Source organism: Pristiophorus japonicus, chromosome 6, assembly GCF_044704955.1.
Source record: "Pristiophorus japonicus isolate sPriJap1 chromosome 6, sPriJap1.hap1, whole genome shotgun sequence".
Lineage (NCBI taxonomy): Eukaryota > Metazoa > Chordata > Chondrichthyes > Pristiophoridae > Pristiophorus > Pristiophorus japonicus.
The window spans coordinates 176,711,022-176,783,110 of record NC_091982.1 but is presented as its reverse complement, the minus strand read 5'-3'; the positions used below and the strand labels follow the sequence as shown (position 1 = coordinate 176,783,110).

General features: G+C 39.6%; 1 protein-coding gene and 1 long non-coding RNA gene across 2 annotated transcripts; both read right to left on the bottom strand.

Annotated features, from left to right (window-relative positions):
* Positions 1-37,972: 37,972 nt before the first annotated feature.
* On the bottom strand, positions 37,973-54,780 carry LOC139265307 (uncharacterized). The gene is made up of 3 exons (XR_011593522.1): positions 54,762-54,780; positions 54,401-54,667; positions 37,973-38,283 (listed from the first exon to the last, which is right to left on the bottom strand). It is a non-coding gene; the product is annotated as an uncharacterized lncRNA (long non-coding RNA).
* sox2 (SRY-box transcription factor 2) lies at positions 44,895-45,940 on the bottom strand. Its single transcript, XM_070882275.1, has one exon. It carries the CDS (start codon positions 45,938-45,940, stop codon positions 45,008-45,010), a length of 933 nt encoding a protein of 310 aa, XP_070738376.1. The 3' UTR covers positions 44,895-45,007.
* Positions 54,781-72,089: the final 17,309 nt, after the last annotated feature.

Sequence of the window (72,089 nt, the reverse complement as noted above, 5' to 3'; positions counted from 1 at the left end):
ACAAAGTTCTGCCTGCAGGGCCTGCCGATGCCATCTCTAGCTGTGGTCTTTAGCCTTGTTAGGTACTGAAACAGGGATTGTTCCCTTGTTTGGGATTGCAGAAGTACTGGAATGAGGGAAGGGGTGGCAGTAGGGCAGAAGTCCAAGAAAGATTAAGACTTCCGTTTCAACCTCAGTATTCAGCTTGGCTAAAGTACAGGTTTAGTATCTGAATTAACAAAGACATCTGTGAGAATGTTTTTTAATTTTTTCACATTAACTATTGTGTTAGACACACAGATCAAGTTAGTTATTTTCTAATAAGTGCCGTTATATACCAAGCTGAAGATTCAACATAATCTTTCGCAAAATTCTGAATATATTCTAACTCAATATATTCACTTCTAGCTAGTGAATTAAGCAGCTTTCTCCTTCTTATGTGAAATGGGAATTCAGCATCAGATACAACCAGTTACATAACAGAGTATTTTACTTCAAAAATGATTATATATTTATAATGCACCAACTAATATATGACTGTGTATGCATCAACCCCCCATTTCTACTTAACTGTTTATATATGGTTGAGTTGAGAAGTGTTTTTTTTTAAGTCAGAGTTCAACAAGTCATGAGGTGCTGAAACATTCTTTATCGGTCTTCCTCCCAATAGCAATAGATACCATCTGAAGGATGGAGTGGGATACACGAACATCACCCCAAACGATATTTAACACATACAAAAGGTTGATGGGGAAATAATGAAACATGCTGATATCCTTTATTCTTGATAATATAAATGCTGAATGCTGACCCCACAAAAAATGTTTACTTATTTTATTCACTTAATTAAATAGGAATTCAAATTCAAAACTATTTTCTTTCCACAGCCATTACATTCACTCGTATTAGTTGAACAATTTTTAACAATTTACGCCCATTCAGAAAAACTGGTTACATCTTTTACTCTATTTACAGACTAAATTATACGTAGCCAATAGCTGCATGGTTTCTATGAACGTAAAGTATGGCACACTTTTCCCTCGAGTTATCTGCCACTATAACTGAAATATGCTTGAATCTACACAACAGAAAATGTTATTTATGGTGTGCCTTGATCTGTTGGAACAACAACACTCAGGGCTATGAATGGTGGGAAATGCCACAGATTTGATTTCAGAAACTGATAAGAAAATAAAATGTTTTAGAAATGTCTTTCACTGATATTAATTGAGTATAACTGCACTAAGAAGGCGAATGAGTATAGTCCATAAATCAAGCCTTGGCAAACCAGGGCAAAATGCATGCTTTTAAAACACAACCATGGCCTTCTTAAAGGAATCTTTTGATCTCTTCAGGTGCCTTTATCAAGAAAGCAGTCATAAAGCAACAACTGCTATGGGAATGGCAAGAATAGCTGTGGATATCTATGACAAGGAAGTTGAAGCCCTTCCAGTCAGGCATCATAATATACCTAGTGATAATAGGTGGCAACAATAATGATTGGAAAAGGTATAGGATTGTAAACAATCAGCTCAAGATAAATTATCTTCTGGATTCATGTCACTGACTGTAGTTCAGGTTAGAACAGATGCTTTGACATGCTGCACGATGGATCTAGTTTTACATACAGATGTAGTGGAGCCCTAATGAAAGGCTTAGTTTTGACATTTGGTCTGATATACTTGGGTCAGTTCATTCAGCCTTCGTGAATATATTCAGCAGACTTCGACAACCTATACAATTGAATATTATTGGATTAACCCTTTACATTCATTTCATGACACACAGACTAAAGCATAAAATACGAACTCATTTGAGGGAAACAGCACCAGACAACTGCAATGAAAAACAGAATATATTTCTGAAATCTATTTCTGCGATTCCACTGGAAGGGGTACTAAAAGGAACGTGTTTCCCCCTCTGTTTTTTGGCATGGATTATTCATCCCTCTCTTTGCTCCAAGTCCCAGAATTAGCTATGATGTCCCTTCCCCATAAACCCTTTGGCAACAAAATTTACTGGGCCGGGATTTCCAAGTTGAGGGGAGGAGTTCAGGTTGGGAAACCCACAAGTCCAAGCTTCCCTGAAAGGTGTGGAGTTATGCGTGTGTTTTTTTAACGATGTTCCCAAGATGAAGCCAGTTGATTGGGCGGGGAAGGCTCCAGAAGAGTGGGATGATCATGGGGGAGGGTCGGAGAAAGATTGGAGCGGGGTGGGGGGCGGGAGCGGAGTTGGGGAGTGTTGGTGATTGCAGGAGGATCAGTGATCGTGGGGGGTCCGATCATCCAGGGGAGCAATGATTGCAGGGGTGGGATCCGATCACGGCAAGGGCCGGTGATTGCAAGGGGGGGGGAGCTCCGATCATAGAGGCTCTGATCACGGTGGGGGTCCAATCACGGCAAGGAGGTCTGATCAAGGGTGGAGTCCAATCCTGAGCGTGGTTGTCCGACCTCGGGGACAGAAGCAGGTTATTTTGGAGGGATGGAAGGAAAGCACACCTGCTCTTGCTGGCCCACAAGCAGTGCTGGAAAAGCACATGGCACTGTTCCTGCAGTAGTCCTCGCCTCCCTTTAGCTGCCAGGTTTCCTGAGGTCTGGGAAACCTGGAGGCCAGCATTAAATCTGTAAGAGAGGTAGAATCTGAGGCGTGTAACCTCATTAATATATTTAAATGAGCAGCCTGCCTCCTGGGAGAGGGTTGTTTGCTAGCCTCCCCATCCCGTCTCCAGTTAAACCGGAAGTGATTAGGTTCGAGGCGGGTGGAGTTCAGATTTTGAGATTTAAAAACTTTTAACATCCCACCTGACCCAATTACACCCACTATTTGAGGTTAAAATTATCCCCTTTATATTTAGTTGTGTCTTTTTATGACACATCTTCAAACACATAACACAACAAATCACCTTCTCTATACCTGTGCAATGGAAAACAGCAACTTTTAAAAATCTTGCTATCTTTTGGAGCCAACTTGTTTTGAGGGAACATCTTAAATTGGAGTGCTTCATAAATGTTCTCTCTTACATTTTTAAAAATCTACAAAGAATTTGTGTTGTATCATAGTTTGAGAGGTACCAAAAAGCCATGTACTGTATCTCATAGCTCTAAGTTTAGAATTACACCTCAATTCCAACAAAGGCATTCACACAGAGTTATACCCTAACTTCTGCTGCCAGATGATTAAAGTATAAATAATTAAATTAATAAAAACACTGCAGAACTTTTTAGAGCTGTGTGCTTGGACAATGAGCACCGTAATCTGCAGTTCGAGTGGTTGTGTCCTGCTCACATAGAACAATATCACTGAAGTAGAGAACTTCTCAGGTCTTTCTAAAGGCAGATATTCAATGCACATTACCTTTTGGGGATTAATTTAAAGATTATTCTTGCCTTTGGAAAAAAAATTAAACCTTTAGAGCTAGAATTTCCCCAGCCTAACGCATGTTTTAACATGATTTATTCGTGTTAAAAGTGCTTTTTTTGTCCTTAAAATTCCCCAAACCTTAAGAATGGCATTTTGAAAATATCGACAAAAAGCGGATCGCCCTGGTGCAACGCGAAAAAAAAAATGCACCACCTAAGTTTGGCCATTCGGCGAAACCGTTTTGGGATGGAAAAAAAAACACGAGAAAAGCAGGGGTTGCAGCCTCAGAAATGTCGGTAAGTATGAAGACCTGCAATAAAGGTAAGGAAAGTTTTTATTTTTTAATTCTTTTGCAGTAATTACTTAGTTAAGGGTCTTGTAAATGTTTTGTGATTTTTGATTTTTTGTTTTTTGCAATTTTATTTTGTGTTTTCTCCCCTCCCGGCAGTCTTGTCTATTTTAAAACAGGTCAAGATGGAAGATTGGAGTAAAGTGCATTTTCAGGCCATTTAGATTCCAGCTCATTCAATAAGTGGCAATTATGATCCTTCCAGATCCAATTACACAGATTAACCAAACTTGTCTTGCCTATTGCGTGAAGATTTGTGACATTTTGATTTGAACCTAGAAAGTATTTTTTTTAAACTGAACATGTATTTACATGAGTGCAGAGGATCCCATGTTTAAACATGGTCCAAGCTTACATTACAGCCCTTTGTTCAGCTACATGCTGACATTATACACTGCTGATCTGATAAAATCCCCATTTTCCAACTACAGCAGTTTTGAAACAAAACTGCCACGAGACAGATGAGTAATAGCGATTTACCAGAATGCCCAGTACACAGTTTTAGAAACTAAATGCTGAGGTTGTGAGATAACATGGAATGACTGTTAAATTTAGGGTTAACAAGTGACACAGGGGATGTGCTGAGAACAGTAAACGTTTAGTGCAAGAGGAAAAATACATTATTCTTTTTATCCAATAGCACAACCAGAAACATTCCCTGGTTTTATAAACCATAAGATGCTATTTATGTTTTTATATTTCTCATATCTAAACTATTTAAGAACTTTTAACAATTCAGAACAGATTTTGTGAAGTTCTTTACAAGTTTAAAATTTATGACAAGTTTAGGAGTCTAAATCCTATTGGAACTTCAGGAGAGAAAATCAAACAATAACTTAAAACATTGCTAAAGTTGAAATGGTGGATTGCGGGTCACAGTCTACATCGAATTAAATATTGCATTTTATAGATTAAGTTTGCAATATGCCTGCCAATTAATTAAGCATTTAATGGCTCAGTGATTAAATCTAAGAGAGCCAGAGAGACCTGTATAGTCCAAATTTCAATTCCTGGCTAGTTGTTCCTGTTTCGGCTGGAAGTCTACCTGTGAACATGAAGGGAGGCTAGAACTGGCATTATAACGGAAGCACCCCACGACAGCCTACCAACACTCAAAGGGTCACAAATGAACAATGGCTGTATAATACCAGACGGCTGTTGATCATGAAGTTGTTTTCAAGGGAGAAAACTGTGGAAAAAAATACTGCTTTTGGTCCCAGCTGATTCTAATATACAAAGCAGCATTGCTGCTGATTAAGAATAAATGGGCTGGGTATATTTACATTATTGGAATAATTATGCAAATAATTATACATATTACATTTGCTTTCAGTTACATGAAATATATTTTTCAGGAACTTTTTCATATTTCTCGACAGAAACCATTATAATATTTTAGCTATAATATTCTACCAAGATATTTTATACTCATTCCAGTTAAAATCCGCTATTCAGCTGGAGAATTATATTTAATGACGAGTAGCTGACAAACAAATAGACTGAACTCTATCTTTTTGGGAGGTACTGTTGTTGGCACTGATAAACTCTATCTTGAATATTATTTTTCATGTTGTAATCGGGAGCACAAAGTATGGTTTGCATTGCTGAATTAACATTCATGAGCTAGTTAACACCCATTCCTGGTTTATGTCTTGGTGCACTGGAATTTCCAGAGACATCGGAGAGGAAATGTCCTTGTACAGCACAGTGCAAATGCTGAGGACATGTCCTCCGCACAATAAAAATGGATACAGAACAAAATACTTCACAAAATTAAATGTGGAAAGAGAAGCACAGGCAAGGTCATTTTATTTGCAGCCAAACACACCATCAGTGCATTTCTCCATCCTGCAAATGGAAGTAAGTAAAGATCTCTATTTTATACACGATTATGTCCTGTGTGGCTAACTGTGGTTTTTAATTCAACTTTTACATCAACAAGTGCCCATCCAGAATTAAGGTAACACTCCAGGAAAGTTAAAAAATATATATTTATTATAGCTTAAAGGACTAAATAAAATAATTTGTGACAAAACAATTATTGCAATAATTTGTGTCATTCTGAAAAAGCAATACTCTTGTTTATGCATGTAATTTTCTGACTAACCCATAACTGGACCAGATGGTTTTCTTTATGTCAGAGAGGCAGTTACATTTAAACTGACATAAGACAGATTTTAACCAGATCTGGCTATATGCATGCAGCAAGAGATATTTAAAAATGACAAGGATTAATGTGCAGCCTGTCCTAAGCTGTATGTCACAAGTAGACCAAGTTTGGTAATATACATTCAAGTTATCAGCATTTGGTATACCATATATTGGAAGGAAAACTTGAATATAAGATAACATTAGGAATTTAAAAAAAAAGATTTATTCTGAACATTTTTGTAATTCTATTTAATGATATTCAACATTTGAAATTCACATCAGAGAATTACATAGAATCTACATCACAGAAACAGGCCATTCAGCCCAACCAGTCTATGCCAGTGTTTATACTGCACATGAACCTTCTCCCACTTTAATTATTTTGTCAGACTCTTCCTTCATCTCCCTCTATTCCCTTCTTCCTCATGTATTAATCAAGCCTCCCCTTAAATGCAACAATGCTATCTGCTACATCCAATCCAAATGGAAGCAAGCTCCACATTATCACTACTCTCTATGTAAAGAAATTGCTCCTACATTCTTTATTTCATGTTAGTGGCTATTTTATATGTATCCCCCGTTGTTTTGGATTCACCAACAAGTGGAAACAGTTTCTCATATCCACTCTATCGAACTCCTTCATAATTATAAAGACCTCTATCAGGTCTCCTCTTAGCCTTTTCCTTTCTTTACTGATAGTTGCATCATCTCAATTCTGGTAACATCCTTGGAGATCTTTTCTGCACTTTCTCCACTGCTTCAATATCCTTTTTGTAGTGGTGACCAAAACTGCACACAATACTCCAAGTATGGTCTAACCAAGGTTCGATCTAAATTTAACATTACCTCCCTGCTTTTGTATTCTATTCCTCTAGAAATGAACTTCAGTACTTTGTTTGCATTCTTTACGGCCTTATCAACTTGTGTTACTACTTTGAGTGATTTATGTATTTGTACTGTCGGATCTCTTCGCTCCTCTGCCTCATTTAGCAAAGAGCGGACTGAAAACAGCTACTTGAGGGTAAATCAATGTCAGAGCAGTGAGAAGCATTCAAAAAGGAGATAGTAACGGTCCAGAGCAAATATGTTCCTGGGTGGGATTCCCAAATCTAGAGCCCCCTGGATGTCAAGGAGCATACAGGGTAGGATGAGGGAAAAAAAGGAAGCTTTTGTCATATACCAAGAACTCAATACTAAAGAAAGCCAAGAGGAGACCCTACCTCCTTCTGTGTCCGCCTCTGGAAAAGATTATCTACCAACTCTCTTACAACTGCACTTATCAACTCTCAACTGTCCAGCCTTTGGCCCTCCTTTCACCATGGCATTTCTGCAGCTACCGATCTGCCCAATCACATACCACCACCTTTGATGCCCTAGTCCCTGTTAAAACAATGACTCCCTCTCACCCTGGCCATTCCCCCTTGTACAGCCCTGATCTTTGCTCCCTTAAGTCCAAGGGTCACAGACTTGAATGGATATGGCAGACAACTGGTTTAGCATTTTACCGCCAGATCTGGCTGGACCACATAAAGCACTATCGGGTCCTACACTCATTTGCCAAATATTACTCATTATTCCAGAATGATTCTGGATTGTAAAAATTAACCTCAGCTTCTATTCTCTACTGCTAACCATCTTTTTAAATCCCTCTCCCCAATCTCCACCCTCATCTCCGACAATAAGTGTGAGGAGCTCATGGACTTCTTTGTCTCTAAGAGATTGAGACCATCCGTTCAGCCACCTCTACCTCTTCCCTTCCATCCCCTAGCCCACTGGGCCAAACTTCCTCTAAGGAAGCCCCCTGCCCTAGCCCTGACCTCACCTCACATCTTTCGCCAATTTCTCTTCGATCTCCCCTCATGACCTTTCTGAACTCATCCTGTCCATGAGACCCACTTCCTGCTCCCTTGACCATTTTCCCACCAAACCGCTGACCACCCAACTTCCTTTTCTGGCTCCCATATTAGCTGACATTGTTAACGGTTCTCTCTCTTCAGATACTGTTCCCCCACTCCCTCAAATCTTCCATCATTACCTCTCTCCTCAAAAAAACAATCCTCGACTCCTTCATCCTTGCAGACTACCGCCCCAACCTCTTTTTCTGCTCCAAAGTTCTTGCTCATGTTATCGCCTCCCAAATCCGTATCCATTTTTCCCACAATTCCATGTTTGAATCCCTCCAGTCCAATTTCTGCGCCTGCCATAGTATCGAAATGGCTCTCATCAAAGTCACAAATTACATCCTTTGTGACTGTGACAAAGGCAAACTATCCCTCTTCATCCTTCTTGACTTGCCTGTAGCCTTTGACATGGTTGAGCACTCTATCCTTCTCCAACGCCTCTCCACCATTGTCCAGCTGGGTGGGACCGTACTTGCCTGTTTACATCCTTATCTATCTAATCATAGCCAGAGAATCACCTGCAACGGCTTCTCTTCCCGCCCCCACATCGTTACCTCCGGTGTCCCCCAAGAATCCACCCTTGGCCCCCCTCCTATTTCTCATCCACATGTTGTCCCTTGGCGAAAACATTCGAAAACACAGCATCAGTTTCCATATATACGCTGATGACACTCGGCTCTACCTCATTATCACATTTCTCGACCTTTCCACGGTCTCTAAATTGTCAGACTGCTTGTCTGACATCCAGTTCTGGATGAGCAGAAGTTTTCTCCAATTGAATATTGGGAAGACCGAAGCCATTATTTTCGGTCCCCGTCACAAACTCCATTCCCTCGCCACTGACTCTCCCCAACTTCTGTCTGAAATGAGTTTTTGACCACATATCCACAGCATAACTGAGACCAACTATTTCCAACTCCATAACATTGCCCATCTCTGCCTTTGCCTCAGCTCATCCATGCCTTTGTTACCTCTAGACTTGACTATTCCATCATCATCATAGACAGTCCTTCAGAATCGAGGAAGACTTGCTTCCACTCTTAGAATGAGTCCTTAGGTAGCTGAACAGTCCAATACGAGAGCCACAGGCCCTGCCACAGGTGGGACAGACAGTCGCTGAGGGTAAGGGAGGGTGGGACAGGTTTGCTGCGTGTTCCTTCCGCTGCCTGCATTTGTTTTCTGCATGCACTCGGCGATGAGACTCGAGGCGCTCAGCGCCCGCCCGGATGTACTTCCTCCACTCAGGGCGGTCTTTGGCCAGGGACTCCCAAGTGTGGGTGGAGATGCCGCACTTTATCAGGGAGGCTTTGAGGGTGTTCTTGTAACGTTTCCTCTGTACACCCTTGGCTCGTTTGTCATGAAAGAGTTCTGAGTAGAGCTCTTGCTTTGGGAGTCTCGTGTCTGGCATGCGGACAATGTAGGATTTTGCGAAGGCATCATTGATGGGATTTCTCCAACAACTTGAGGTGTCTACTGTACATGGTCCATGTCTCTGAGTCATACAGGAGGGTGGGTATTATTACAGCTCTGTAGACCATGAGCTTGGTGGTAGATTTGAGAGCCTGGTCTTCGAACACTCTTTCCCTCAGGCGGCCGAAGGCTGCACTGGTGCACTGGAGGCGGTGTTGAATCTCCTCATCAATGTCTGCTTTTGTTGATAAGAGGCTCCCAAGGTATAAGAAGTGGTCCACGGTGTCTAGGGCTGCGCTGTGGATCTTGATGACTGGGGAGCAGTGCGGTGCGGCGAGGACAGGCTGGTGGAGGACCTTTGTCTTATGGATGTTTAGCGTAAAGCCCATGCTTTCGTATGCCTCAGTAAATACGTCGACTATATCCTGGAGTTTAGCCTCTGAATGTGCGCAGACGCAGGTGTCGTCCACCTACTGTAGCTCGATGACAGAGATTGGGGTGGTCTTGGACCTGGCCTGGAGGCGGCGAAGGTTAAACAACTTCCCACTGGTTCTGTAGTTTAGTTCCACTCCAGCAAGGAGCTTGTTGACTGTGAGATGGAGCATGGCGGTGAGGAAGATTGAGAAGAGGGTTGGAGTGATGACGCAGCCCTGTTTGACCCCAGTCCGGACGTGGATTGGGTCTGCAATGGATCTGTTGGTAAGGATCATGGCCTGCTGTCATCGTGGAGCAGGTGAAGGATGTTGACGAACTTTTGGGGACATCCGAAATGGAGACACTATCAAAGGTCAAAAAAAGTCATGTATAAGGGCTGGTGCTGCTCCCTGCATTTTTCCTGCAGCTGTCGCGCTGCAAAGATCATGTCCGTTGTGCCCCTTTTGGAACGAAATCCACACATCTCCCATTCCTACACTCACCTCACCCTTTTGAAACATAGAAAATAGGTGCAGGAGTAGGCCATTCGGCCCTTCAAGCCTGAACCACCATTCAATAAGATCATGGCTGATCATTCACCTCAGTACACCTTTCCTGCTTTCTCTCCATACCCCTTGATCCCTTTAGCCGTAAGGGCCATATCTAACTCCCTCTTGAATATATCCAATGAATTGGCATTAACAACTCTCTGCGGAAGGGAATTCCACAGGTTAGCAACTCTCTGAGTGAGATGTTTCTTCTCATCTCAGTCCTAAATGGCTTACCTCTTATCCTTAGACTATGTCCCCTGGTTCTAGACTTCCCCAACATCAGGAACATTCTTCCTGCATCTAACCTGTCCAGTCCCGTCAGAATTTTATATGTTTCTATGAGATCCCCTCTCATCCTTCTAAACTCCTGTGAATACAGGCCCAGTCGATCTAGTCTCTCCTCATATGTCAGTCCTGCCATCCCAGGAATCAGTCTGGTGAACCTTCGCTGCACTCCCTCAATAGCAAGAATGTCCTTCCTCAGATTAGGAGACCAAAACTGAACACAATATTCCAGGTGAGTCCTCACTAAGGCCCTGTACAACTGCAGTAAGACCTCCCTGCTCCTATACTCAAATCCCCTAGTTATGAAGGCCAACATCCATTTGCCTTCTGCACCGCCTGCTGTACCTGCATGCCAACTTTCAATGGCTGATGTACCATGATACCCAGGTCTCATTGCACCTCCCCTTTTCCTAATCTACCGCCATTCAGATAATATTCTGCCTTTGTGTTTTTGCCCCCAAAGTGGATAACCTCACATTTATCCACATTATACTGCATCAGCCATGCGTTTGCCCACTCACCTAACCTGTCCAAGTCACCCTGCAGTCTCTTAGCATCCTTCTCACAGATCACACCGCCACCCAGCTTAGTGTCATCTGCAAACTTGGAGATATTACAATCAATTCCTTCATCTAAATCATTAATGTATATTGTAAATAGCTGGGGTCCCAGCACTAAGCCCTCTGGCACCCCACTAGTTAGTGTCTGCCATTCTGAAAATGCAGGCTCTCTGCTTCCTGTCTGCCAACCAGTTCTCTATCCACGTCAGTACATTACCCCCAATACTATGTGCTTTAATTTTGCACACCAATTTTTTGAGTGGGACCTTGTCAAAAGCCTTTTGAAATTCCAAATACACCACATCCAGTGGTTCTCCCTTGTTCACTCTACTTGTTACATCCTCAAAAAATTCTAGAAGATTTGTCAAGCATGATTTCCCTTTCATAAATCCATGCTGACTTGGACCGATCCTGTCATTGCTTTCCAAATGCGCTCCTATTTCATCTTTAAGAATTGATTCCATCATTTTCCCCACGACTGATGTCAGGCTAACCAGTCTATAATTACACATTTTCTGTCTCCCTCCTTTCTTAAAAAAGGGTGTTACATTAGCTACCCTCCAGTCCATAGGAACTGATCCCGAGTTGATAGACTGTTGGAAAATGATCACCAATGCATCCACTATTTCTAGGGCTACTTCCTTAAGTACTCCGGGATGCAGACTATCAGGCCCCGAGGATTTATCGGCCTTCAATCCCATCAGTTTCCCGAACACAATTTCCCGCCTAATAAGGATTTCCTTCAGTTCCTCCTTCTCACTAGACCCTCGGTCCCCTAGTATTTCTGGAAGGTTATTTGTGTCTTCCTTCATGAAGACAGAACAAAAGTAGTTGTTTAACTGGTCCGCCATTTCTCTGTTCCCCACTATAAATTCACCTGAATCTGACTGCAAGGGACCTATGTTTGTCTTCACTAATCTTTTTCTCTTCACATATCTATCGAAGCTTTCGCAGTCAGTTTTTATGTTCCCAGCAAGCTTCCTCTCATATTCTATTTTCCCCCTCCTAATTAAATCCTTTGAAGGAGACAGTGCTGGCCATTCATGCAGGGGCATGGCTGATCCCTTGGCCAGTAGTGGGACTGAAAGGATACAAGATTCTGGTATCCTGATACGTTATGCTCTTTCTGGCACGTCATGCTTTCCCACCCTCCCGTCACCCTAATTCTACCCTTGTGCCTTCCTCATTTCACACACCCAAGAAATTCAGCCTGCCCAACCAATGGATGACGAAGAAAAGAGTAGAGTGAAGATCAAGAACAGAAGATTAATTTGACACTCCCAGCCACCAGCTCCTCAACTTCAACCAGTAAGGATATTTGCAGTGTCTCCTACTGAAAGTCAGCAGCCTTTCACCAGCCATGTTGCAGCCACTGGGGGTAGCACTGCGTCACGTCACTAGGACAGGCAAAGGCACACACAAGACAGTCACTAAGAGAATGCATATGGGTGATGGAGTTGATTTCTTGATGTCACATTGGATGGATAGACATATATACGTGGTTTGGAAAGTTTGCTTTATGGTGGCTTTTATTTCAGCATCATGGCCAAGAGGACATTGTGATGGTCAGTAACAGATGGAAGGTGAGGTGTGGGACTGATGTTGAAAGGGCAATTGGGGTTGTGGTCACTGGGACCGGAGGCAGATGATTCCGTCCTGATATCCCGGCCACAAAGGGGCTGCCTGGGATGAATTTGAAGATAGGAATTACAATTGCTGTTCTGTTGAATTTTTAGCTATGTATACCAGAGCCTCTGCTATCTCCTCCCTAGTTTCTTTGAGGACCTGCTGGTACAATCCATCTGGAACTGTAGTCTTGTCCTCACTAAGTTTGGCTAGTATCTCCTTTCTTCCTATCTTAACTGTTGAAATATCCCTTTGGCTTCATTCTCTGTTACCTTCCAGTGAAAACTGAGGAAAAGTACCTATTCAGTATCCCAGCCATTTCAGTATCACCTCGTGCGAGTTTATTTTGTTCATCCGTGTCGTTATCTGGGTTATTGTTTTAAATGAGAACTAGGAAATGTGCATTTTTGCATTTTGAAAGTTGAAAAGGACTTTTAGCAATCAAATAGTTAATTATTTTGCCACAATAAATTTGATTGGTTCAATAAAATATTATGCATACATGCACATACATATATCTAACTTAGTAAGCTTTTTACTTTATTTGAAAATGTATTAAATATTGAAAAGTTCTTACTGAAAACTAAAATGGACGCTTTTCACTTGTCATCTCTTTTATCATTTTTTTTCTAATCTCCAAGTTATTTGAACAAATCCCCAATAACATAGTCATTAGATGAAATGAGTGAAATAAGTCATTGGGAGAAATTTCTTAATGCGGAATTGGAACGCTTTACCACTGGAAATATTTGAGGCATGGCCATTAAATCCTTTAAGGGAAAAGTGGATAAACATTTGAAGTGCAGGAAAATATAGGACAGGATAGTGAGATTAGTTCTGGATTGCTCTGGTAAAAAGCACAATGGATTGAATAGACTTCTGTGATATGACATTCAATGGGGCCGATTTTAACTGCAGCCATCCAAGCAAATAGGGCAATATTGGTCTGCAAGATGCGTTGGATCACGTGCCCTGTTTATGGTTGGTGCTTTAGCCACTGCCATCTTGGTTGGAGTCTTTAAATGGACAGCCAGAGGCCACTTTTAATATACAAATCAGGACATACATAGAACTCAGATAGCAATTTTGAGGAACATGCAGCGTGCATGCTCTGCCAATTTGTAGGGCATTGAGCGATCTAACCAGTGGTCCTTAAAGGGTCCACTGGAGGCCGCTCAAATAATGGCCCAAAACCCTTTCCACCTTTTATTTTTGTGGGGCCTGGAGGAGCAGAACTACTCATCCTGGCCTCATAACTGTATTCCGATGTGGGCACCCCACCCACCCCAGCCCCCAGGATCAGACTGTTGGCTGGATCCTACATGGAGCTGGATGTTTATCCACTCTCCCCAACCAATGAACTGCATTCGAGCTTTGGTTTTATGTGCACAGGTCATCACAAGGATCTAATGCCTTATCTCACTCATTTCATCTAATGACTAAATTATTAGGGATTTGTTCAAATAACTTGGAGTTTAGAAAAAAAATGAGGACCTCAAAACGCTCGAGCCTCAGGGCACCTCCCGCTAACCACCCATTTTGGGCCAAATGTAAAATCAGCCCCTATGGTACTAAGTATATTGAATGGTTTTTTTGATCAATGTCCTCAACAACAATAATTTGCATTTGTATAGCACCTCTAATATAATTAAAAGTCCTAAAGTGCTTCGTTAGATCAATTGGTAGATGACTTAGAAGAACCTGTCCGAAATTACAATTGAAAACATAGGTTTGAAGGAGCTTTTAGAGGGAAGTAGCAAGGCAGAGGTTTAAGGCGGAAATTCAAGAGGGGAAGTACATAGATAGCAGAAAGCTCAGACACCAAGGGATGTTCAGGAGGCCAGAATCAGAGGACTGTACAACATGGGCTGGCCATAGGGATGCAGCAGAGCCACAACGGCATTTGTAAACAAGGACAAGGATTTTGAATTTGGTGCTTTGAAAGACAGGGAGCCAGTGGAAGTTAACAATGATGAGGATAATGAGGAAACACAACTTAGTGTGAAACAAGATGTTCACGGCAATTTGCAGTTTGTAGGGGAAAATGCAGGAAATTAGCAAGAAAGACTTTTGATAAACCAAGCCTTGAGGTAATGAAAGCATGGTTTCAGTGGCAGTGGAGGTGGGGTAGTACGAAGGTGGGCAATGTTGCAGATATGGAAGGATGCAATCTTAGTAATAGAGTTTGAAGCTCGTCTATAAGCCAAACATGGAGGTTGAACCAGATGGTGAACAACCAGAGTGAGCACCTGAGGAGGGATAAAGGGAGAGAAACAAGGATGTGAAGTTGTTGATGGGAGCCAAATGAAATTACTTTGGGTTTGATCAATATTTGACTGGAGAAAGTTATAATTCATCCACGACTTTATATCAGATAGGAAGTCTGACAGAACAAAGATAGCCATGGAATCGAGGGTGCTGGTGGAGAAGTAGAATAAGGTGTCAACACCAAAGATATCACAATTCACCCCATGTCTGCTGATAATAGCTCCAAGGAACGGTATGCAATAGAGGAAAAATAGGAAGCTTGGGGTATTCCAGTGGTGACTATGTGGGAATGGGAAGAGCAACCATTACTGGAGAAGTGCTAGCTGCATTCAGGAAAGAAGGAGTGAACTAGATGTAGGCGGTCTCCCAGAGGTGGGCCACAGAGGATAGTGGAGGAAGATAGGATGGTCAACTGTACTGCATGCCATGCAAAGGTTAAGGAGGGAAAACATACCATTGCTGCAGTCACACAGGACAGAAGAGATTATCGGAGATTTTCAAGTCCTGCATTGGTACTACGCCATGATTTTGTATATAATTTGGTCATGAAAAGGATGACCAATTTGAATGTAAACTTAGGTATTCATTTTGTACACTAAACCATCCAAGTTCCTAACTCATGCATTTGCCCAAGATTATCTTTTAAACTCAGACCCAGACCAATTTGAAGGCATGTGAAGTAAATGTTTATTATTTAATCTTACCTGTGGGATTATGATGATCACCACCCTGAGCCTGTCTTGAAGTTGACTTGCCCTTAATCACAATATTGTTTTTCCACTACCAGTGGGAGAAATTTCAAGTAAAGAGATGGGGACATTCTGCCTTGAAAAATAGCACAAAGTACTGGTATATACATATACTGGTGTTCATGCAGATATATTTGAATGTCTTTTTCCATCTTTACTTGAAACATCTACTGCTACAGATATTAGATACAGCATAAATAATAGGAGCAGTCACAGTAGGTAGATATATTTTTTTGTAGACTTACGAAATTGCCCCATATTAGAAGTGGTATTGTTTCACAAATCAGCAGGAAAATATATGTTGAATTTGTATGCAATGTTGAATGAACCCAGTCTGTTTTTCTAAATTAGGTAGCTGATACAGAAAACATGCATGTTTAAAAGAGAGCAGGCAGGGGAGCTGAAAAACAGAGAAAGAGCATAGACTGCTCAACAGTTTACTCCTACTAGTGTTGGACTGCCAGTGATTTTGACTAGTGTAGTCTTGCTACTATTGGCAAGGTGAAAACTAGGTTGTAGGATTTGAAGAAGGAATTTTGGGAGAGGTGAATATGGAGCCCCTATTTATAAAGCCCAGAATCCTTTGTGATTTTTTAAAACAGTCTTATCAACTTGCCCTGCAACCTTTAAAGATTTATGTATATAAACCCTCAGGTCTCTCTATTCCTGCACCCTTTAGTTTTTAATTGCCTCTCCTCATTCTTCCTTCATATATCTTAGTGCAGTCTGTATAAATTAACATTTGGAGAGGTGGTTTGCACACTCCTGATGACCAGGGAGAGGAAATTGTGTTCAAGTTATGTAAATGTTACATTACATCTCCAATTTCTAGTTTTAGTGGAATCTGTATTAAATTTCCATATTCCATTCAAAAAACTCATCCCTTAATATTCATGAAATTAAATAATGCTTAATGCTTTGATAATTAGTCTGGCTATATTGTGCATTCATGCTCTTCTATGGTGGAATTGGGGCACGAGCTGATTAAAGTTTAATGCTTTGATCAGTTGAAGTTGCCCTATTCCAGCAGCAGTACTCCTGATACCACTTGAAATGTAAAATATGTTTTCAGAATACAGATCACCCCTAGTTTACATCACTAGATTTTTATTAACAATCCTCTAATGCAAATTTATTGTGAAGTCATCTCGTGCCATTGAGTGGTAGCGGGAGGAGCACTAGGCTGCATTGAAAGTGTGTTTCATGGACAACGATCAGCATATCACCACTTTAAAACATGGGGAGAGAGAAAACCAATATGATAAATACTACAAGTCATTAAACATCAAAAATACAGGTCATATACTTTGGCAAGGTCTGTTACATTGGTAATTTTTTTTGGGGGGGGTGGTGGTTAGGGGTTCTTAAGCAACCCAACAGGTGTGTTATTTTTCAGTTAATTGTCAGCATGATTAGTAAAAGTATTTTATCCAAATAAAAGCCAATAGTAATAATAGAGTTCCATAAAAGTAACCAAAATGTCTTACAATCCAGAACAGATCGCGTGGCAATGACCAATATTAATACTGTATAAATACAAGGGATATTTAAACTGCCAAGATAATGGTGAGTTTAATGACGATCTCCATCATCAATGTGTAAATAGTTCAATAACTTGTGGCGAGGAAGATATACCCTTGCCACAAGTTGCTGGAAGATTTGCACCACTCCGCCATTAGCTTTGCACAAATAGTATCTTGCTCTTAGCCTCCTCATCATTTATAAGAATTTGCTGGATTTGCACATTAATTGCCAATTAAACTCACCACAGAAGTAATTAATAATGCAAGTACTTTTTAAACAACATGATCATTGTTAAGGACTGCCAATCAATCTTTCTGACCCAGAAAATGAGCAATTTAAACTGTGGAGTCTCAATCCCTCAGGCAGTAAATTGTTGTTGGTGATTAAAATTCTTATTTTCCTATCAATCTTTTTTTCTCTTTCTTAATGCAATCTTTCTTTCCATCTCTTTATTTCTCCTTCTGTATATGATTTGACTAATTCACCCAGTCTAATTCACCCTCCATCTCAAGTCATTCCTCTGTTTAGTTCTCAATCCTTAAATCTAATTGGTTAAGGAGATACTGTTGGTCCCGCCATTCACTAAGGTCCAAGATGCCCTGTTGCCCTCAACACCACGTTATCAGTTCACACTTCCAGCAAGTTAGGGCGCACAACAATTTTGAGCTGAAGTGTGCAGGAAAATGTCTAACTAATGGCGTATGCTGAGTTGCCCCGCTCCAGTCACATTTGGTATTTTATGCATTTTGTTAATGAAGGCTGAATTTTATTTGATGCCCTGCCTCAAACTTCTACGAATCACAGCTGCAAGTCACTTTCAATTCAACTTCAGTGTTCAACGGTGTTGTTTGTAGATTTAATATGGAAAACTTTTCCATAAGTATCCCAGAATGATCCTGTTCTTCTGGGAATAGAACAATTCCTCTCCACTCTGGAACAGTCAAAAACAAAACCAGAATGTAAAATGATAAGATTACTTGGACACCCTAATCCATTGGAAATATTGATCAATGAGATGTGTAGAGATACACAGAAGAAGCTACAACATTGAAATAGGCCATTCTATCTAACCAATCCGATACCAATTGAAATAATGACATTCTTTCCTATCCCTTTACCCTCCACGAAAAAAAACCTTCATCAGACAAGAGTCTGACAAAGGGTACACACTTGAAATGCAATAATCTGTCTTTACTCTTTATACATGGTGTGTATGTCCAGCAGTTTGTGTTTTTTTATTTCAGAATTCTGGCATTTGCTGTTTTCCTTTTTATTTCAAAGCAATATAAGCTAACTCTTTGTGCTGAGTGTATATGTTTAATGATTATTTTGTGCAAATGTAATCAAAATTAAATGACCTTGCAGGCAGCAGATATGTTTAGGATATGCATTTTTATTAGAGTAAGTCAAAGAAAGAAACAAACAAATAGAAGTGACGTAGATCCTGGTCTATCTGGGTACAGTGGAGTAATTCTTGGTTGGTTAGTCTTGTGCAATGTAGTAGTTACTGGCCTTTCAACTTTGTGTGGTGTGGTAGTTTCTAGATGATCAATCCATATGTTACTTTCTGACCAGTGAATCTGTCCACGGTTTAGTGGTTCCTTGTACATCAACCTGTGTGCAGCAGAGAACACTTTTATACTACCTGAACACTTTATACTATTGTATCTGCACATGCATGACAATTCCAAAATGAAATCAATGGCTTAAATGATGACCATTTGGCACTGATCTTAAAGCATCAAAATGACAATAAATCTCAGAACTTTCAAACAACCGTACATTTTTAAAAACAGCATTGTATGCATTATATACAAACAAAGTGGCAGATACTGGAGAAGGGAATAAAGGTTGTCACCTAATCTCAAGAGTTTATATATCACATTAAGTTTAGTGAAATATTACGGATGTGAAAATATCAGTTTTCACACCATATGCCTGTAGGCAAATGTCATAAGCAACAGTCAATAACTCAACTGGCTCAGCCTCAATAGAGTAAAGCTACAACTTTGCAGCAGATGCCAAAGTACTAAATAAAATGTAAAGAAAAATTATTTTGCCTTTTACAGTTAACATGCTGTAAATAGATAAAGAATACACAAGAGAATTCAGAACTCAAAATATATTCCATGAATTATTATGGTCTTCCTCACAGGTGGAATAAACTGTGCATTAAATTGTTTTCCTGCCATGCATTGTTTATTGAGCAGATATGGAGTTAATTTTGTTTAATAATCAAATACTTTGTTTGAATTATTTATTTGCAGTGTAGATATCTACCAATATAAAATGTGATTCAATACGATCATTATTTGATATAAGTGCCTCTCACCTATCACCAGAAGTATTCATGCTGTTGACAATTTTCTACCCTGCTTTCTGGAAGACATTGACTCTTTGCTGAAATACAATTTCACAGTCACCAGTCACCCACCAGTACCTCAGCCAATTGGCCATAATTCATTGCAAGCCTCTACAGTGAGCAATGGCAGGTTATTTAACTGCATGATGCATCACAGCCAAGCCCAATCCTGTCCTCAACTGATTTCAAAATACACACTCAGCATGTCACAGGATATCAATCAGCAGTGAGAAACTGGTCCATGTTTTCCCCTTCCTAACACAGAGATACTGAGGCTAATACCAATTATAGCACTCCTAACTCTACCCGAGCTGAGGTTAGCTGGTTCAATGAGGACCAGGGTTTAAACATTCCTGTCTCTATGCCTAAGCTATTCATTGGTAATTCTTAGAGCCATCAGTGGAGCTTACAATCTTTATATGAGATGGTTTCATACTGCTTGCCAGAAATTGGGTTGCAATCAAACTGGTGGTCTCAAACCAGTTACATTATAGTTTGTGCATCAGTATGTTGCGAAAACTACATTGCACCAATTCAGAAACTGCACTGTAACTGATCTATTAAGTTCATAACATCGAATACATCTCATTTGATGAGTAGATCATGAAGCTGGAATAAACATTTACCTCCACATTAAAGATAAAAATTAGAATAGACTGCTAAATTCCCATTCATGGACCATAACTCCCCTGAACAAATCAAATTCCAAGATTGGAGAAATAGTATGCTTGGTGTTACCAATCTGCAAAGTGGTAGCACTTGATGAGATTCAAGAACATTTCTTGGAAACATCTAAATTGCTGAATCATGCAGAAAAATGCAATACATTACATTTCATCTTTCAATATTATCTCTCAATATATTGTACACAATCAGCAGTAATGGTTATTTCATTTACTACACTGACTACCATACTGGCCTATAAATGTTAAGCATTTTCCAACCCCTCCATCTCAATTTTCTCCCATTCCCCCCTCTTCTCTTCTCGCGGGATTGACATGCATGGAGGTACAATTCTATGGGCATTAGCAGACCTCTGGTACCTCACCTAAAGGTAAATCTAAACAGTCAGTGTTGGCAGGCTATTCAAATGTTGGGACATCACAGACAAATCTGATCCGATCATCGTCCAGTGTGCACAAATGCACACTTTACAGCAGGATTCATTAGATACCAATAAGGAGAGGAAATCCTGGCTGATTTTACCCTTGGTAGCCAAGAGAGAGGCCAATTGTACCTGAAACCCCAGTTGAGATCACATAACTCATTACAGACTATGGATCAAAGCTGAAAGCTTATTGGTCTGTATGGTTCAATGCCAGGGTCAGGCAGTGCCGTTACCTACTCAGCCATGAAAAAATTAAAAAGCAGTTATTAGTGCATAAACAGGACGACATTTTATTTACAATGATGTTACTAAAGAGTAAAAGTTCCTGAATATAGCTAGAATCCGTTCAAATTATGCCATCATTTGTAATATGTTACTTTACATTAGATTTTACATAATTAATTTTCTGCATTAATATCTTTGTTAGGTCCCACTATTTAGAATAAACGTCAGGTTAAATACCGACAAGGATTTGGTTCTACTGATGAATAAACAATGTTCATATTTTGTAATACAGTCATTGTGCTACACAGCTACCTGTAAAATATATCAAATGGCATTACCCTTCCCTCTTGGTGTAGTTATTACTATCTATATTTGTGTTAATAATCATGTTTGGTAAAATTATCAGTGATGCACAAAACATTTGAGCTAAGAAAAGTGAAATTCAAAGTTTTACAGACATATTTTTTCAGTTACACTTTTACATTTGACAATGTAAAATTGCTCTTTAAGGACACTGTCTTCATGTAAAGTAAATGATAAACTTATCAATTATATTACACAATGGTGGCATAATATGATTTAGATCATCACACTGATACACAAATCGAAAAGGTTTATCAACCACTTTCTTCATGAAGACAGTGCTCTTTTAATCCTGCTTCATTTTATACTAGTGACAAAGCACTCAACTGCAATACTGGCCATCAGACAGGAACAGGTATTTTGGAGAGAAAAACACATAGATTGCAAACCCACTAAAACTCGCTTTACCATGAAGCAGAGAAAGTACTTTTTTCCTCCAAAATCAAAATGTCACTGGAAATAACTGGGACTCGACAGAGCTGCACCTTTCCCGAGATCACGTGAGCCCACCTTCCCCTTTCTCTCTTCCAAAGCTTCAAGGCTGCCCAAAACATTTAATGTAAATCTGTCTTGCCCAGCTAAATCCCCAGCTATGTTGGCTGCCATGCCTCTGCTAGACAGGGTCACCGGGTCAAAATCGATTTCACAGGCCACCTGGAGAGCCCAGGCCGTGAACTGACTCAGACAATTTTTGTCAGCGCTCTGGCGGCCTTACCTCCCAGGGCTCGGCCCGGCTCGGCCTGCCATTGCGACTCGTGGATATTAGGTGGCAGAGCTATCCGAGGAAGAGGCCAGAGTTGTTGACCCTGTTGCCTGACCCCTTCAAACTTCAGCACAATTTTTCTGGCAGTTACCGTGGCGACTGGGCACCCCAAGCTTATCCTAGTTACCACAAAAAAAACAGGAGAAAAGATTTTGTTTTTTGCAACCTGCCGTGTGGTAATGATTCTCAGCAGCAACGAGCACTTTCGACTGCTCTCCCCTCGCCAGCGTCACCCCCAGAACTCTCTCCAGCAACTGTTTTCTGGTGACTCCAGAAAAGTCCCCCCCTCCCCTTAAAAATGATTTAATGCATGCTCGATCTTTATTTTCACTTCTATTAATACACGCCACTGCGTAAAGCGACGACATCTCCTTTTAAAAGCTCCCTCTGTGCAGCCTGGCTGCTGCACCGTACAGCACCACTTCACACATCCCAAACACCTGTTTAGACATCCTTTAGAATGACATGAGACACAGCGTTGAGAGAAAAAGAAAGCTTGTGTGTGCAATGAGGCAAACAATCGCACTCTTGCATGCAAGAAGCATAATTAGCAGAGTTTTGAAGTAAATCAATTGTATTCGTAAAATAATTTATAAGCGGTGAACACATTTTATGCAATTTAAATATCAAGCGACTTTGTGTTACTTCTTAATCAGTTTGTTGTTGCATTAAGTGCAGCAAAGTATTTTAAATTGTCAAGTTCAAAGGTGGTTTGGGGCCATAATGGAGTCCTGCCACATTCCCTGGTGACCAAGATCTGAGACTGATGAGTTTTGCCTGCTGCCTCTGCAAGCTTTGCATTGAATGATGATGGATCGGGCAGTTAAGAAATGACTGCAGGCACCTGATGGTTATCTGTCCCTTCTGTAGACAATACAGTCCAATAGTGGAAATGAAACCGCACATCTTAACCGCTGCCAATGAACTGTCCATCAGACATTTCCGGGTTTCATGTTAGACTTCCTTCTTTCCATTGCTTTACCATTTGGCCTTCCCATCCTTTTCATTTTGTTTTTATTTGTTTCAAGTCCTCAAGATACTTTTCCATGTCCTGGTAATTTAACGAGACACATTTCAGACTATAAGTCAAATTATCTTGTCAATATGCAATTATATTTCACCAACCTTCTCCATTGTGGTTGGTCAATTCAGATAAATGCTAAGGTTGTATTTGTTATTCATGTGGTTCACCTTTCAATATAAAAATCGCTTGTATTCGAGGAGGACTTATGCCACGATTCCAAGTACGCACACATGTATAACCATTGGAACAACTGCATGTGAACTAAACCAGCGCAGGGTGAAGACCAGTGAATTCAAAGTTTAAATTAAAAGACGGAAATAAGTTCTGAAATGGAAATGGTTGGGAAGAGAAAATAGGGAAAGTAAAAGGAGCAGAGCAAATGTAAGCAGAGTTTTACAGGTAATAAGACTAGAAATACAAGGGTTATGCAAAGACTTATTGTATCGATCTGGACGAAGAGTGTGTAAAGTGGTATTTCTTGAACTGAGAACAGATTAATGGTGCCATATATTAATGCTTCTCGCTTTATGATGGCTACCACAATGGTCTGCTTCAGGATTTGGCCACTCGGAAGTAGGACACTGTATAATTAAGCCTTTGGCGCAAAACTACTCTGAAATACAAAGAGCTGAGCTAATCTAAAAGCTCAAGTGCCCGTAAGTAAAACTTCAGGAAAAGTTATTGAAAGTGACAAATGCACGGTGACAAATAATCAATATAAGGACATTTCAGTATCCTCTTTGTTTGCATGCATTACTGCCAAGTGATGGAACGACCTTTGAAAGATTATTAAAAGAACTATTTCAGAAAATTTCAACCAGAGCATTTTCTTAACAGAGTTCAAGTGGGGAAGAGTTCTGCGTTCAGCAGCGTTAGATGTGGAGCGTGGTTTAGAGAGGCAACTAGCTCATATATCTGTTAGACAAACCTGATACACAGTCACTCGACAAATTTGCTCGCTTCTAATCTCAAATTGTGTCTGAAAGGTGAAAGTGCGATATCTATAATTCTTCGCGTACAGCACCGTACATGACCCATACTGTCATATAATCGATGTGAGAGCCTCAGCTGTCACAGATCTTCAGCCCACATTTTCCTAAAATGATAACGTGACTTGTCATTTGGGGAAGTTTTGGATTCGCCATTTGGGATAATTTGGTGCGTGAACTTCAAACGACAGACAATGCGTATAAAATTGGCTGTATTTTCTAATAAAAATGTGCCTGGAGAAGTAGTGTTCTTGTCAGTTTAATTTGAAACGTGTTTTACATCCCTCACCTAAATGGGAAAAAATAGATACACACTAATTAACTTAAGGAACATATAAGGTAAACAAAGTTAACCACAGAGGTGCAGAATTTACACAAAGTTGTAACGCTTTAAATACACGGTAACGCGATCTTGTCTTTAAAGTGTTTTTGTAATTGTATATTATAAATAACAAATTCCAACTCAAATCGTTGCACTTGCTTAAAATATGGTATTCGTGATTTGGGGAATCTCTTGTTTTGATTAATAGGTGCTTTAACTCAATATCTACCCTTTATAAGTAACAATGGAACACTTGAGTAAAACATTGGGAATGGGATACTTTAAAGAATTCAAGTTTCTGTCTCCAGAAACTGAAATACACACTCCCAAACAGTTTACATACTCTACTAGCACACAATATGCCTTTTGTAATTCTATAAATAAGCAGGATTTAAACACGTTTAAAAATCAAACCTACACTTCGATCTACATTAACTTAGCTTTATCAGCAATTCTAACTGCTGTAACAGAGGGGAATTTGGTCAAAGATAACTAGAAAAACCTGGGGGATCCAGTGGCTCCGTTTTACCCGAGAAAACTGTAAGCAGAATATAGTTTGGGTCATCTTTGAAAGGTTAAATGTTAAGACGGAACTGACCAGAGACAATTCACTGTTATATCGAAAACGATTACCGTCTGCCGAATATTAAATGATACAATATTTATACATGACTTTTTTTAAGTGACATTTCCAGAAAAGTTGAGCATGAAGTTGATTCCTGGTAGTTTCTAATACTGGGGAAGGTTAAGAAAAAGACCGCCGACTTTGGGGAGTTCTCTGCAATTTATTTCTGGATCCTGACCGAATAATTAGAGCATGCTTAAAAAGCATGCTTTCTTTTCGTATGTTTTAATGAAATGGTAATGCGTGAATTTTAGTGCAGGGTACTGAAATCTCATCCACTGACTGGTCCCCATTAGTCAAAGAGCTGTCATTTCCAGCATAAGCACAATGACGAGCCCCACAGTGATAGCGCTCTGATCTCCATGATGGTTAAGATAACCACTTGATTAAAATGGCTCGGTTGTTCTGCCGTTACTTGATAAGCGTGTGAACCCGCGTTATTTATAATAATGTGCAATGCCTGAATCCCAGCGATTGCATACGCTTCTGCAGGGCGGTCTTCTTGCAACAGATTTCGGCCATCAACTCCCTGGTCCTGCTCAGAGAGGAGCACGAGCTTCAAGTTGTGCTGCAGCAACTGCCTGTAAAAGTTAGAGAAATTTGATGATGTTCCCCAGATCAATGGCCTTGCTCAACACTTGTGGTGTTAGTTAATTCAATTTGCTAGTGTGCAGGTGGGAGACGAATGGTAAACTGAGTACTGGCAAACTACACTTAAGACAATTATAAATATACAGTACTCTACCATTACACTTTTAACACAAACACCAGTCTGATTCGCCACGTATTCTGTGAACTGGAAAATAATCACTGCAGACCAATTATGCATTTCAACACAGAAGCAGAATCAGGCCAAATTATTTAACATGTACTAGTTTTTTTTCGTAAACAGTGTGCATTTCATTTAACCGACAACCCATATATTCCGTTTATTGACTGAAAATCTCCAACAGTTCTGCAGGAATCGGAATTGTTTTACTTAGACTTGAGGAATATAATGCATTCACACTATTGTTATATTATCTATAATGTGTTACCTGGGGAAAATCTTCTAGAACAGATTTGTGGGATATGCACCTAATTTCAGCTATTGGTCATTTCCAGAACACATGAAAGATTGATCTTTGATATTAAATAAAATGTGTCCAAATGTAAATCTAAAATGTATCCACCGGCCTTCGGGTGGCTTTCAAAACACATTGGTAGACAAACCTTTAAACTTAGCAAGAAATATGGAGAGGGCCAAGCATTTCCTATGTAATAATAATCAAATTCAAAACAGGTCATTGTTAATTGCATATAACACATTAGAATACTCCAGTTAAATTACAAGTCATTAATACAGCTACAGCTAGTTTTGTGTAATGCATAGGTTTATAATTGTGCATACTGTACTTTGATTGCAGAGTTACAAAGCAACCTCTGGGATAAATAGGAGATAAAGCCCCTCTGCATTCCGGTGCTGTCTGTGATAGAGGAGGCAGAAAGAGTACGATTCATCGCCTGTATAGGGACCACACCGAAGCATTAATCAGGTCGTGAAAAACTAAAGGGAACTATAGATTCGACATAATCGAGTTTCAACTTCTGGCAGTAGTTAATGAATAGGTGGACAGCTGGATAACAGAAATTACTGTTTAAATTAAGTCATGCGAATAATTGAGTAAATTTAACATTAAGATTCAAGCGATCGTGATTAATAAGAAATGGAATTACCGTCCTATATAAATTTGCGTGTGGATTTTACGGCAATCCAGATAATGATCAAAAAGCGATATTTATGTACGTTTAATTTTCATGTAATTAAAATGTTGTTTGGAATCTGACAGTGAGGTCTGCAGCAAATACAACAAGTGCAAAATTCCTTAACTATGCTGTAGTACAACGAGTTCACAGTTAATAAACTACTTTAATGGAAAGACAAGTAGTCCATGTAAAGCAGACTTAATTTGTTCTATTATTTCTCACAACACACCCCACGTGAAGTAATATTAGAGTTTGAAATACCTTACCCATAAAGGTCTGGCACGTTAAACAGGTGAAGCAATGTTTCGTGAAGTGTTTGTGAGTTTTCCTACTTAGTGTCTTTTTTAAAGTTAAGTTAATAATCTCAAGAAAATAGAGTTCTAACAAGTAGTTAACATCTGAATAACGTATTGATAAGTGCACATGTGTGCACGTGTATAAATTGTCTTCTGTTGCTAGCGAATTGTTGCCCACCGATTAGCCATCCCTAAATTGTATTCGGGAATCACTAAAGAAAAATCAGATTGTCGCCAGTTTTAACAACTGGTGCAATTTTTTTTCAATAACCAACTGTTGAATTCTTAAGGGAAATCACAGCTTGTCACACCAGATCCGTCCCCTTCATTGGCTGGTTACAACAGTGTTTAGAAATTACATCTTAATTTGAGGAAATATAATTTTTAATTTTGTGTGGCATTTGTGCAAATTTGAAACGCCGACGCAAAACCAGGAAAGATCGATCTTGTCTTTATAACTGTAGCAGATCAACAAGTGGGGACTGAAAAAGCAACATGAAATACCATCTGTTTCAAAGCTGATGAATATAGGATGCGACTGCCCTCTTACCCTATTAAGCTGCCAAGGATTTTTTTCTAACTTTAGCACAAAGAAAAGAACTATGCATTTTCTGTATGTACATCGTTTTATTTTCTTTCAAGGCTTTCTCTCGGCTACTGGGGGCTGTAAACAAGACCACGCGATCGGGGTTGAGTTTGACTCCGTTTTCCAATTCACTGAAGACTCAGGCTGTGCGCGGCGGATAAATAGAGCCATTGTGGGGCCCATACATAAACCATCTCAACTTTTGTCAAGCTTTTATGCGAAAAGCACACAAAACCTCAATCGCTTTTCAATGCAAAAGACACCAAATCTTTGAGATGACATTACTCGGAAACAGACGCAAAATGCGAATCTCCTACGACGTTTAGGTTCAGCAAGCGAGAGAACAGATTTCGGTCCACTTTTTTGTGAGGAGATGAAGGGTAAATAGTGACAAGCCTTTCCTTTGGGTGTATTCATTTGGGCTCTTGAATGATCACCCAGTCTGTCGCACTGCCTGTCTAATTTATGGCTAGTTCGCTAACGTTCCCGCTTCAAGTCATATTCAGAGAAGTGTGAGGGGCATTAATTTATGACCCGTTACGTTTCAAAAATAAAATAATGATTTAGTAATCAGAACCATCAACTTCTGAACTTTCTATGCCATTTTGTTTTGACGGAATGTACGGCTATGTAACGGTTAACGTGCAAGTGTCAGCGAAACGTTCAAATGTTTCCTTTGTTTTAAAAAGATAATTTGTAAAAACGCAATTCTTGACAAATGCAAGAGAGATTTACTTCTTTTTTGGAAAGTAGAACGAGGCAGATGGTAACGGCGTCATTAACAAGCAAACTTTGGATGTGCAAGTCAAGCCTGAAATTGGGAGGGATCTGGGGAACAATGGGGGCTGGTGTTGTAAAATCCCCTATTTCTATTCACCCAAGCTAATATAAAATTCTGTATGGTTGCTTGCCCAGTGCCATGATTGTTTTTTGAGTCTGGTTGTAACGGGGATAGGAGTGCTAGTTAGGATACTTTGTGGAGCAGTAGTTTTTAGGCACACGTTTTAAATGTAGCTGATTATATCAGACTATTGCTGCTTCTTTGGGTTGGATGTGCAGTCTTACAACAATCGTTATCTGTTCCTCAATTGCCGTGGTAATGCAAATATGAGCGAGTTGCAGCTCGCGGTGTCTGTTTCTCTGAAGACACATAAATAGAGAAGAACTTTAAAAAATCATAACTCAGATTTCCAAAAGCTTCCATTCTAACCTGGTTTAAATAAATCTAGAGAATATCGTGCCATGACAGTTATCTAATACTCCAATAATCTTTGCAACTATTCCAAAAAAATACATTTTAGCACCATAACTTATTTTAAACAGAGCAATAATTGCACTTTGTAAAATCTGAGCATATGATTTGTGACAGTTTGAAACTACAGTCCTTAGGTCAGCAAGAACGGCCACTACTAGCCCTTGGATCATTTCAGCTGCCCGCAATAAGGTCACGCGTGGAGTTACACACACTACCAGTATACGACTTGATTAAAGTTTACAACATCGATTTATTAAAACGGTTTAACGATTCATTGTCAAAATTCGGTTAGGATTTCTGAAATGGGCAACAGCAGTAACATCAACATGGTGTTGGCAGGTTAGCAAAGTGTTAAGGATGATACTACCTTTTATAAGCTTGTGAAGGGGCGAAGAACAGTTAGATTGAGCGAGGCGTGCGTTTATTTGTATAGTGTTTGTCCTGGTTTGTTATTACTATTCATTTTAAGTTGGTCCGTCAAGAAATTGCTGGTCGATTTGTAACTGGGGAAATGTGTAACAACAGCGTCTATTTGCGAACGAAATATGTAAACGTCACAATCATGCGTATTAATATGAGTAATGCTACACGGAAGAAACATATGCTTTATATCTGGCATAACAAATCTTTCAATATTTTAGTGACAGAACAGTTTTTTTTTAGAAATGCCATGGTTGATTGCACAAATAATAGATTAAATCGTACACCAAACAAAGGGTACAGGTATTGGTCTCATGTTTACTAAATGGTCAGCTCCGTGAAACCTGATCGCTAGTGAAAGCTGACATGCTCATGCACTCGCAGCGAAGGGTTGTCGTACCTTCAGCAGATCTTTAAAGCTGCAAAGGACGTGCCCTCGAGGCATTCGTCAAGAAAACACTAGTCTGGCATTTCGTCACAGGCAGTTTTATAGGATTTTAAAGGCCCCGATCAAACGGACTGAGAGTGATCGACATTAATGTCCGGATGGCAGAGTAGGAACGTCCATCTGCGGGGGATCCGCTATCTGCTCCGTTCACGTGGTGAATGGCTTTAAAGATATATAATTCCGATCAAGACAAACACTTAGCAGTGCACTTAAGACCACACTATTTGTGCCTGGGAGTTTCCTGCTTGCACTGGGAGCCAATGTCACATCCCCATTTCATTTGCTCCCGTCAACAAATCCGCCTTTTGCATTTGAATAAGAGCAACGCATAAGTTTTAGATTGGCATTTACTGAATATTATGGAATCGCAAATTTTGTTCTGATTTTAAAACAAACACATTTGGATGTTTGCTGAAAACAGTTTTGATTGAACAAAGTCGAGTTTCTTTGTGAACAGGTTTATAGTGCAGCTGATATTGGGGTTCCTCGACTTTACTGCCCAGGACTCGATGTGTGACCGTGAACCTCATCTTTCTGCTCCGGCCGTTTCCCCACTGAATAATAAACAGCTAACCCACTTTAAAGGATTGAACTGTTTTATTTTACGTGATCCAATTAAACGAATTATCTCAGTTCAGTCCTGATATACGGGTAACCAGTTTGCAAATAAACTGTATCACTAATGATTCATATGGGGTGGAAGTGAATGCTAATGGCACACTCAAATCTTAGGCTTGTACTCGCAATTGTTAGTATATATTACTAGAGATAGATGCGTGTCGGTGTAAACATGTTAAAATCATACCAGACATCCAGAATAAGACATTGCTGGGGTTTTATTTTGTTTTAAATGGGAATCTTTTACAATGGATTTAGAAGCTTATCAATTTGTGGGAAGTAACGATGAAATAAGTGTGCGGACTCGATGTATTTTTTTCCTGTTCACTTAAAGGCTGCCATCGCACCGGAAATCTGATTTCCCGCGCAGCAGCTCTGATACTTGGAAAAAAATGGGAAAATATCTGAGGCACCAGATACTCATTACTTATTCATACTATTCATAATTCATTATAATAAAACGTGGGTCTCAGAATTACATTTTAAGCTACAGGGCTGACATCCTTAGTCACGACCCCCCCCCCCCCCCCCCCCACCACACACACCCATCCTTTGCAGCCCCAGGCTCAAACGTAAACTATAAAATAGCCTGGAAAAGAGGGAATGTTCATCTCAGTGAATTCTCCAATAATCCAGGGCACGGTGCTGAGGTGGGGGAGTCACGTGTGCTAAACTCCTGTGTTTCACACCTAACTCCGTGGCATCCAAGTAGTGAATTTTCGATCCGATTTCGAACCTATGGTTTGGTATCAACGTGCATTGCGATAGGTATGTAAATTCTAGGAAATACCTTCGTAACTCTATCCAATATTTAACACTCTCAGGACTTTCGGATGTAGGGGCACTTCACCACATACACCCCAGACTCAGTACTGAAAATAAGCAAAAATAAAATAACAAAACTTAAGAAGCTGGAACTCTGAAAAAACAGAAAATGCTGGACTTTTAACGAAGGATTTAGAGCCGAAACGTTAACTGTTCTGTTCTCTCCACAGATGCTGCCTGACCTGCTGAGTGTTTCCAGTATTTTCTGTTTTTTGGTTTAGTATAGAAAATTCCCGTTCTTATTGTATGCATCTTGGTTATAAGCATCTCTCTGTCTCTCCCGATCTCTGGCGCCGAGCTTGATTCTTTGATTCGCTTACAGATTTACATAGCCTAAACATGCGCGCAATTCACATTCTCTGTCACACAAAAGTACTAAGGTTGGAGACTGAAAGGGGAAAGGATGAGAGAGAGGAGGGTGACGGAAAACAAAATACAGTATCAAAGGGTGCATGCCAGCACCACGGATCTACTGCAGGTGCCCAAAGAACAGTCCATTGCACAGTGCGCGCACACAGTGGCGTTCAGATTACTGTTACAGATGCCAGTTGGAGTTTCGAAGAGCTGCCAAGTCCAGATGGCCGTTGATTAGCACACTTGCGAATGAAACTTCGGAGGCAGACAAGGTCCAAAAGATCACTGGGTATGTTCCAAATCATTCGCAAGCCGTCAGACCACCGAAACTGACCTATCAATAATCACTTAGCAGTAGCTAGTCTATCGCTTTATGGACTTGTCCTACAATATATAATACTGTGAAATAAAAAGATATTTGTCTCGCCAGCAACTACTCAATGTTCGCTTTACATCGTTAGGTATTAGTATTTGCATTGAAGTACAACACACAAGTTAACGCTTTCTGTTGAGAAAGTAATGTTATAACTAAGCAGAATAAATATTTGATCCGATTAAATTAATTTCCGATCTTTTTGATGTATTTAAAGTTCTTTAAGTGACAACACGCTTAGGAGTTCAAGATTGTTAATAACCCTCGATGCACTGCCTGAAAGGGTGGTGGAAGCAGATTCAATAGTAAATTTCAAAAGGAAATTGGACATATACTTGAAAGGGGAAAATAATGCAGGTCTATAGGGAAAGAGAGGGAGAGTGGGACTAATTCGATAGCTCTTTCAAAGAGCTGGTACGGGCTCAGCCTCCTTCTGTGCATGGGAACACCACCACCTCCAAGTTCCCCTCCAAGTCACACACCGTTCTGACTTGGAAATATATCGCTGTTCCTTTATCGTTGCTGGGTCAAAATCCTTCAACTCCCTCCCTAACAACACTGGGGGAGTACCTTCACCACAAGGACTGCAGCGGTTCAAGAAGGTAGCATACCACCACTTTCTGAAGGGCAATTAGGGATGGGCAATAAATGCTGGGCTTGCTGGTGAATGCATTATAAAAAACTGCTCCGATTCAATGAAACGAACAGTATTGGCCAGTGGTAGCGGGGCATTCTAACCAATGTACACCATGTGCATAGAGCAGATGATACACCGTTGGTTAAAGATGTGACCTTCAAGACGCTCCTTCAAATCTACCTCTTTGACCAAGCTTTTAGTCACCTGTTCTAATTTATCCTTATGCTGCTCGGTATCAATTTTTTAAAATCTCATAATACTCCCGTGAAGCCCCTTGGGACGTTTCACTACGTTAAAGGCGTTAAAGAAATACAAGTTGTTGTTGTTGTGATTGAGTGCAGATGCATTTCAAATATTGCAACAATTGGCAACCTCCCTATACAAAGGTTATAATAGCGATGCGGCAATTTACCCTCCACTTTAGTTTCGTTTAGATTCACTGTTTAATAACTTTATGTTTTCTCTTATTTTTAAAAAAGAACTGTTAAAACGAAGATGAATCGCATATTATTTTCCAAAATTCCCTTCAGCGACGTTGATATCTGCTAAATAATATTAATATGTCTGGCCACGGTTCTGAATTTAGTGTTTAACTGTGGTAAGAAGCTGAAAAAACGAATACAAATGAGTGGCTTTTTCTCGTGATTTCAGAAGTACCTGGTATTATTCAGTCAGAAAAGTCAGAATATGTTTATTTTCAATACGATTTAAATTGTCTTGTACTTAGCACAAAGTCAACTGTGCATTGGACAATAATGCAGACTTCAAGAAACGGGCATACAGCTGAAGTGACGAGTACTTGCATCCCCTTCTCATATCCGAGTTTTACCCATACCCCATTCTGCTACAGTAATGTGTGTAACTGTATTTATAATGATCTGTTATTCGACTTTCCTTGTTGGGCAGCTGGGCAGAATCTACAACAGAAATCAATTAAATGTGATGCATTTTAAACGTATCCTCTTTTTTGCCCTTCTTAACAAATATTACAAGTTTTTCAATGAAGCTCCACATCCGATCACGATTTCTCGACCTTCAGGTGTTTCTATCCAGTAGATGTTGCCACATGAATTTTAAAACCATTGAGAGGGAACTTTTTGACGGTTATTCGGTGTGTCTTCAACGATCAAGTCTTGTGTCCTGACAACCCGTTATATTTTTGATAGCAGAGTAATGTTGGGTTGGTGCATGCTACGCATCTCCGCGACCCCTGCTGAGCACTGGTATCAAAGCGCGCATTGTTCTAAGCATGTGGTGAACCAAGTACAAAAGGATTGGGAAAGCAGCAAAACAGTGACGTGCGAGAAGCTGCATCCTTATTACTCTTTTTTTACTGAGGAAGCAAGTCTTTGACTTGGCAAATGCTCTTTACAGTGTGTGCCATTATGTTGTGGTTTGGGATGCGGATCCACGCGCGACAGTATACGCAGTATGACTGGATAGTTAGTTCGCTGCGCTGGCTCCCCAGCGCATATAAAGCAAGAGTTGTGAGAGCATCTCTAATAACTAGTTCCACTGCGCTAGGCTTCCCACCTGCTGCAGTATAACCCCAACTAGGAACTTTTGGAAGCTCTATAAACTTACGCGTGATTTTCCAATGTTTTGAGAGAATTGTTGCTTCCACCACTTTCCTTATAACAATGGGTCGCTCCCAAACATGCTTAGAGCTCTATTGTGGTTCAGCTCAGTGTGACCAGTTTGGGCAGCATGACTGAGATGTACCGGCTGTGCATGGGGCAATACAGAAATCAATGATGGATATGTAGATCATGGAGAACTTGTGACACCCTCCTAGATGCACCAACTCCACCCACCCATGTACACACACAGCTGTGGCTTGGTATTGTAGTTATGGTAATGAAATACTTTCATTTATATAACGCCTTTCACGACCACTGGACGTCTCAAAAGCGCTTTACAGCCCATGAAGCACTTTTGGAGTGCAGTCACTGTTGCAATGTGGGAAACGCAGCAGCCAATTCGCGCACAGTGGTAGAACATCAGATCTAAAAATATTAAACTCTTGCATCTTTCAATCAGCCTAGTAACCAGTATTCCCAATGCTTTGGGTGTTTCCAACTACTGGGTTCGTTGGAAATCCGCCATCTAGTTAATCGATCGCATAATCAATATTACCCTGCAGGATTCAGGAGAGCCATGTGTTAATTTGGTGTTGTCCGTTTCTCCAAATGATGTAAAGTGTGAGTTCCTACTGCTATGCACCAACGCAAGATCCAATTATTGTTAGCAATAATTAAAATGTTGATAACAGGTGCACTGCGCAGTGAAAACATGGCTTTTTAGATCAATAAAGTCTTCTATTAATAGTTTATTTTCACTAACAGTTGTGCTTCCTAAAAGCTCGCAAGTTAACATGAGCGAATTAATGTCCTTCTGTGGCTGATAGAAAACGATTTCAGAAATTGTTTATATATATATATTTTTGTCCATACAGCAATTCATTAGATTTTTGCGACCTGGGGAATAGTATCATGGGGCATTTAGGAATATGGCATGAAATAAGTTTATTGCAAAGCCTTGCTTCGAAAGAGGCTTTGAAATTTCAGTTCAAAATAACAACGTTGACTTTCCAACATCTTTTTACATTTCGGATTACATGACATACTGTGTACAGAACAGTGCAATAAAATTTGCCAAACGCACTGCCCTGGTTAACACAATATAACCTTTTCTGCAGTTTGAAGTGCTCTCTAGCAACCGAGGAAGGGGGTGTATTTGTCTGAGAAAGATTTAGACTGTTGCTAGGCGTCCAGTGCAAAAATTCTTCTATAGGTCGTCAGAGTCTGTGTGTGGCTTAGTTTGTCAGAGTAGAACTGCAGACATCTGTTGGAACTTCCATATCTCTGTTGTTCATTTACAGGAGCCAACTTAAAAAATCTCCACAATTAGATCTGCATTGTATTTCCCGACAACACTGCGCAGAAAAAAGGTCTTCCCTGTCGGAGCCAATCCAACGAAGCGTTTGACGTTATTAAATAATAAAGCGATTGTGATTTATATTGTTGCCCAGAAAAAGAGGCAATTATCCGCTCTTATGTTTCCATAAAGATCGCATTAACTCGAATTAGTAATCAAACAATATGCTAGCGTTTAAAGTACGAGATCGCGATATTACTGTTGTGGTTGAGCATTGTTGGTCCCTGTCTCAGCTTTACCAACAGATGCCAATATATACAGTAAACCGAAAAAATACACATTTTAAACCACTACACGCTTAAAAGCTCCATTACCTCCACATTGCGTGAGAGGCAAATGCACTTAACGAGGAAAACAAGTATGATCGGCATACCTTTTTAGTCGTTTCCTCGCAGTTCAATTAATATGTATTAGTATTAAAATGACTGAGCGATTTTAATAGCACACAACTAAACAGTGATCTTTTGTAGGCGCTGTCTGTAAAAATAAGCGTTCTGAGATTAGTGATTCCTAACATTTTGATTAGTTGAACCAGAAAATATATCCAGGTATTCAAGGAACAAGTGTAACATTTCTCAAACTTTTCACAAGGTAAACAAACTTTGAGCACCTGTATTTGATGGTTAATAGGACGTAATTCTGTCTGTTTGCCGCCTATCTATCCATCTATCTCCTGCAACATATCAAGACTTTTAAGTATGAAACAAAATATACTGCGTTAGAAAAATAACAATGTGCATTATTGTTCTTTATATTTGTTTTTTGAATATTTTATAGAAAGTCAAACCGTAGTAGGGTTCGAATGTATAATGTGTATGGAGTTGGAGGTTCTTTTATGTTTAACGCTTACCTTGACATCATTATTACATTCGATCTAATCGGATGTCTTAGAATATTTATTATTTAAACTATAATTTGACGGTCCATCCATAAAGATTTGCAAATTTAAATCAGTCGTGAAAGGAAACAGGTTTAACAAACAAACTTTAAAATCCTTCCAGAGGCCTTAGGACGCAAAATGCAAGCATTAATAACGAAGATTAATCCCGGGCGTGTTTGGAGATGAAACACAAAGCGATCAAGTAGCACTTTTGGGTGCAAAGTGGGAAACCGTAGTAGACTGAGAATAGCTCAGTAACAGCAGTTTGCACATCTTTGTCACATATTGTATTTGACACCATATGCATACATAATCCGTTGAATAATGGCGCCTAAAGTAAACCGACCTCTCCTCGGCTGCATAATGTGAGTTGAAATTAAGTCCTTTACAGAGATCGTATACTGTCGCTCGTTTAAACGCGCGAATAAGAGAATGTTCAAGGAAGGCCTTACTTAACATGTTCTGAGGTAGGGCGAGGGTAAGAGCTCTCATTGTGCTCCAGCTCAATTTACTTGCCTCTCACGGTAGAAAATACTGTAACAGAAAACTTTTGAATACGTTTAGTTCACTGCATATTTTCAACGACATGCTTTGGACGATAAGAATTAATTGTGAAATAATTACGTTCAATATTTCAAATGTTTTCGTCACTGATTCTAATTGGGTGACTCTCTAATCACCTCGGTTGGTAACAGTTATCAACTGAAATAAAGAGGAAAACATATCCACGTTGAGTTTATTAGATGTTCGCCGTAAAACAAGTTTTAAAAAATCAATTCACTGGATTAGTGTATGGAACCATCTGACTGTATGAACCAATCAATCGGTGATGATCATAAAACTGATCAGTAACTTTGTGACAGGTCGGCTTTGTGCTGCCTTATTGTAATGGATGTGTTTATGGGCTTTTGGCGAACAGTAGCAGATTCTTCCATTCCTTCTACCCAAAATGTGACCCCTAACTGCAAAGCCCCAAATGTGCAAGCGCTTTATTTTTTTACCGGACTTGATTGACCAGCTAACAGACTGAAAAATAAATAAAGCAACCAACTGCGGGTTCACTTCACTTGAATAGTAAACTCATTAATGATGAGAAAATGTTTCTGATACTTCAACACTGTTGTATTGCGAATCGAAAGAAAGTCTGCCTTCATATTTTGGTTTCCATCACAAGGCTGGCCTTTTATTTCGAATAAAACAAAAGGATGTTAATTATATATGATGATTCACAACATGTTAGGCGCTATAGCGGTACAGTATCAATGTCAGAATTGAATTCAACGTAACATGACTGACAGTGGCCCATCGGGCGAATTGATGGCATTCTGCTCACTGCACTTATATTGAGCCTGATTTTCAGACTTAAAAAATGCAACTAATCGTTATTGCAACCAAGATAATTTTTTGTCCAGACCCTCGCCCCCGAACTAAAAATGAGCGTGCTGATAAAAGTATTCAACAGTATTGGCATAGAAAGCTTGTGCATTACAGTAATTTACTTTGAATCTGATATCAATTGCTCAGACACACAAAATGCAAAGTTAAAATTTATTTTCTGTACAATGATGTGGCGTAAACCCAGGTGTCCTGGTCTCTCGCTGCAATAATACTTTTTTTTTAAAGTTCATTGCGTTATAAATTCCAGATTCCCGTTTTTTTTCAGTTTTAAAATTATAGTCGTCAAACAATACTATTACATCCCAGTCTATCAAACTGCGGCAAAATATCACTTAACAGTAGGGTAGTTTCGTTCTTAAACACTGCAGATTATACTTAAATGATTATAGTGAGAGTGGGAAACATCATTTTATTTACAGAACTTCACACTTTGTTTCCACAATGGATGCAGGCAAACTTGTAGCTGTGACGTCACTCCTCCTATATTAGCATATTGAGGGGATGCTGAGTCTGTTCCTGGTTGATAACGTCCTCTGGAGGAATGCACTGCTTGTTTTAATACCTTAATTACTTTCCCTCTATCTGCCAGCTATTTCCAAGTTCTGTAATTTGAAAAAAAAATCTTAAGAAATAACATTCCACAAAACGTTAAACAGACATTTAACAGCTCGTTACACCTCGGTTTTAATACAAATGTTCCCAGTGTCACAGAATTAAACTCAAATCTTTCAAAAGATGACTGGCATTTCTTTTTGAAGTCTCTTCGCCCATTTGTTTTGTGTTGAATATGTGGTGTTTTTCTTCCCCACTGATCGCCTTCTATCACTTGAAATAAAATACAGCACCGCCTATGTGGGGTTTGCAATGCCACGGCTTTGTTCTGTGGCATTCTAATGTGCAACTGAAGTCAGAAGCCAATGATGTGCAAGTGAGCGTCCAAGAGGTGAAAACATTGCTCATTCCCAACAGCTCAACAGAGAACTGAACGCATTTTAAATGCGGAATCACAAATTACACGTTGGAGTTATCACGGAGTTCACACCAATCCAAAGCATGTATAAAATATACACACGCTTTGCAATAACTAACTGAAATGATTGTTTAATGTAACAAAGACAGGAGCGTTATAATTATATTAATGTTGACTAGTTATTCTCTGTCCGTCAGCTTCTAGCACTGACTGTTGCAAGTTAGCAGTGTATGCATTTTTACAAGAATCCAAATATCCCCCTTAATTATAGTTACCTTAGACAGAGTCACTTTGAATTTCAAACGCAGATGTAAAATATAAATCGCGAAAAGTGCAAATCCCCTCGGTCATTTCTCAGAACTTCACAATCTGTCGTAATTGTTTATAAATAAAAAAAATACTGCAGAGATTTTTTAAGTTCAATAGATGCAAGCAGTGGGATTACAACACCCAGCAAAGTCTAACATTCCTGCTGGTTGTGTCACTTTCAGCGGCAGTTGGGATGTCTTGGCCTTATGCTAGTTTATTTAAAAAATACAGTCCGTGGAAATAATAAAACTGGAATTAACTTAATGATGTGACTGCGACAGGTTACGGATCAAAAAGGGAATTATCTATTAGATTAAAAGATTAGCAAACTGAAGTGCAGTTGTATCCAATGATTTGTAGTCAGTTTAAGTTGATCCACATTTTATCTTAAAATATGCTAATAAAAATAGACATTACTAATTGCTTTATATCAGTCAATTTATTAAACTTGGGTGTACTGTGTTAAAAAAATTAAGTAATGTGGTATATAGAGGGTTAAAGCAGAATGCCTGGCGCGAAAATGAACAAAACTCAACAGGATAGAATTTGTTATGTACCATTTGCGTCCTTACGGACAATTCAGACCATTCATAATGCGCTTTCTTCAAGCTTTGCTGGTTATGGTACAGTGAGCCTGGTGATATACAGCTCACTTCAGTCCAACCCAGATTGCAAACTTGCGACTCACATTGCTTTTTATCAAAACTGGAACAGAAATATGTTTTGCTTTGTGGGAATTCACGCAGACAACTACAAACACTGAAGCGGACACATTCAAAGTAACACAAAGTTTAGACAGATCCTATTAAACAGAACGATGGTGCAACTTTTACATCCATTACGTATGTAAGGTTTGTCCGTCAGCATGAGTGCAGAGCGTCAGGAAGGGCGATCTATAAAATGCTATATGAGATATCGTTAAAAGAAACTTATTTTAACTCCTGGGAGGTGGGGTGGATTCTGGATTTTGAGCCGTGGGAAACTGGGAGCCAACTCGCAAAGGACGATGACGTCAGGGTGTGAACCTGCCCCCGTTGCCAGATCAGACTTTCCTCAAACTCCTGATAGGGCCACCGATTCTTGTATTCTTTCCTATTTTCGCAAAAGCAGCGCAGCAAAATACATTAAGGCGAAAAATTCAAATGTACCCGCGAGAGTCTCAAAAACGGAAAAAAAATGTCTTTAAAATGAATGCTTGAATCATTCTCGCACTGTTTTTCATTTTTGGTGTCTGTATACAAATGGTTTACTGAATATAACCAATGCATCTTTTATATAACGTGATATATATTCCCAGCCCGGGAAATGCCGCTCCTTTATTTTCTTTTAACCCCGACAGCAGCTGCTGCGAGTTGACTGATGAAGGAATGGTAAAGTATACTCGGAGTGGAGATGATAGTTTATATATTTCAGTTATAATTCAGCAATTAGTTGGATCCACAATCTGCCAAATGTAGTTTAATAAGGAGGATCGCTACAACACTCCATTCGTGCTGCTATACGTCTGCGCCATGTTTTCGTCAGCTAGCTCTCTGCGGTGTTAAATTCAGAGATTAAAGTTAACCAACAAGGTATACGACCAGGTCTGGTTAATAGATTACATTTCTTGGCATGACGACAATCTAACATTAATTTTAATTTGGGGCCGGATAAGAGAAGTAAAAATGATGATAGATTTAAAGTCCCGCCCCACCCCCCACCACCTCAACCTCTTCATTACTTGTAATCAGAACTTCAAAAACATATTCAGAATTTGCATTACACATAAACTAGGCCCCATCACTGGTTGGAGAAGTGACGCGATTGCAAACACAAAATGTTTGTTCTCGAAGGGGAAATAGTCTTATAAAGTGTAGGAAAGTGTCCCACTTACAGGTGGAACTCATTCAGGTTTTCAGCGAAAACTCTGCGGTTCGAGCAACATCCAATGAAACATTCCGAATGTATTGTAAGGTGGCACCTGTTGCACCATACCCAGCCCCTTAGGGTCGGGTTGGATGGTCTATATGTTCCTCTATTGACGCGTTGAAAGTTTCATCTTCTTTGGCGTTTCCAATCTTTAGACGAAATGCAGGTCTCCACGATATGAATTGCCTTTATTTATTGTGCCTCTTCGGCTCTATCGGAGTGTTGGTGAGTTATTGAAAGTTAAACCTTGCTAGCATAAAGGCGGTGTTTAATTGTCTCTGTGTAATAGCTTTAAATGAGAATCCCATCACACTTCCACTTAAGCGGTATTGCCTGGCCCTCCGAGGCACTATGCAGGTTTTAGGCTATTTTCTGTCAAAAAGCTGTCAGCTGGAACCCTCAATGGACCAGTACACAAAGGTCTCGTTTGAGACCCCCTAGCTGATTTAATTCAGCATTGTAATTATTAGTTCATGTTCCGTTAGCTTATCTGTTCTCATTCAATGTATATTATTGTCAGGTAATCTCACCCAACAATTACTCAGGCTTTATACCGAAACATATTTGTTTATGGTGCAGTTGGGCCATGAAAAAATGCATTTTCTACAAAAATAAATGTCAAAATGATGAGAAAATATGAAGCTATCCAATAACACAGAATTAATTGTCATTAATATGATAAATCATCAACATTTTTAGATTCTATTTTTTAATCAGCAGGCAATCATTTAAATATAATGCACTTGGCGTTTGTGATGCTCTTTATTTTCTATTTTTATGCTATGTTTGCAGTCATATTCAATTGCGATAAAGATCGTTTGAGGGTGGGTGGGACGTTAACCCTTCTTCAGAATAGTCTGACCACGATTGCGTCTATAGGTTTTATCAATAATTAATTTGACCAAAGCTGTCTGACCCTGTCCGGCAAAGACGCGCTTGACACGGTTGACAACAGAGTGTCAGCTTCGCTAGAGGTAGGCTAATCTATCTGGATAATACAACAAATATAACATTACCCTTTCCGTTTGCACCAGAACGCAGTTTGGTTTACAATGAAACTTGTTTTAACTTCGCCTGGAAAATGTGGAATATAATATGGAATGGAAATGGATGGTAGAGGAGTTCCCATTCTATTGTTGAAATGTGTCTAAATCCTACTCCGCGTGAATTTTAAAACGACTTAAGGACAGGAAGCCGCAAATGGTCCTCAAAAAAGTTGGACGGAGCAATTGTTTTATGCTGCAATTTAACACACATCACCTTGGGTAATCACGGTGTTACTTTATTCATTCGTCATTTATATTAGGCAAATTCGATATTAAGATTTCATATTGAAAGCTGGAAAACATCTATTTAGCTGAGAAACCACTTGGGTCAGCGGCAGAAGAGCCATGTATTCCAAAATATAATTCATGTCATAATTGTTATAGAGCTATGAAGTTGTTCCTTTCAAAAGAACGGCAGGGCCTTTAAGGCCATATTCAGAACATTTCTTTCTTATGTACATGAGAGGCCAATTGCGGCCATCACCACATGAATAATCCCTATATGCATCACACATGCTGTGCAATTCTACAAATTCCTTTGGTGCCGTGCAGAAACCCGGGCCTCTGTTTAACAGGACCTTTAAAAAAGGGACAATAGTGTGTGTGTACCTGTTCTAAACTCCTCCCAGTTCTCAAGTAGTTGTAAAACTTTTGCTATTCCCTCCTTACGGCATTCCGGATTTCTTTGGGAAATAACAGTTCAAAATATTAAGCGCGTGGGGCAGATTAAAGAATGACAAACTAGCTGTACCCCTCCTCCTCTAGCCATCAACAGTTTTAAAACTTTATTCCCAACTTTTGAAATGGATCTTAAATCGTAACTCTCTCAAATTGCTCTGAGATAAATATTTTCAGAGATTTGTACTGGGCTCCTCAGCTCCAGTTAAAAGTACCGAGATACAGCTTCCAATATTAAACGCGGAAATCCAATATGTCATTACATCAATAAGAAATTTAGTCCAAGAGTTCGTAGTTAGAAACGTCCGTGGAATGTTTGCTATTCTAATTTGTATTCCTAAAGGATGTGATAAACGGTACTAACTTCACTGGACCACATGATTTCAGCTCCTAAGCATTGCGTTTTGTGTTTATTGTATACATATATATACTGTAAGCTCGCAAAAAGTCGAATTAGTCAAAAACTATGGCTTGTAATTTACTTAAATGGAACAGTAATAGTACGCTCAAAATTTCCTCCAGTAATGGAGAGTGAAATTACCACCATCATCATTGTAACTAATTCTGACGCAGCAGAGAGAACATTCGCGTTCTCTCCAAACCTTTCCAAACCATAAAGGATTTACGCAGGGATCACGGTGGGGAAGAGTTCAGAAGCTTCCTGCATGTGTCAGTATTTCTTTTCTTTACTGGAAGCCTCGAGAATTTGACTGATGCCGAAAGTTGATATCTAACGCAGTTTATCCAAACTGCGCTACTGTGCAGAGTCAATCTCCAACCCCCGCTGGGAATACAGAAACAAGATTAGAGCAAAAAAAAACCTCGACATTCTGCCGCTAAAGGCTCCTTTCACGCGCGTCTACAGCTTCTGGCTTCTCTCAACTTCTCCCGTGCTCTTTTGATTGCTGAATATAAAGATGATGGCTTTAAAAAAAACATAAACAAAACTTCTCAAAAAGACCCTTTCTCAATATAGTCCCAATAAAGATTTACGTTTAGCAAAGAAAGGCTGTTAAGTAAACGCAGTGTATATAATTTGTTGAACTGAGTGCTACTTGTACATATATATGTGGTATATATTTTAGAAATACCAAACTAAATCAATTTTGCTTAGTTGTTTGAGCTCAACAAGTAGCAAAACCAAAGACCGGGCCTATTTATTCATTGATTACTTTGCTTCCTCACTTCTTAAATATGAATTAAGATCCGTGTTGATCAGAAGCAACGTTAATAGGTCCGTAACAGGTCAAAAGTTGATTTTTTTATTGCAAGTGTTGTGGGGGAGGGGTATAGACTCGCTCACTTTATAGCACAAAGTGAAAAGCATTAAGGATTGAACTAACTTCAGTTACAAAGAAGCAACACGCTAGAATTTAGTTGTTGTGAACAGATATAAAGTCGTGACTTTTCTTTATATCTCATTAAAATTCAGGTACCTTTGTTTTGGTTTCTCTACTAGCCAAACTGCGCATACATAATGAAGATCTCCGAAAGCAGCGAGCAATAAAATAACTACACAACTCAAACGGAACTCAAGTGTCTAAATTTGCAAAATTTATTCATCTCAAACTCTGCATAATGGAAAAAACGTAAGGTCGAAATGTTCTGTTATAAGGCTGTATTAGTTAATTATATACATGGACTGGTCGGCAAACTGATTCAAATAATACAGAGCCGAGTTGCACAATACACTACGGAAAATGAGAAAACTTAAAATATCGTCACAATAAATTTACAGAAATATTACAAACCATAAGAAAATAATTCAAACACAGTAACTTCATGTTTTCAGTTTCGGAACAAGATGAAAATATGAAAAACAAAATGACTATAAATTAATTAACAAGGGTTTCGACCTGCAGGCCTTTTTTTGCTGCTTTTAACAATGAGTAAAAAAAAACAAAAAAATTTAGTACAATCTACAATTTTGCCCGTTTTCGTGAAAACTCCACACAACAGTTCGTAAAATCGGTGACTCAATCGCTTCACTTTCGTATAATACCCAAACAATTAAAATGTCCAATATCCAACCACTCTTTCCCCTTCCTTCTCTGCATTATGTTAACAAGAGCAAATGTACAGAAGCTTACACTTGCGAACTGTTATAAAAATTGGCAATTTCTCAGTTTACAAACTGTGGACATTTTGATTGCCGTTTCTCTTGATAAATACTGTACAAAAAAGTTGCATGTATAATAAAACTTTTTTTCCTTAACCGAGACTAGCTCTAAAATATTACCGGTAAAGACTTTTGCAAACTTTTTGCAAAGTTTCTACCAAGGAATCATAGGACTATAATTGTTTTAAGTATTAAGTTTCCCCCCCATGGTTCTATACAAGTTCTTTCTGCAAGTATTATTCTGTACAAAAATAGTCCAAAGAAGTCCGATTTTTGAGTTTTGTTTGTTTACAGTTTTACATATGTGTTAGAGGAAGTGTGCCGTTTATGCCCGTCCCTGGGACAGGTGCGCTCTGGTAATGTTGGGGCATATGCAGTCTACTCTGAGCGGTGGGTTCGGGCACCTCGGCTCCGGGCAGGTACATGCTAATCATGTCCCGTAGGTCCCCCTGACACGGTGGACCCCGAGAGTGAGTAGTGACTGGGGGGCTTGTGCTCGACTCTGATTTAACCACCGACCCCATTGATCCCAGAGCCATACCTGTGCTTTGCTGCGTGTAGGCTGGGGACATGCTGTAGGTGGGCGAGCCGTTCATGTAGGTCTGAGCGCTGGTCATTGAGTTGTATTGCAGCGCGCTCATATCATAGCGGTGCATCTGCTGCATCTGGGCCACGTTGTGAGCGTTCAGGCCCTGGTGCTGCGAGTAGCCGAGTTGCTCCTGCATCATGCTGTAGCCCCCGTTCGTCCAGCCGTTCATGTGCGCGTAACCGTCCATCCTCTGATTGACTCCAGCGCCGACGCCGACCCCGACCCCAGCGTTCATGGCATTGGCGCCGGGCGCTAGCAGGCCGCCTGGCAGGGTGTACTTGTCCTTTTTCATCAGGGTCTTGGTTTTCCTCCGGGGTCGATATTTATAATCCGGGTGCTCCTTCATGTGCAAGGCTCGCAGCCGCTTCGCTTCGTCGATGAACGGCCTCTTCTCGGCCTCGGATAAAAGTTTCCACTCCGCCCCGAGCCGCTTGCTGATCTCCGAGTTGTGCATTTTGGGATTCTCTTGGGCCATTTTCCGCCGCTGTCCTCTGGACCACACCATAAAAGCGTTCATGGGTCTCTTGACCCTGTCGGGACTGTTTTTCGCGTTGTTTCCCGCCGAGTTGGAGTTGCCCGTTCCCCCCGAAGTTTGTTGTGGGGCGGGCGGTTTGAGATCGGTTTCCATCATGTTGTACATTCAACCTGATGTCTAAGAGCTTTCTTTGAGGGGGGTGGGGGGTAATTGTTTTTTTCCCCAAAAACTTTTTCTTGTCAAGTCCGAAACAAAAAAAAGTAAAGGAACAAATGTGGAATTTGTTATATTTTCGTTACTCTTGCAACTTAATAGAACCAGGAACTGGCACTTTCCAGCGTGGAGTGAAAGAGAGGAGAGAGACCCTGACAACTCCTGATACTTTTTTGAACAAGTTAATAGACAACCATCCATGTGATGGGGGCTGTCAGACAATTAGTGGCTTTTCTGCAGCCAATCAGGAGGGCGCGCGGCCCCAGAGTGACAGCGTGTCCGCTGCGGTTTGCATAAAAGGGGGCGGAGCCCTGAGGCGCGGCGCTGCTTTCAGCGGCAGAGCGGGTAAAGGGGCGGGGTCCAAGCCCCCCCTCCCTCAAAGAGAAAGGTCTCGCCCGGCCAATCAGCGGCTCGTGCATCTTATTAAGCTCTTCCGTCACCTGCGCTCTTTGGAGGAAGAGCCCGGAAAATGGCGCTGCCGCTGCAGGTGTCTGTCCCCGCCGGCCTTTAAGTGACAGCTCCACTCGCTGCCAATCAAACTCCGCTTGCTTCCCCCCCTCAACAAACTGGCGCGTCCTATATTCAAGCCTGAAAAGTTCCCTTAGCAACGGCATCGGTCCGTATTCACACAGCGAAAGAGAGGGAGGGGGGGAGGGAGGGGGAAATCATCGCAGAATAAGCTCCTCACATTTATATATTAGTGGTATAAAGCAAAATCAACGACGATTAAAATAAATGACTAACACAGCTAGAGTATTTCTGCGCATTAAAATTTTGAACCAAGACCATTTTGTGGACAATTTTAGGTGGAAGGATAAGATGCATAATTTAGTTTCTTGAAACAACTAAATAAATCCTTCATATCTGCGATCCACATAACTGCGATTCAATGGCTAGATATTCTAATTCCAAATAAAACATATTGTTGAGGACAGTCACTTAAACGGTCACCTATAATCCTGCTGTTCATGTTTTCCTTTACCCCGTTTTGAAGTTTCCCACTTCTTGAGTCAGAACAAGATATATAAATCACATTTTTAAAAGTGCAAACGTACTTCGAACGAATCCACATGTTTTAGAACGCGCAGTCGTACATTTTTTTGTTTTAATTTTCTGCTTTGTTTTCTTGATTTTTGTTAACACACGGATTGTAATTTAATCGAGCCTTCTTTGTCCGAATGTAGGAATTTGAATAGAGAAAACATCAATGCCAATATAAAGACTAGCACGTCCATTACAAATAGGTAGTTTTGTTCCTCTTGTTGTCAGTACACTGTAGCTAACAAAGACTGGTATAAGTTTACTTCCACACCGTTGTTTGAATCTTTTCACTAAAATGCACTTGAACACAAATAAAAAGAAAGACTAATGGTATTTCAGTGTTTATGGTACTTGAAAGATCACTATTTTTCCGATCAGCCGCGAAAGAAGTTGTTCTTAAAAAAACCCGACAGGCTCTCTATTTAAAACGGTCAAATACATGCTGAACATATCTTTTTTCGTTGGTTAGTTTGTAAGTTCAGTTTGTCAGCTTGCAGCAGAGACCTGATCTTTTGGTTGAGCAGAATAATGTATGTAATTTGATCAGAATACATTCGATAGCCACAAAGTCTAGATTTGTTTTTTTATATACGGGTAAATAGCTGTACCTTATGGCAATAGCACCACATGCAAACGTATTTGTAAATCTTATTATCTTGTTATCTCTATCCGTAACACATTTGTAACCTATAAGAATAGTAATAAATTGTTCGTTTATATTGCAAATTACTTCCCTTTGTAATCGACCTCAGAGTTCCACGCAGTGGCTGGCGTGTGTTAATATCGCCGTCTGCTGGCAGCATCTCTTCAATGGTACCACATTTACTCGTTGCCATTTAGAAAAACGTTATTAAGCAATAAAAAAATACTCATTTATCATACAAAGCTCTCGAGTTGTGATCAATTCGTATTGTGAATGAGCTAACTGCTAAAAAGCAAGTATCTCCTTTTAAACGAATGACATTTTAATTCAATCTCAGCTTTATTTCAAAACGACTAGTTAAATTAGAGTTCTGTTCGGCTAGAAGGAATAAAAGTAAGTGCATATTATTTAATTTATGGTGCAAGAGAATTATGATTAATCAAACAATAGAAAGGGCGCTCAAATCAATTTCTTGCTGCTATTGTTTATGCTTTGCTCGTTGATAACATTATTTTACGACCTTACGTATAATTAACGTTCAAAAAAGAAGGAGGGTGTGGGTGTGAAGTGTTTGATTGATAATGGTAATAAATAGATAACTGATGCATGGTGATATACAAACAGTCTAATTGAAATAAAAATATTCCCAGTGGATCTGAGTGAATACAGATGCATGTAATACTAAAACTGATACATGCAAAGTAATTTTGCAATTAGAAAAACAGATAATATATAATATATATATATGTATGAATCGCTTATGGCCGGTTTTTATTCAGAAAATCATTTCGTTAAACTACAATGCAATTAAAGATAAAAATTGGGAGAATTCAGCAGAACTATTTCTTATTTTGTCTTTCGATGCAAATGGAGATTTAACTTTGCGGTAATTGGGTGAGAACTAGCCAAGCATCTGACTATTATGATGCTTGTTAAAAACGCTTCGCATCTGCATTTGAGTGTGTCCCCTCCACTATAATCTTCTTATGGAAATGAAGGCGAACAGCGGGGATCCAGTAGAGTGTAGGAGAATGTCCTTGTTAACTGGAATTTCTCATCATTGCTAATTAGCACAGAGTTTGACGACCACCGGTATTGGGAAGCACTGTTTAACCACTCACAACCCATCCGAGGGAGCAGACTAATTTTATTTTGTAATTAAAATTTGAAAAGGCCTGTTTGACAGTTAAAGCTCTGAGCGTTTTATCTCCCCGTGAAATAATTGGCGCCTTGATAACTCAATTTCTGCAAAATGTCAACTGAGAACGCCAAAAATTTAAATTTTGTTAAGTAAAAATTATCTAAAGCCAATGGTCTTTAACCAGCCGTTTCCGAAGCAGCAAACTTTTCATTGGAATAGGGAAAATGCGTTGTACCAGTTTGTCAAATAATACAGGCATCATTCTACTGACGGGGGATAGACTGATGCTTTATTGATTCGGCACAACGATTGTTTTTCTTTCACAAGTAATTTGAAGAGTTTCTGTCAAATGTAGGTGGGAAGTGCAACATTTAACAAAAAAATCAGCGTACCAACAGAGGCAAAATACAAACAAAATACGGATGAGTTGGTGCTCTGCCCGAAAGCCAAGTCTGATGACACTAAACGCGTTTCAGTGATAATTGGTAAATAGAAGTTAGAAATTACATCAATTGAGCAATAAATTATCCAAAATGCTAACAATAAATGGTAGCTTAGAAATTAAAAAAAACTAAAATTACCACCTGGTAAAAGTTCAAAAGTGAACTGCACCTGTTTGTGTTGGACTCTATTATACACTCAATAATTCCATACAAACACACTTCATATTGCAAGAACGTAGCAAATGCAAGGAATGAGTTTTTTTTTACACCTATTATGATCACAGTGCAAAACAATTTTTATGGCACACTTTTGAAATCATTTATAACTTCGCAATATATTTATCCACTGGGCCCAGCCATTTCCGCGGGAATCTGGGGTCTTTCGGTCATTATCGGACAAATATCTGCACTAACCATTCCGGTTCGTACAAGTGGCATTGAAAGACTAAAGGAACAGGGAGGCAGCAGACTCTTTTAGATCCAACTCTGGTAAATAATTTCATTCAAGGAGTACAAGGGTACTTGAAACCTTGAGGAAATTACTGCAACTCCGCTCTCTGCTGTTTTCCGTTCTTCAGAATAACTCCCAATAACCGTCACACAAAAAACTACACGTGCTTAGAAAAGGGACACAAATCATCCATTCAAGTATGCTACTTTAGTTTGAATTTAATTATGGCAAAGGTACTAAAAATCCCAAATTGACAATGATATAATCTGTCACTGTGTTTTAATGGAATGCATTGCAGTTTCAAATAGCATAATCTGGACGATTCATTTTAGTTCAATTGTATTGAAGTTTGTGAATCTGGAAACTCTCAGTATGGCTAACCCAAGAGTTTTAGTTGGGCTGTTTAGGAGATGCCATTTTGTTCTTACCATAAATTTTAATTAAAAGTTAGTTATTTTGTCGCGCATCTTTGCATGACAATCATTCGCTAAAGTGGCGCTTCTTGATGTAGCGATTCCCCATGACCCCGGTCAAACATTCATTAAAATTTCACCATCCACCCCACCTATGATATTATTGTAGCAATTTCAGTGATGATGTTGCCAGAACTTTTGTATCTGTGAAGAATTTTATAAGCTGCTCAATGAACTTGGCTACAATATGCAAACAGGTTCTAGCCCATCTATTCGCTGGCATGTATAATTAATACAGCGATTGAGTTTTATTTTCAACAAACTGATTTCGGTGAGTTTACCATAAACGTCTTCAACCGGTCAGCCCAGACTCTGACCTTCCATCACATAACCAATCAATGTAACCTCGCGAAACAAAACCCGTAGTGGTACCAACACCTCAATAAATGGTACACATATCTTCAGCGCCTCCATGGGTAAAAGTGTATCGGTGTCATTCCGAAGTGTCTTATTTATAATTAAACTGAAAACATGGATAGTTTAACACGTCGTCCGATACCGGAGCTGCTAATATATTGCTCCTTCTAGAAATCAAACCCGCATCGGGAGACAAGGGGTCAAATCGGAATCATTCTGTTTTGATAAACTGCATTACAATAGGCACAGCCCAATTTATTTAGACGCTAATAATTTTCTTGGCTTTTGTATTCGGTAATATTCGAAACATGAATTCCAGCTTGAAAATCGCGTGGAAAGTACCCATCTATCTACATGTCAGTACAGCCTCTGGAATTGACAATTCTTATTTCTGACCATCTTACACTAAGCACTTTTAGAAAGTTTCATAAGTGTTCCTGACTCTTTTCGTTATCTTCCACACAAAGCACCTCACATATTAAAACTGTGCTTAAACCAAGTGTAGTCACGCTGTGCAACAAACATATAACTACAGCCATGTACTACTTTGTGACAATTCTCCAGAATTATCTTTCATAAAAACAAAGGGGAGATTATGCACACGGGCTTCGTTACTTTCTGTCTTTAAAAGTGCGAAGACTTCGTGATTTTCTGTAACAAACCCGCGGTGTGTCTTCTGAATGATAAGTTGACGGACAGGATCTTCCAGATTCCAAGTTGGTGAAAGTGCCTTCGATTGCAAATGATTCACAATGTTATAAACACACGCGCCTAATGTTCGACCTGGCTGATGCAACGCACTAGTTACAGATTTTTGAATCAACAGAGATTGTGGTACGGTTTTATATGTTGCAGTTAATCCTCTATCGATTTAGCAAAGGAACTTGTTTGTTGCAATTATATCTGATAAAGGATCTTAAATATGAGGGGGTTCTAATCGAGAATAAACGATTTACCATTAGGAATTTTCAAATTTTCATATTTTGTTCTTTTATAGATTGCAATGTCAAAGGTATTAAAGAAACTGCACCTAAGAAGGTTCCTACGCAACTTGAAATTGCATCTGTCGTTGACAAGGCATTTAAATAGTTACATCTTTAAACTATAAAAAAAAACCTGCTTAAAATAAACATTTTAAACCTCGTTTAACTAAATTACTCTCAAGGTATAGGAACTATTGTGACACAGACTATCCAAATATCTTTTTAAAGTCGACGAGATAGAACATCTCAGCAAGACTATCGCACAAAATGCAGTCGATGCATCCATCAACGTATCTAACATTGGTATATAAATGTTCTTTCAAAGAGCAGGCACAGGCACGATGGGCCGAATGACCTTCTTCTGTGCTGTATGGCTAAGTTATGGCCATGCCATCTTACACTCTCCATCTGCTTACTGACCCCAGAAAGAGACTCTAAAAACTTAGAATCCCTCCTTCAGGAAACCAAACCTCAATTGTGTCGCTATAACATGGACACGGTGGAACTTCTTTGCGCCCTATCCACCGCTGTGTATTAGGCTCGTTTGGGGAAACGATTAGAGCTATTTTATTCATTGCATTATTTTTAATGGTTCAGACTATGCATGCACCTATGTAAGTTGTGACGAGTGGTTATGGCGGTTAGGGTCCGTGTTGTCAAACTGGTACCAACACGATATCCTCCCAAATTGAGGATGATACCGGTCAGCAACAAGATGAGGTTCCGGTGTAATGTTTTACAATTATAATACAAACCCTAACAAACTTGACTCTTTCATCCAGCAGGTGACACGGACAGCATGCAAACCCTAAACCCACCTCTCCGAGAGCTAAGATTTCCGAGTTTGGGATAGTTTTGTGTTCTGATTAATGACACTGGAGACTGTGATTGCCCATAAACTTTAGTAGTCTATGGTAAAAGGGAACATCAAGTGCTCCCAGATTAATACTCCAGTGGCAAATACATCGTCTCAAAAACTGCGCAAGCTAGTCCGTCGTCTGACTATTCGAGATTTCCCCATCGAGACAACACAATTTTAATTTATTTTCCCATTAAATGTTACAATTCTGGCAAAATCAATCTTTATCGATAAACAAAAGTTGTTGAGGCGGATTTTCAAACAAACAATTGTTTTCATTAGTTTTAAAAATCTGATAAATAATTATCATCTCCGTGCTGTCCATCCAATTTCAAGAAAAGATAAACATACATTATAATATCTAAATAGATACAAAATACCTTAGCAACAACATTTAATGATTTATCTCTTTAAAATGTTATCCACAGAACTAAATTTAAGCGGTACATATCTAATTACTCCAGCTGAAGATGTGAGGCTGAAATGAAATTAGCAGTCATTACTAGTCTTTTAACTATATGGTCCTTTTGATCAGCGGTAAATTAGCTTTCCCTCTAACAAAGCCTGTATAGCAAGCAGTGGGCCGTAAATAAGACAGCTCGACCCCCCCTTAACACCTTTTCTGTTGTCAATCACAGCTCTGCAATTCATCCCTAGATTAACCTTTATCTGCAAAATTCAAAAAAAAAACCTTCGCCTACAGTGGCTAATTTTTTTTAACTGAAAAGATCTGTTAAATTTCAGTATAATTAACCGAAGTGTCAAAACCCAGCCCAGTTTCTCAACCAATTTCAGATGAGTTGGCGTCTTGATAACGGAACAAGTAATAATGCAGGCAAGATTTTTTAAATTAGTTTTTCCCCTTTTCAGCCACGCTGGTTTGCTATACTGTATTATTAAATTCGACATTGTATAATAGATTGCACGTTTCTGAATAATTTAACTCCTTCGCCCCCTAAATAAGTGAAACATAAATTCTAAGTAAAGCTACTTTGATTTATGTTGTTTTACTGGGAAGAACAACAGTGTTCAAGTTAAATGTTGAAAGAAAATAGAGGGAAACTTTTACGCTAATTACTGGCTACGCAAGAGTGCGCGCCACTAATTATTAGCACAGTTTGGGGAAACTCGGGGACATGTTCATCGAGAAAGTAAGTACAGCAGTAAGATACGGGGACCATGAATCATTGTACAATGTCGGAAATAATACAGTTTGAATTTTTTTAAATGTCGATTGTAAACAGGCTTGTAATCAGACAGCTTCCAGAAAATTAGTTGTCCTTTCCCAAATTACAGCCATGCATAAATTCATGCTAGTCAAGCGCTGGAGGGACCGTTAGGGGGCGCCCGAGAGAGAAGTTGCTACTCAGCAGACCCCTTCCCCCGGAATCAAACAAATAAATAAGGGGGGAATGGCGACCTGTTTCCTCGTCCCTGAGCGGAGCCAGTTTGTATATTACAGCACTGTCAGCTGATTCTCTCCCTCCCCTCCCCTCCCTAAAAGTTCATGGGACTCACCAAGTGAGAAATAGAAAACAGCCCTGATTTCTTATTGGCATCCACTGAAGGTCACCACCTACGCTGCTGAAAGCGCTGAGCTCTTTTTTTCCCCTCCCTATTACATGCTACATTAGAACAATTCTGTCAACTCCCCCGGCCGTGGATCAGCCTTGAAGTTTTCACACGCAAACGCTCGGCCGAATCTTCTGCAATGATTACATCAACAAATTAAAGGTTCTTGACCCAACTGAGCTACCGTCCTTCCTGCCAAAGCTCGGAGTTGTGCACAGCAGCAGAAACTTTTCTTCAAAATAAAAAGGTTGCGTTAAAAAAATAACCCGGAGGCTTCACAGCGCACGCCATTTTAGAGTTATTTTACTGGGAATCGAGAAATACGCCATTCATTTACAGCTTTGCATGCCTGATATTAGAACACAAGAGCTGCACCGGTGCATTTTCCCCCCGGGGTAGAGTAAACATTTCAAAAACAAGTAGCAAATCATTGACTGTGAGCCACTTACTTGTTAGGTCTGGGTGTTGTCCGCAATACTGTCGCTTTGAGGTGAATCGGACGGCGAAGTGCCGTCATCCCAGCCGCGGGAGCTGATCTGTGCCGCTTCTGCTTACTTCTCCCTGGGCTGAGAGAGCCAGAGTACCGCTCGGTTTTTTCCCCCCCTCTGAAGCAGGCAGGCGAATCATGCCTGCCTGAAACCCGAGTCCCTGTGCTCTCCTGGCCGCTTGCGAACGTGTACAGTCCTCTTCATATAACCACAGATGATATGCAAACCCTGGAACAAGAAAAGTCGTTTATGGAAAACAAATTCTAAAAGACTGAACGTTTTAAAGAAAGAATGGACGCAGAACAACAAAAGTCAGTTATACTACGCTGCTCTATGCCCCCACCGACAGACAGAAGAAAAAGCTTTATATTTTTTCAGTGGGTATTCAAGATAATTTGAAGCCATTGTTTCTGCTACAGATGGTTCTTTTTAATACAATAACACTGCTCTTTGTGCATACTACCCACAATAAAATCTAAAGCGTTCTCTTGAATAACCATTTTGTTCTCTGTTGTATAGAGCCAACAAAAGCTGCCGTGAGGTAATGGTTTCGCTGTTTATTGAAACCATGGAATAGGGGCTGGATAAAGGATAGAAAAAGACGTTACAAGGTTGCACGAAAACTCTTTATCTGAATAAAATATTTAAAAGCAAAAGCTGTACTTTTAAATGCACCTAAGGTCTGTATGTCAATAAAACAATGACTTCCAGTTTATTGGGTGCTAAATCATGTCTATAAAAAGTTAAAAAGAACAGTGAGTTTAATATTGCATTTAGTAAAATATTTCAAAAGAATACAAAAACCACACAACACACCCGTTCCCCACTCGTCCTTTACACAATTGGTCATAATATTGAAAACAGAAAACGAATTTCCAGTGCAAAATGTTAAACGTTGTAACAAGTTTTACAACACAAATTGTTCCCATATGGTGTGGTTCTCTACTACACACTGTTCATATAGTTTTTATCGTGATATTTTCAAATTCCATAGAAAATATATGTCCCAATCAACACAATAGCAAAATTCAGTTCTCGTCCATCAAACAGCCGCCAAAGGTATTCATCAAGGATTTTGCCCTAACCCATGCATCACTTTAAACAATGTATGCCTATAAATTAACTGGACAAAAAGTTGTTACTATCTGATTTCTCATCCACCTTAATGGTTCTTAAACTCTAATTAAAATGCCTATCGACACACCAGCTGTATTGTTCAAGAAAGGGGTAAATATATTTCGTGTCATGTGGATTCAGCATCAATTTAGTCTGTCTGACATCTAGACCATGTATTTGGCTTGAGTTGAGGTCTTTATCGGCTTTGAGAGCGAGCTCCTCAGAAAGGGAAAGTCGGAAACAATGGATCTCTGCAGGGAAAGTTGTTAGTCACTGACTCTCTGTTTGTCTACCTTTCTCTAGGAATTACTAGCTCATTCTCTCCCAGCTCCAGACTGACAGTAATCCACTCCAATGACTTCTGCCTTTTGTGTGTTTATAGAACATGTCTCAACTATAATCTCAAAGCTACAATTACAATAGGATGTCATGACTTTAACCTTAACACCACTTCCTTTAATTAACCTTCAGGGTGCACGAGAGCAGCCTGTGTGGTAAAAAGTTGGTTTGTCAAATCGGCGACTTGTGTCCAAGTTGTCAGTACAAGCAGGTTCCAATGGGATACTACTTTCGTAATTTGTTTACCACATATTGGAATTAGCAGAATTTTAAAAAATCAGTAAACATAGATTTAAGCCCAAACAACCAAAGTCAACTATTTATTCACCTGTTACTACGATATTCTGGATGTCTTCAATATCTCTGTGATATTAACCCAATGGGAAAGAATCAGTCATTGGCACACACATTCTAAAATATCAGTTTGCTATTCAACAGCTATTTTAATAAGAGGTTTGCAGTTATTAATAGGTGCCCATCTTATCTCTTGACACTCGATTTTGTACATATGTATACAGATGTTATTTTACAATCGTAATGACATATAACTTAATCCGAGGTGACGTTACTGTTGTAACCTATAACAAAACGTCTTAGCCGTCAGTGGAAGTGTTTCGTGCGTTAGAAAATCAATTTTCAATTACCAACGTTTCTTTATACTTGTACAATAGATAGTGTCTGAAGAAGTCTTTTCTCTCCCAACTATCCCTGTTTTGATTTCTTTACTGGAATAGCCAGCCTGCCCTGATTTGCAACCTTACCTGTCTGAAACACAAACATTTCCAGCCACCTTTAGATTTTCAAATAAAGGCATTTTTTAACCAACGTACAGTGCATACCGAGTAGAATGTGCATTTTATGTTAATAACACATGAAAGTGGCGCTAACATGCATGTCATTATTATTATTCCAGGACGTTTTACCACAACTGACAAACATTTCTAAATATTTGATACCAGATTTAAGAGTGGTATTTTTCCGTTGCCCCCATCAACAGCTGCCATTGTTATATAATTCAATATCATATAAAACTATTCGATGGAACGAGTTGGAAATGCTGACCAATGAAGACCGTGCTTCTCAAAATGTTACGAACAGAGAGTATCTTCAGCGTATTACTGAAGAATGGATCTGTTTTGCCTGGAAGTGTGTGACATTTCAACGCCCCTGACAATTAGCAACATCCACATCTCATTTCGTAGCCGCAAGTCTCTTCAGACACAGGAACAATTGCCTCGGACCAAAAATAAATTATATATTCTAAGTTTCCGAGTGTTCTGTGCGAGTATTTTACAACAAGTTCACCTTTGTTTTGATGTGAAGACTGTTACTGATTCTTATCACGCGAAAGCACGAAACAAAGTGCAGTCGTACAGCGTATCGTCGCCAATATAAAGACATTTCCAGATTAACCTCTTTAAATATCTATCTATCTAAATATAGATATACAATTATGCTAATACAAACGTCAATTGCGAGTTTTTATGAAGCACAAATTGTTTTCTATGAGTTTTCATTACGAAGTCAGTAGAAATCACTGAAAATTGGTGCATGTGATGGGTTGTTGACTAATATTCACCAAGTAGCAAAACGGACACTGCATTTTTTCACCTCGAGCAGGAATGGGCTTTATACAGGATCCTTTGGTTCAAAATTAACTACAAATTGAAAAGAATAAAATACAAATTGAAATGTGATCGTTACAGTGATTGGGCAACGCACATTGAAATGGATATAACAGGGAAAGCACGCTCAGACCAAAGCGATTGCAGGCACCTGAAGGGAAAGGAGACATTTCCTGGAAGGATGCCGCTGGATCTTCTTTTGAAATGGCATTTACACAAGATAAGCTCTTGAAGAGCTACGTTGAAAAATCAGCCCGGCAGACACTTTGTGGTGTAAATCTAACAAATCACGCTTCTAAGTAGCTTCAAATATGACTTTTTACAATGTTATATTGTTATCTGTGCACATTTTCCATAGACCCAACCTATTTCCAGTCATGGGGTTTATGTCCCAAATATTGTTAAACATAATTAAGAAAGCCATTAAATTGCAGTTGTCAATGAATACTTGTCGTCATAGGTATATTATTTTCTTCCAAATATTTGTAGTATTCTATCTACATTCTAATTTGTTACTTCATTGCTGTCTCAGGCAGGGTACAATCTAGAAGGTGGAATAGCTAACTTCAATAAAACGTAGAAACGGACTAAATCACATTTCTAAGCGTCTTCCTCTGGTCAGTGCTGAAAAGCATACATTATGGTGCAAATGTGCATGCATAACTTTGGATTATCAATCTGGTTAACTTTAAAGTACTTCTATTTAAACAATATCATGTAACTGCATTTTCTTTGATCCGCTGGAAAATGAACGCGTGTGAATATCAGATAAGGATAGGATCGGGCTTGGCTGTGATGTCCCCCATGGAAGAACCAGTCTACTATGAGGTAGATTTTAATTTTCTTTGGCGGGCGGAAAACTGGTGGTAGCGGATCGGCTGCCGTTATTAAAAAAAAACACACCATTTTCCTTTCCAGTGCAGTGAGTGAAAAATAATATCGGGCAGGGTGTATAATGCGTGGATTTCCACTACTGCCAGTTTTCTGCCCTATGGTCTAGGCGAACATGTGAAGAACGGCCATGTCGGGGAGGTATTGCAGGGTGGTTCTGCCAATGGAACCGTACTGCAGCATGAGTCAACAACTTCAACAGAGGTGGGGAGAAAAAACAGAAAATAGGTATGTCAACGTCATTTTTACATGTTCTCTTGATTCACATCATACTCAGCTTCCCATCGCTGAGGTGAAAAACCAACTTAAGAAACGTTTGTTTAAATATGATTAAACATTTTGAATATTCATGTAAGAAGTACTTATTCATGAAAAGATGCTAGATTATAGATAGGTCATGGGTGGATGGCACAGAAACAGCAATGTCTCTACTTCTGAAATGAACCAGAAATTTATGTAAAAATAAACTGCAGAAACTACTACAGTTAACATTCTATGGAGAAAATCCTTCTTCAAAATTCCATAACTACATAGAAATGCCATAAATATACCACAAGAAAATCAGACAGCTAGGAATTTTTTTTAAATAATGAATAAACGGGGGATCAGTTAATAGTTTTCAGGGTTTTTTAATAAATAGTTTTGCAAATTTGCTTGCATTTCTGAAACAACAAAATTGTTTTTTTACAATTTTATTACAAACTTTATTTATTATAAATTCACACTTGTGAATACGTAGTTTTGAGAACAGTCCAATTCAAAGAGATAGCTGTAATTTGGATTCTTAATTTGATAGTGGGACAAAATATCTTTCAGATTGTTATCAATCTCTCAGTCCAGTCCTTCAAAGGGTTAGTTTGTAATACTCTGCCTAACTTAATTGATACCAATTAAGATTTCACAATGAAGTGTAGGTATTAGTGACATTCTCCCAGGAGATTTTAAAAGCCTTTGAGATCCTTAAACTCACACGGCTTTGAGTTATACCATTTCACTGCAGTTCATCTAGTTACTTTGATATTCAAATTTCAAAAGGTGACATATTCATTTCAGGATGTGTTTTACTCATCTCAGCTTGTAATTTTCATGCAAGATACACCTAAGCTCAAAATGACATATCTTTCAAATGCAGCACATCATAACAACCAGATGTGATCTCAGTCAGAAGAGCTACTTGCTTAGAAAACAAATGAGTTGTTTTACAAGAATTAAATCAGATTAGATTAAAAGGCCAATAACTGAATCAGCATGTGAAAGTTCATGTGTAGAATTTCAATTGTTCAATTTCTGTTAATTGTTTTATTCCTCTCAACAATATTAACTCAAATTAACAGATAACTGGCATTCACAAATATGCATTTCATTAATTTTTATTAATATTATTACTGTAGTGAAGGAAAGCATTAGCAGGAATTGAATTTGTGATGTTCTACTCAAGATTTTAGCTGGCTTATTTTCCTAGCTTATTAATGCAACTCCTTGGCTGGGAAGTCTCTTTTCCCTCCCTCAGTCTTTGCTCCACCTTGGGACCCTTGTCTGAAATACACTGTGATTTCTAAGCTAAGAAATATTTAAATGTAGCTAACTGGTGTTCTGCACAAGTTCCCAAAACATACTTCTTCCGAAAGATCCACACTTGATGTTTTGTTTCTGTAGTATTTATTATGGCATCAATCAGGAGACATGGCAACGTTGAAATGTTCAAATATAAGGAAGAATTATGCAAGTGATTTCCAGGTAATAAGCACTCATAGGACAGACAATCTCCCTTACAGGTGACTGTTAATATTAAAAAAATAAAGGAAAACAGTTAATTTGCATGACTCTATACAATACAGTTCCTTTACATGAGTATTTGAAGAAACTGGCTTCAGGATTGCTCACATTGATCTACTTTACAGATTAAGCACTGAACACTTTAATCACATTAACTATCAAACAAGTTAAATCAATGATCAATTTAATCACATTAGATAACCTCTACAGCTATCTTTCACTGGAGTATACTAAATAATCCTTGGCAATTTATCTTAGTCTTTTCTTTATAATTGCTGCTACTAAACGATTGTCCATAACTCGCAAGATTGTATAACACTATTTAAATTAAATTAGGGATGGATAATGTGATAGATTTCTATACTTAATCACACAAGAGAGGTGAAAGAGAAGCTAACTCGATTTGACATGGGGTGGGACAAAAGACTAATTACCACACTGAATTCATTAATAACGAAGGACAAACAATTAGATTTTAAGTCTTATTTAATGATTACATAATCAAAACTAAAATAGCTGGAGCACGTAGGATGATTTTTAAATGAACACTGTAAAGTATATTGGAGGAAAGAAAATTCCTGTGCCTGTTGAAACTGAAATGAATTTGCTACAATGTAACAATTCTGGTTCTTGACAGTTCTTAATTGTGTAATAAGTGCTTTGGGCTGAGTATTCTGCAGGTACAGATGGTGAAAGTAATTAGAATGGCCCCCAAACACTGTTGCATTGCAAAAGCATGACATATGAAACCTGTTCTCAATGCAAAGGTCAAGATTTGCCAAACTGTTTCTCTATACTGCTGTGTCCAGACCACCATCATAGATGGTTTTTGCTTCACATGGAATGCAATGGCTAAGGCTCCGGCTGCAATGTGTGAAAGGGAAAGCTACAATCAATTTTAGTATCATAATAATTACTAACATTCAAAATGTAGTTAATTGTTTAAAATCTTCCTTTCTGGCTTCTTCTTGGCATGCATTCATTAATGTGGTAGCATTCCTCACATAAAACTACTGTTCAGAAATAGAAATCTTGGTCTGAAATTCCCTCCATGGGCACAACCCAGGAGTTAGACCCGCAAGGTGGCCCATTCTGCCGATGTCGTAACGCTCAAATTTCCTGCAAACCTCATTAGAATATTCCCAAAGATAAAATTGGTGTAAATCTGCGTAAAGAATCAGGGTCCAAGGAAAGCTCGGAACTCACAGCATATATTTCTTCTTTAAGTATAAAAATTAAAGTTTCAACTTATTCAACCATCATTCATGTACATTAAGCACAGCATGTTTAAGAAACTGCAATTGGGGAAGCTTTTCAATTTTTTATGTGACTTCTACTTATGCCATAAAGATCCATTCAGAGGAACATAAAATACAGTGCAGGTCTCAGTGAGGATAAATTAAAAAGAAACACTCTAAAAATTGCAATAATACACTAGAAAAATGACTTTGTTTCCTGCTGCGCCTTAATATCTGGTCCTAATTTGAAGAGAGCATCAGCGAAAACTCAATTGCAGAAAACTCACGTACAAGGCTCTGTAACGTGGAGTTGGGGCCATTATGTCTAGAGCTGCATTTGGTTGGATCAATAAACGCTAAATGATAGATAAAAGATTGAGATTTGGGCACATGGTATTTATGCCCAAAATTCCGCAATCTTTTAAGCCGTGATCTTTTAGGCATATTGTATTTGGGCCCAGATTGCGTATGCATCTGGGCGCAAATATACAGAAATTTCCTGGCCCTTATATTTATAATTCATTAGATTTGGAACAAATGATACAATTAAAATATTTTGCTGAATTCATTTACAGTAAATGACAAATGATGGCATGCTCTTCTCATGAGAACAAGCTGACTGTTACAAGGGATTCAAAATAATGAAGCAATAGAAGTCAAAATGAAAGACTGCAGGAACTTACACAATGGGTTTTACAGACTCTCATCTCTTTCTCTTTTCACTGTCATTTTTTAAAAAAGTCTTTATTAATTTTTGTTACATTTTTAGACTATATTTTTAGCTTATTGAAAGGAAGATATCACAAGCTCTCATGTCAAGTGCAGCACAGCCAGATGCAGAATAAGGCTCTATCTAACCACTGGAATGAACTTATCCATTCACACATAAGCAATTCCTTATGATCTAACTGAATGAGATTGCTAATTGGTGTCAAAATAGGAGCAGTTCGTATTGTGGGCTGGGCCCACTAGCAATTAAATTGAGATTGCCCAAACTCATTTGACTGATCACCCTTAGAACCGACAAAGAGAAAAGACTCTCATTGGTTTGGGTTAGGGTTGCCAACCTTCCAGGATTATCCAGGAGTCTCCAGGAGTTACAGATTAATCTCATGGACATTGGTGCAAGCAGCCCAGGAAAAAAATAAAAGAGCACAAAAAAATGTGTTTTTTCCATTTTCTTTGAACACATTTGTTTAGCACAGTAGTTATAAAAATATTGGAGATGATAAAAAAAATACTATTTGACTGGGTGAGACAGTTGGAATCATGGAATCATAGAAAATTCCGACACAGAAGGAGTCCATTTGGCCCACTGTGTCTGTGCCGGAGCAGGAGGTAATGTGATGAAATCTCCAGGAATACATCCAACCAGAGTTGGCAACCTTTAATCTGGTTTGTAGTCAAACCAAGGTTCCAGAGGTGAAAGTGATGTGCACTAGCCTACTGCACCACTTACTACCTCAATGGCCCGTAATTTGTGGTCAGCAGCGAAGCAAAGGTGCTTGCCGCTGGCCCCGAAGAAAGCTGCCCAGTGAGATCTCATGATCTCTGTGGCAAGAAGTTTGCTTTTTTCGATGTTCAATTGATTCCGTGCTCGGTATTGGGCATTCCAAGTGCGATGCTGCTATGATGTCAACAAGCTGCCTAAGCAGCCAATCACATTGCAGACGTCACAGACAGGAAACCAGAAACTGAGAAGCTGCTTTTACCCAGACTTTAAATTTTTTTTTACCGAGAGCAAAATAAAAATTGGGACTCTCATATGGGGATAAGATGAAATATCATGAACAAACTTTAGAAAAAATTAATATTTAAAAAAAATTATAATTGTTTTTATCATAATGGAGAAATTTGATACACAAAATATAAAAATTAGCCTTTCGGGGCCAAAACATAGGTTTACGAGTCAATACACTGTTAAAAGCCCAGTTACACCTATTCCAACAAGGTTTAACATTTAGTGAGGTATTTAACAGTGATATTAGCATGGAAAAGCCAAAGTTTTCATCAGTTTTACTGATTTCACTGATTACTAGCTTTGGGGGTAGTGAGGGGGCATCCACAGTGCAGTCAGTGTCGGAGCAGTGAATGACTGACTGCAACTTCAGGATTTCCGTGTTTAGATGCGCATGCGCTACATCCTGAAGAAGTGGTTAGTTTCAGAGGGGTAATGATGGTGAACGCTGTTAGTTCACTGTCATTACCCACTGCAAATTCCAGGCCACCACTTTTCAAGACATCCATTGTTTTTTTAAGCTAATCATGCCTCTCCTCTTTTTCCTATACTCTCCAAAAGAAAACTGATTTGTACCAGGGTATAATTGTACAGCTGCTCACAGTTTTCCTATTCTGAAGTTTGAACCAGTGTCTTCTTAGTCTATGGCTCAATATCAGACTAGGTGGTGCATGTATTCATTGAACCATTGGAATAGCTGGATGCATTTATTTTAAACAATATGGTAACCTTGTATAAAAAAAAATATTGGACTGGAAATCATGGTCGAAGACTTGCCATCTGCGTACGCCTCCAAACCGCAAGAAAGGTATGTACTTACCTGCTGCCTCCAGAGCTTTGGATTCTTGCAGTACTGGGCCTGCAGGCATACGCCTGCATAAAGGCCCATGCATTCCGGGGCGCATGTGGTTCACAAGCGTCCTTGGGATCACGTGGGCCAGGCCAACTAATGACAAAGGGGGATTCCTAATATCCTTATGGGGATATTGGGATTTGGCGATTTTGGGATGGGCGACTGGGTAATGTGCTCGGGGCCCTGGTTGCCGTTTTGGAGCATGGGCTGGAACACCGGAGGGGCCCAGGTGCAGAGGAGTGGGAGGGTAGGGGCGGATGAGCGGCAAGTGTTTGTGGCGAGATGCGGTTGATGTTGTGACGAAGGAGCGGTGGGAGATCATGGCGGAGGTGCGACAGATGAGGGTACGGGGCCCAGAACAGCTGAGAGCCCAGGGGCAGCACAGGCAAGCCCACACTGCGATATGTGTGTGCGCTAGGTCTGTGCAGCAGAGTAGGTCTCCAGTTGTCCTGGTTAACCTTTGCCACTGGATAAAGGCCTAGCTCTGTCAAGACCGTGTGGTGGCTGGTATATAACGGTCACCACACGTTAAAAAAATTCATGCATAGGCATCCTCCCCCCTCTCATTTGGAGTTCAGGACTGGAACATTGGATTCTTCATCAAAGCACCTGTGAACTCATAGAAGTAAGTCATCCTCATTTGAGGGACCTCCTATGATGATGATGCTGGGGATTCTATTTACATACAGAATTCCCATAAGCGTAATAGAAATCATCTAAAAAAAATACAATCACACGTTCAAAATTAATTAATAAAATTAATGAAATAACATTTAATTAAACATTTAAAATAAAAATCTAATTTTTGAAAAATAAATGTAAACATTTTTAACCGGGACAAAATTGGCCTGAACTAATTTTAAATGCAAGTGGAGGTTTAAATCATTTAAATATTTTAATTTTAACATTTAATTAAACCCTTAAGCTGGTAGAAGGTTTTAAGCCTGCTTTTACCAGGCGTAAGGGCTTGGTGGGCATTCGCTGGGCAGTGCCAGTGAAAGTGAATTTCTATCGGATGGGTATGATCTGTCAAGGAGAAACTTGACAGATTGCAAGTGTCGGATTTTTCCAGCATATGCTGTCATAGACCCAAAAAATCCAGGCCATTATAATCTTCATCTGCTGCCTTCACATAAATGTATTACTTTCTTGTCATTCAATTTGATGCAAATATTAACATTACCCTGTAATGGCAACACAATCGGAATCTCTATAAAACTGCAACAGCACTCACTGAATTGATTTATCTTTTAGTAGCTGTATTGAAAATTGCTCAACCTGGATGCTTCACCGAAAAAAGTCATATTAGAACAAAAAAAGTATTGCTGTCACTTTTTCCCTGATCATTTTTTTGGTTGTCAATCCCAATGTGATTATAATAGAAATCCACTAGGTCTGCATTCGCTGCAATTTCTGCTGCAACTTCCTGGCCATGGCACATAAATTACTATGTTGTTGTGACAAAATAACAGCAGTGACATAATCTAAATCAAATTACAACCGATGTTTTTGTTTATTTCTTGGGATGTAGGTGGCGTTGGCAAGACTGCATTTATTGCCCATTCTGAGTCGTCCTGACGTGGTGTGGCCTTCTTCCTGAACCGCTGCAGTCTTTGTGGTGATGGCATTCCCACATGGTATAAATGATTGAATGCTACTTAACTAGGACATTAATGATTGTGGTATGCTGACCTTTGTGGCACATTTATTTGGTTCACTGTAACAGCCATTTTCCATGAGTGGCCAACATACAATTCATTCGATGTACGTTTGAAGTCAGCCAGTTTTAAAATACTGTGTTCTTGTTGTTGCCCAAGTCACGGGAAAACCAAAGAACTGAATTTTGACCTATCCAGAATTCGCTAAGCTCACTTTTCTGAACTAAAGGAGTTTCAACTGGTAGAAAAAAAGAGAATTCAATTGTAAACATTGTACTGTGCACAATGTTGCCAAAATGCTACCTTTAACTTTTGATCGTAAGTACAGAAATCACCTCCACCCAACCAGATTCATAAAAATGTGTATGAATCTACAATATGCACACCAAAGCTTAAAGTGTATCAACAATTATTTAAAAAAAATCTACCTCTGTCATTCATTGGATATAAAGCACTTTAGGTCATCACAAGTTCATGATACAACGTGGTCTATGGAAGGAAAAGACTTGATAGGCCAAATTGTCTTTCTTCGTTTCATACTTTCTCATCTAGGGGCCTCATCTCTCTCATCTGGAGGGAAGAGAATATGCCAAGAGATCTGAGAGATGCAGTGATTGTGACTATTTTTTAAAAATGGGATAAGTCCGACTGCGGCAACTACAGGGGAATCTTTCTGCTGTCAGCCACTGGGAAAGTTGTCGCTCGAGTTCTCCTCAATTGTCTTCTCCCTGTGGCCGAGGAGCTCCTCCCGGAATCACAATGCGGATTTTGTCCCCTACGGGGCACAACATACATGATCTTTGCAGCGTGACAGTTGCAGGAAAAATGCAGGGAGCAGCGCCAGCCCTTATACATGGCCTTTTTCGATCTTACAAAAGCCTTTGACACTGTCAACTGTGAGGGTCTATGAAACATCCTCCTCCATTTCGGATGCCCCCAAAAGCATCCTTTGTCTGCTTCACGATGACATGCAGGCCGTAATCCTTATCAACGGATCCATTCCAGACCCAATCCACGTCCGGACCGGGGTCAAACAGGGCTGCGTCATCGCTCCAACCCTCTTCTCAATCTTTCTCGTCGCCATGCTCCACCTCTCAATCAACAAGCTCCCTGCTGGAGTGGAACTAAACTACAGAACCAGTGGGAAGCTGTTTAACCTACGCCGCCTCCAGGCCAGGTTGAAGATCACTCCAACCTCTGTCGTTGAGCTGCAGTATGCAGACGGTGCCTGCGTCTGTGCATTCAGAGGCTGAACTCCAGGATATAGTCAATGTATTCACTGAGGCATATGAAAGCATGGGCCTTACGCTTAACATCCGTAAGACAGAGGTCCTCCACCAGCCTGTCACCACCGCATAGCACTGTCCTCCAATCATCAAGATCCACGGCACGGCCCTGGACAACGTGGACCATTTCCCATATCTCAGGAGCCTCTTATCAACAAAGGCAGACATTGATGTGGAGATTCAGCATCTCCTCCAGTGCGCCAGTGCAGCCTTCGGCCATCTAAGGAAAAGAGTGTTTGAAGACCAGGGCCTCAAATCTACCACCAAGCTCATGGTCTACAGGGCTGCAGTAATACCCACCCTCCTGTATGGATCTGAGGCATGGACGATGTATAGAAGGCACCTCAAGTCGCTGGAGATATATCACCAACGATGTCTCCGCAAGATCCTGCAAATCCCCTGCAAGCGCACCAACATCAGTGTCCTCAACCAGGCTAACATCCCCAGTATTGAAGCACTGACCACGCTCGATCAGTTTCGATGGGCATGCCACATAGTTCGCATGCCAGATATGAGACTCCCTAAGCAAATGCTTTATGTGGAGCTCCTTCATGGTAAACGAGCTAAAGGAGGACAGCAGAAATGTTATAAGCCTCTCTGGTAAATTGCGACATCACCACTGGCACCTGGGAGACCCAGGCCGAAGACCGCCCGAGGTGAGGAAAGTACATCCGGGAGGGTGTTGAGCTCTTCGAGTCTCAACGCAAAGAGCATGAAGAGGCCAAGTGCAGGCAGTGGAAGGAGCGCGTGGCAAACCAGCCCCACCGACCCCTTCCCTCAACAAATGTCTGTCCCACCTGTAACAGGGTCTGTGGCTCTTGTATCGGACTGTTCAGCCATCAAAGAACTCACATTGGGAGTGGAATCAAGTCCTCCTCGATTCCGAGGGACTGTCTATGATGATGACTTTGTTGAGCATTATTTCTCTATCCTTTTTCACATTATTAATCTGCTATGTCTATCAATCTCTGAGCCTTGCTAAATCTCGAGCACTTTTCAACTTGTTGGCAAGCAAATTTGAATCCTGCTCATCTGAACTCATCACCAGCAATGGTCCACTTTTCTTGTACTGATCAGGCTGAGACTTTTACTGCCCTGATGATCTTTTACAACTCGTCCATCAGTTTAACGCATATCTCTGATTAGCTCACTAACTCAAATAATCTGCTAGCTATTTTCCTCACTTCCAATCCTAATTCTTATACTGTATCTTTCTCCTCACCACTGGCCTCTTGACCAATGTCTCATAGCTGTCTCCTGCAGAATTTCCTGGAACAAAATCACAATCTATGATCCAGTCTAACATTGTTCGCTGCAATTTCTGCTGCAACTTCCTGGCCATGGCACATAAATTACTATGTTGTTGTGACAAAATAACAGCAGTGACATAATCTAAATCAAATTACAACCGATATTTTTGTTTATTTCTTGGGATGTAGGTGGCATTGGCAAGACTGCATTTATTGCCCATTCTGAGTCGCCCTGATGTGGTGTGGCCTTCTTCCTGAACTGCTGCAGTCTTTGTGGTGATGGCATTCCCACATGGTACAAATGATTGAATGCTACTTAACTAAGGCATTAATGATTGTGGTATGCTGACCTTTGTGGCACATTTATTTGGTTCACTGTAATAGCCATTTTCCATGAGTGGCCAACATTCAATTCATTAGATGTACGTTTGAAGTCAGCCAGTTTGATTTAGCTAATGGGATGGTCTTCAAGAATTCTTTGTTGCTCCATCTTGGTCAAACTTTTACCTTTACTCTCTTGACCCTACTATTTGTGCTAGTGAAGTAAATTATATTATTTTAACTGGCACACAAGGTTTCATACTCCACTCTTCCTTTTTTGTCTGAACTGGTACTGTATCTTCATTGAATCATATTTGCTGCTCTGCTATGTCTCATAAAAATGCATATTGTACTTGGCATTTTGTTCAATCAAAAGCATTCTGGGCCAATTTTATGTTTACTTGCAACTTCTGTAAATCCTTGATTAAAGCTCCTAAATATAAAATAAGCATCCACTGTTATCTTTCTGTATCTCAGCTGCTGTTTCATCTGGTTCCTTGCCAAAGCTAATTCTTGTAACTTCTGTGAATCCTCCTTTCCATCCTCTTCTATATCGAAGGTGCAGTTGCTAGCTCTGCTACAGATAAAGCTGTCCTATTTGGCTCACTTTTATCTTTCAATTCAAATTGTGATATCTTGCCAAAAAACCTCCCTCAAATGCTCCATTCTGTTATGAACAATATCAAGTTTTATCTCTGGCAGACCTGTCAGATTGTCTCCTCTCCGGACTCCAATAAGAGCTATGGTCCTGAAAGTATCCTTCCCATGATCCTCAAGATGTGTGTCTTCAAATTTATCCCATCTTATACCATTTTCTCAATCAGTTTCTCTTTTCCTTGAAAATTTGTTCACATTTACTTTCAATTCTTTCAATTCTTTATGGGCAATTTCTTCATATTTCTTGCAAGATTCATGAACAGCTACCACCTCTTTCCTTTGATGGCTCTACCATAATCTTGCTTCATCTCTCAATATTCTTGTCGTCACCATCTCCTGTGACCTTCCATATTTACCCAGCCCCTCAGAAAGGTGATAACTCTTACTCTTGAAAACGACCGTCACATTATCCATACATTAGTACATTCTAAACTTATAGAAGCTGCTGTTAACTCTCAAATTATCCATCATCTTGAAAATTCTGGAAAAACCAATGATTACAAATATGGTTTTGGTATGCCCATTTCACTGGTGATCTTCTATGCCGACATTATGCATGCCTAGAACTGTGCTCGTGTACACTTTGGCCTGACACACTTTCTCACTAAAGCTATACTCATCATTATTTAGTTTCCTCTCAAATTGTTCCATCTGTGATGCAGTCATCCTCTGATTCTTTCCATTAACTTAGGGTACCCCATGGCTATGTCCTCACTCCAATTTTGTTCTTTCGCCATATCAGTGACCTCCTCTCCTAATTTATCTGCCATTTTGCTGATAATTCTGGTCTTCTTGCAGTGCTGTAGCTGAATCACTACAATTGGATAGTATACATGTCTTTTGGTGGACCAATGAAATGTTGGTAGTGAAGTTAGTCTTGGGCAGTAGTGCAAAACGTAGCGAATCGGCAGCCTGTTTTACATACTGCTTGATGAGGTCAATGGAAAAAAAAATCAGGCAGCATGTAAAATGGGCTGTCGATTCACTATTGCCCATTTTATGTGACCACCCAAGACCTATTTCACCCCTGTTTCTTTCAATTCTTTAAGGACAGTTTCTTCATGTTTCTTGCAAGATTGATGAACAGCTACCACCTCCTACCTTTGATGGCTCTACCCTAATCTTGTTTCATTTATCAATATTCTTGTCCTCACCATCTCCTGTGACCTTCCATATTGCCTCTATTGTTAAAGCTGCCTCCAAATGGGTTAATTTCCTTTGGCGCCAAGCACCACTTTTGCCACTTAACTAAAGTCTTTATAAAATCCCAAGCCAATCTACAGCTTGAACACTGCTCCTATATCTGGAAAAGCTCTTTTAGCATCTGTCTTGCACTCTTTTATATGATAGAAAAAAGCCTATTGTTTGATAGGCAGTGCCTCTCCGAGTTCAAGCCTCCAACCTAGAATCTTACAGCATAGAAGGAGTCCATTCGGTCCATTTTTCTGTTCTGGCTGCTTGAAAGAGCTGTCCAATTTAGTCCCACACCCCAGCTTTATCCCTCTATGAAGTCTTTTAGTGTGCCAAAGGTAGCCATAATCACATGAAAGTCCGTATCTTCGTCACCAGTTGTTATGTCTGTAATGTACTTATGAATGACTCCACGAGGCAATATATTGTACTCAAACTGTAGTGACCTTGGTCCTTTATTCGTAACTCCAGAGCGAGGCAGCCGCATGGTGGCTACCCTTTTATACAGCCCCTGCCACCAGGGCAGGAAACCCCGGTCCCCACCAGTTGTACCCTCAAGTGATGCCAGCATAGTGTATATACAGTGTAAACCTTATTGAAAGTACATCAGGTAAACAAGTCTCCATCTTATGCAACTACACAATGACTACACTGAGAGTATATCTATAGTCTGCATATATAACACTAATCACTCACTGCGTAAAAAAGTTTTGCCTCATGTCGCCTTTGGTTCTTCTGCCAATCACCTTAAATCTTTGTCCTCTGGTTTTCGACCCTTAGGAACAGTTTCTCTCGATCTACTCAGTCCAGACCCTCATGATTTTGAACACCTCTATCAAATCTCCTCTCAACCTTCTCTGCTCTAAGGAGAAGAACCCCAGCTTTTCTGGTCTATCCATGTATCTGAAGTATCCCATGCGTGAAATTATTCTTATGTCTTTTTTGCACCCTCTCTAAGGCCTTCATATCCTTCCTCATGTGCAGTGCCCGGAATTGGACACAATACTCCAGTTGCAACCGAACCAGTGTTTTATAAAGATTCATAATAACTCTTTGCTTTTGTACTCTATGTCTCTATTTATGAAGCCAGGATCCTGTATGCTTTCTTAACCGCTTTCTCAAACTGCCCTGTCACCTTCAACAATTTGTGCACATATACCCCCAGGTCTCTCTGTTCATGCAACCCCTCTTAGAATTGTACCCTTTAGTTTATATTGCCTTTCCTTGTTCTTCCTACCAAAATGTATTACTTCCTTGCATGCAATGTTAGTCAGCAACATTGCTGAGCTATCTCTGTAATAACTCCACAGCAAAGCTTAAGTTAAGTAATTTTTACTTCATTGGTCATTCAATGCTTTCAAGTGCTCTTTGCATCACCAGTTGGTGTTGGTAGTACTAAAAATATCAAATAGGCAGCTTGCTGAATGGGTGAGTTGAGTCATCTCTTGCAATTTTCAAAAGCATTTTCTGATCGCTGTCTAGCTGTTTGTCTGGGAGAATATCGTGAACCAACTAGATGACTGCGGCAAAAAGGGGAAAACAACCTTTTTTCCAGATATCCAAGTAATTGTGTAATATTAAAGTTATCAATGCTAACTCCCAAAGGCAGAAAGTCAGTATCATTCCTCACACTGAAATTGTGATGCTTCTGTAAACTGATCACATAAAGAAAGAAAGATTTGCATTCATATAGTGCCTTTCACGTCTCAAA

Excerpts from the sequence above, each read along its gene's own strand:
- sox2 (XM_070882275.1), bottom strand. The coding sequence starts at position 45,940 with ATGTACAACATGATGGAAACCGATCTCAAACCGCCCGCCCCACAACAA.